The sequence below is a fragment of the Phragmites australis genome, chromosome 1 (genome assembly GCF_958298935.1).
Source record: "Phragmites australis chromosome 1, lpPhrAust1.1, whole genome shotgun sequence".
NCBI classification, from domain to species: Eukaryota; Viridiplantae; Streptophyta; class Magnoliopsida; order Poales; family Poaceae; genus Phragmites; species Phragmites australis.
In genome coordinates, this window is record NC_084921.1 from 824,792 (window position 1) to 896,477 (window position 71,686).

General features: G+C 43.9%; 4 protein-coding genes and 1 pseudogene across 8 annotated transcripts; 2 read left to right on the forward strand and 3 right to left on the reverse strand.

Annotated features, from left to right (window-relative positions):
* Window positions 1-14,400: 14,400 nt before the first annotated feature.
* LOC133930065 (ABC transporter G family member 31-like) lies at window positions 14,401-29,816 on the reverse strand (annotated as a pseudogene).
* A 5,193-nt stretch (window positions 29,817-35,009) lies between these two features.
* On the reverse strand, window positions 35,010-47,753 carry LOC133886291 (aromatic aminotransferase ISS1-like). Of its 5 annotated transcripts, none has more exons than XM_062327009.1 (11): window positions 47,721-47,753; window positions 47,464-47,512; window positions 47,196-47,311; window positions 47,051-47,098; window positions 46,576-46,704; window positions 45,835-45,894; window positions 45,452-45,608; window positions 45,078-45,184; window positions 44,948-45,006; window positions 35,903-36,011; window positions 35,010-35,752 (listed from the first exon to the last, which is right to left on the reverse strand). In XM_062327009.1, exons 1-11 carry the CDS (start codon window positions 47,736-47,738, stop codon window positions 35,300-35,302), a joined length of 1,305 nt encoding a protein of 434 aa, XP_062182993.1. In that variant the 5' UTR covers window positions 47,739-47,753; the 3' UTR covers window positions 35,010-35,299. The 5 variants fall into 5 exon arrangements, with proteins under 5 accessions (XP_062182993.1, XP_062182256.1, XP_062183638.1 ...); XM_062326272.1 differs by having other exon boundaries at window positions 47,640-47,753; XM_062327654.1 differs by lacking the exons at window positions 47,464-47,512; window positions 47,721-47,753 and adding an exon at window positions 47,574-47,720.
* Window positions 47,754-54,057: 6,304 nt separating this feature from the next.
* LOC133930110 (glycine-rich cell wall structural protein 2-like) lies at window positions 54,058-55,540 on the forward strand. The gene is made up of 3 exons (XM_062376812.1): window positions 54,058-54,452; window positions 55,142-55,237; window positions 55,321-55,540. The coding sequence occupies exons 1-3, from the start codon at window positions 54,058-54,060 to the stop codon at window positions 55,538-55,540; spliced, it is 711 nt and encodes a 236-aa protein (XP_062232796.1).
* Window positions 55,541-65,026: 9,486 nt separating this feature from the next.
* LOC133889330 (serine/threonine protein phosphatase 2A 57 kDa regulatory subunit B' kappa isoform-like) lies at window positions 65,027-68,110 on the reverse strand. The gene is made up of 2 exons (XM_062330094.1): window positions 66,635-68,110; window positions 65,027-65,685 (listed from the first exon to the last, which is right to left on the reverse strand). The coding sequence occupies exons 1-2, from the start codon at window positions 67,724-67,726 to the stop codon at window positions 65,311-65,313; spliced, it is 1,467 nt and encodes a 488-aa protein (XP_062186078.1). The 5' UTR covers window positions 67,727-68,110; the 3' UTR covers window positions 65,027-65,310.
* A 2,027-nt stretch (window positions 68,111-70,137) lies between these two features.
* Window positions 70,138-71,019, forward strand: LOC133930119 (uncharacterized). The gene has a single exon (XM_062376818.1). The coding sequence runs from the start codon at window positions 70,138-70,140 to the stop codon at window positions 71,017-71,019; it is 882 nt and encodes a 293-aa protein (XP_062232802.1).
* The last annotated feature ends 667 nt before the right edge of the window (window positions 71,020-71,686 follow it).

The following is a 71,686-nucleotide window of genomic DNA, read 5'->3' on the forward strand; positions in this document are numbered from 1 at the left end:
GGTTTGCATAACCCGATATAAGTACTAGTTTATTCCATTTCAGTAGCTCCGACGACGGGTTACGGCCAGTGGAGAACACAGGGGATCGATCTGCTGGTTTTGGGCTAATATGCTCCTATTAGTGAGTGCATGGCCGGTGCGTGGCATATCTAATCTAATATGTTCCTATATAGGAGTATCTTGCTTTTTTCCTAGTGGTGCTTAATGCAGAAGGAGCCTATCTATCTATATATATGTTGCTTGCAACAAGATGTGACTTCACCCTGTCGGGCGGTTTGCAAGAATTTTCCGTTATCGCGGTCAACCATGCATTTAGCTTTTCCCCCCTTCTTTTAGTTAAACAAACTCAAAACCTATATATATAAGTGAGGTACTTACTGATGAGCTGACATTACAAATCATGAAAAATTGTAATGCAGGTCGGCCACTCACCCATGTACGGACAAAACACCTTTGCCGTACGTGAGCGCAAAAGAAACCACAACCCAGTCACGAGTAACTCTACTGCACGCAGCATTATTTGGTGTGGTATATCATCTATGGCACTGCATGCATAATGTAGCAGTTTTGACTAATCTGTGCAATCTCTATCGCTGATATGCCATATCCAACATCTAGGCAAGCAAATAACCAAATTTTAATATATAGTTCAATACTAGCAGTTGATTTGTTGTACATCAAAAGGTTGTTATTTGCTGGTGGCTCCACTCCAATTTGGGACGCAACTAGACCTGAGCATTCAGGGTCGAAAATATCAGGAACTTTATGTGTCTTTCTAATTTACGTCTTGATATCCAGGGCATGTATCTGATATAACCGGTATATATACACAAATTAAAATATCCTTTTCTTTTAGGATTTTCATTTTGTAAAAGTTCACGATCAAGCAGCATACACACGTGTCTGTCAGCACTCCAACATCGCCTCCGGATGCTGACACCAACACAAACATGGCTGGCGGGAAGAAGCAAAGCAATTCGCATCAACGCCGTCTGAACAGTCGAGTTGATGGGCCGGAATGGATATAGGCCCAATGTGTCTGAGCTTGGCCCATTGTAAGAGAGGAAGTGAGTATAAGTAGGCAATCAGAATCTACCGAGGGGTAAGAATGAACACGTTGAATCAGCTTGAACCCTGTACCTTTCCTACCCACTGCTTCTCCTCTGATCTTTCTCTCCCTATCTTCCTACACTACTACGCCCCTAACATTTGGTATCAGATTCACCAACCCTGGACCACCACGACCATTTCACGAGATTCCAGCATAAGCATGGGGCAATGGACCCAAATTTCCAGATGCTACTCGATGAGATGAAGAAGATGGAGGCATGATTGATGCAGCAGTAGAAGGATCTCCTGCACGTGATGAACGAGCATCTCTAGTGTGGAAATCTAAGCATGGAAGCCCGGGTTGGAAGCCACAATCGACAGATTGAAGCTCTAGGTGGGGAAGATCATCAAACACCCCAAGCGTACCATTCTCGAGCACTCGTCGGCCTTCCCAGGTGTGCTCGGGAATCTGAAGATGGCCTCGACAATCCTCTCCGCCGGTGAATCGGCCATCGACCCCGATGGGCACTACATTGACACATCTATCCGGGAGCATGGGTTAGGGTCGGTTTCCGCCCTTCCTCACCTCCTGGTCAAGGTCGATCCTTCCCTTTGGATCAAGGTCGCGAGTATGCACTTTGTCGGGGTAGCCGCATGTTGGTTGCAATCCGCGGAGCGTTGCGTTAAACATGCTCACTGGGATGAGTTCTGTCATTTGGTTCATGATCGATTTGGCAGCGATTAGCATGAGTCATTAATCAAACAACTATTTCACATCCAGCAATCGGGCACAGTTTCTGAATATGTTGAGAAATTTTCAAAACTGGTCGATCAGCTAGCAGCTTACAAATCCAACACAGATCCATTATATTTCACTATGTGATTCATAGATGGCCTACATAATGACATAAATCGATTGTTATGATATAACGCCCTTCGGATTTGGATTCTGCATGTGCTTTGGCTGTCTTGCAAGAAGAAGCAGCGGAATAGACTCGACCCATGAATTCAAACACATGGATCCACCAACATTCAATTGGTCGGCTCTGAAAGGTGTTCTACCATTGCCTACGCCACCTAGGTGGGATATATCACTGGGTGTGCCCAAATCTGATGACCATCACGGTATCGATGCTGCTCGTGTCCCGGCTACTGATGAAAAATTATCTGTCGTTTGCGCCTATAGAAAGGCTTGGGGTCTATGCCACCGCTGCGCTGAGAAATGGAGTCGTGACCACAAATGTGCCTCACAAGTTCAATTACATGATGTTCAAGAATTTTGGGATCTCTTGCAATGTGAATCAATTGATCCACTTGATGAGCATAATATAGTCATAGATCTTAGGTTGTAACTTCCCAGTCCCCGGGTTTAGACCATATTTTTTTTTGCTCTCTCCAAGGAAGCAGTAACCAGCTCAGAAGCTCCAAAACTCTGAAGTTCCAAGGGTTGATCCAAAATCATGACTTATTATCCTCATTGATTCTGGAAGTTCACACACATTCATCAGTGAACAATTGTCTCAGCGTCTATCAAGTATTACTCCTTTACCACAACCAATCAGAGTGCAGGTTGCCAATGACAATGTCATTCATTGTTCTACAGAGCAGCAAAATGGAGAATGGAGCATCAGTCATTATACATTTCATTCTGACTTGAATATATTGCCATTGAATTGTTATGATATGATAGTGGGTATGGGTTGGCTAGAATTTTTCAGCCCCCTTGAGAGTTGATTGGACTAACAAATGGTTGGCCATTCGCTATCATGGCCATACTACACTTCTTCAAGGTATATTACCCACTCTTCCTGAATGTACCATTGTACAAGTTTGTGTGATAAAGGAGTCTAATACACATGCATCTGTACCTGACATTGTTCAGCCTATCCTTAAGGATTTTGCTCAGTTTTCTCTGCACCCTCTGGTTTACCCCCTACTAGGCACTGTGATCATGCTATTCCTTCAATCCCGGGAGCTAGACTAGTGAATGTTGGACCCTATATATAGATACCCCCTGCCCTTAAAGATGAAATCGAACGTCAAGTTACTAACATGTTATCTTAGAGGGGTTATTCAGCACAGTACAAGTCTTTTTGTGTTCTTCGGTGCTGCTAGTTAAAAAGAAAGATCAATCATGAAAATTCTGTGTGGACTATAGATATCTTAATGCACTCATAGTTAAAACCAAATACCCCTTGCCAATCTTTGAAGAAATTATGGATGAATTAGCTCAAGCAAAATGGTTCAGCAAACTGGATTTAAGGGCGGGTTTTCACCAAATTCGAATGCACCCTGGTGAAGAGTATAAAATAGCCTTTCAAACTCACCAAGGACATTTTGAATTCAAAGTGATGGAATGTGGTATCACTGGTGCACCACCCACATTTCAAGGGGACATGAATGCCACCTTAGCACCACTTCTTAAGAAATGTCTGTTAGTTTTTTTCGATGACATTCTTGTTTACAATGCTACCTTGGATGATCACTTGCTTAATCTGAGACAAGTCCTGCAATTGTTATCTCAAGACCAATGGTATATCAAACTTTCCAAGTGTGCTTTTGCTCAAACTCAAATTACATACTTGGGTCACATTATCACACAAGATGGAGTGTCCATTGATCCTGCTAAAATCCAAGCTATTGAGACATGTCCTACTCCAGCTAATATCAAAGAATTAAGGGCATTTTTTGGTCTTGCTGGATACTTTCACAGATTTGTGAAGCATTTTGGTGTTATTAGTAGACCACTGACTGATCTTCTTCGCAAAAATACCTTGTTTGTGTGGACTGCTAACCATGATCAAGCTTTCTCAGCACTAAAAGCAACATTAGTCTCAACACTTGTCCTTGCACTTCCCAACTTCAGCAAACAATTCTGTATAGAAATAGATGCTAGTGCTACTGGCATAGATGTTGTGCTCATTTAGTCCGGTCATACTTTAGCCTATCTCAGTAAAGCTTTGGTGCCTCGCAATCAAGGCCTTTCTACTTATGAGAAAGAGTACTTAGCTATTATCATGGTAGTCACATAGTGGTATTCTTACTTACAGCATGGAGAGTTTCTCATATTCACTGACCATAAAAGCTTGTCTTAATTGACTGAACAACGCATTCATACTCCTTGGCAACAAAAGTTGTTCACCAAGCTAATTAGCATCCAATATCGATTGTCTATAAGAAGGGCTCCAAAAATAATGCTGCTGATTCTCTCTCTTGACGCCCCCATATGGAGCTTCAGTCATTGGTTGTCTCTTCTTCTAAAGCTCAGTGGCTCGACGATGTCATACTCAGTTACAAGACAGATGTCAAAGCCTATGAACTGATTGCAAAATTGTCTCTCTCTCCTATATCCATGCCACAATTCACATTGAAGGATGGACTGTTCCACTATAAAGGATGAATTTGGTTGGGCACAAATAGTACTCTCCACAATCGAGTAATAGATGTCTTGTATAACTGCATTGTGGGGGGTCATTCGGGAATTCCAGTCACATATCATCACCTGAAGCAAATCTTTGCTTGGTCGGGCATGAAACAATCCGTCTGACAATATATCCGGCAATGCGGCATCTATCAACAAGCAAAGTCCGATCACGCTCCTTACCCAGGTTTACTCCAACTGCTCCCCATTCCTACTTAGTCATGGAAAGTGATTTCAATGGATTTTGTGGAGGGACTTCCTGTCTCGGGATCATTCAATTGCATTCTTATTGTGGTTGATAAGTTCAGTCGGTATGGCCATTTTATTTCCCTCCACCATCCCTTTACCGTTGCACAAGTTGCTGCTATCTTCTTAGGCCAAATTTATCGTTTACATGGCATGCCTTGGTCCATTATCTTTAATCGGGAAAAAAAATTCACTAGCCATTTTTGGAAAGAATTGTTCCATCTCACTGATACTGCATTGCAGATGAGCACTTCCTACCTCCCGCAAACTGACGAGAAAACTGAACGTGTTAATCAATGCATCAAGACATTTTTGCACTGTTTTATTCATGCTTGTCCCAAGCAATGGAGGAAATAGCTCACCCACATAGAATTCTGGTACAATACAAGTGCTCATTTTTTACTGGGTTGTTCCCCTTTTGAAGTTCTCTATGGACATCCACCGATACATTTGGGTATCGACCCTTCTCACTCTTGCACTGTCAGTGATTTGGGAAGATGGTTGAAGGAAAGAGAACTTATGAACAAATTGATTCCCTAGCACCTCCTTTGTGCCTAGTAGCGGATGAAATTGCAAGCTGACAAGAAGCGCTTTGAGTGGATTTTCTCAGTGGGCGATTGGATTTACCTAAAACTTGAGCCCTACGTTCAATCGTCCGTCGCCACTCGCTTCAACTCAAAGCTCTCATTCAAGTTCTTCGGCCCTTACAGAATTTTAGCTCAGCTTGGGAGCATTGCATACCGTCTTGATTTGACGGCCCCCAGTACCATCCATCCGGTGTTTCATGTCTCCCAATTGAAGCATGCGGTAGGCTAAAAGCATCAGGTATCTTCATCTTTACCATCTGACGTTCCTGCATTGCAGATTCCCTTACAAGTACTGCAGCGACAGATGATCATGCATGGTGGCACATCGGTCTCTTAAGTCCGAGTTCGTTGGACCGGGCTAGACACCAGCCTCGCCACCTGGGAAGACACGGACACACTCAAGTAGAAGTTTCCCTTCGCGCCTTCTTGGGACAAGCAGGTTCCCAAGGAGAGGGGATTGTCAGCACTCCGACATCACCTCCGAATGCTGATGCCAACACAGACATCACTGGCGGGAAGAATGAACACGCTGAGTCGGCTTGAACCCTGTACCTTTGAACCTCTGAGCTCCTCCTGTTCTGACGAGTTCATTCATTCTTGCCCACTGCTTCTCCTCTAATCTTTCTCTCCCTATCTTCCTCCATTGCTATGCCCCTAACAGTACCCAAGCTTTACAAGGTGTCGCATCAATACTATCTACTAACGGTGGCAGAGTCAACAAGCTCTCGGAGCCACTGCTACTGTAGCTACTGTAGTAGTAGGCCCTGTGTATTACATGTACATATATACGTATATATGTTTAGGTATACATATATACGTATATACATATGTATATATACGTATACATATATATGTAATTTTCTTTTTTGGGAAATTCTAGAAAAATGTTGAAATGAATATTAGTTACATTAATAATTGGCTGAAAAAACTTAAAATGCAAAGAAAAATATCTGAAACTCAAAAAATATGAAACAAATTTTTTTAGGTCAGTATTACTTTCACCTACATGTTAAAACTATGTGCATACATAAAAATACTATTGTTTTCTCTATAATTAATTGAATGTGTTTAACATTAATAATTTTATAAATAAATATTAAAATGTACAAAACTTGTGAACCTAATTTTTTTAAATCTTCTTTTGTCGTGTCAGCATAGCAAAATAAAAACAGATACGATGTAGGCGCGCCAATCATACTAGTTTATCCCTATCAAGCCAACTAGCCTCCGTGACTCTTGGCGTGCGATAGAGAGTGCACTCATGGCTTGTAGGGTAAGGTAGTTGCAGCTTGGTAGATGGAGGCGATCGGGACATGCAATGCAAATGCATGCAGCAGGATATAGCACCATGGATCACCATGCACGTTGGATCGATAGTGTCGGTCGCTGCCTTTTCTCTTCTCATCCCGTCGTACACGTCCGTCGGAACCTGTCACTTGTCACCGTGCGCGCGCGCGCACGTACGCTGTGTGCTTCGCGCGCTAGGCTCCAATGCTGATTTCCGATAGGGGTGACTAGATGAATCACCGAGAGGTCTGTAGGGCCACCAGACACACACCCACAACACAGCACAACACACACCATGAAGCTTGACAAGCTCCTAACATGCATGCAATTTGGCTAGATTGATGGTAGTACCGTAGCTGTGTGGCTGTTGGAAGCCACTAATTTCCATATCTCTATTGCTGTTGAGAATGGAGACCGATTCTATCTTGCTATATCTACGCTCTCTAGTCACGACTAGAGTGTAGTTTTAAATATAGACACAGTTATCAAAACACAACTGTAACCAATAATTAATATTATAAAGTATTAAAATATATACAAAATATAACAAATTTGTAATATTACGAAACTACGATTCAAAATAAAGACAAATCTATCTGTATCATTTTCATATAACTTCAATCAAAATATTAAAAAATATGTTGATGGTAAAAGTTTAATTATATTAATTGCACGTAATCTAAAATGATATTCTTTTGTGAGGGGAGAGAGTATATATCTAGCTCTCATTTGGTTATGGCGGGTTGAGTTGATCGAGTTGGTATTCAGCAGGTAATCTACACGCCCAGAAAGAAAAAGGTGATTGACCAAAGTTAGGAAAAGAGTAACCAGCTACGAAATGGGGGCTCCGGCTAGCTATATGTGTACTCTCTCAATAGATTGGTCAGTATGCTCATGGAATCCACGTCGCTTAAAATGTAAAAACGATGATAGTAATATATCGGTACTTACTTTTTCTAATAGGCTAGCACATACGAAGAAAACCACAAATTATAGTCACACCAAAACAGGAGTGCTAAATTGAAAGAAAAAAAAAGCAATTAACGACATGAGGGAATCTATGAAAGAGAGCAGCGAGGGAGCGACGATAGTAGGGAACAACTTAAATACATATTGACTATATTTGACTAGATGGATGACCATAATTCTCTGTATTTGCTAGACTCATATTTTTAGTATAATAGGTATATAGTAAATTCATTGCGTAAGGATTCAAGTATCTAACCAAAGCCATGAGCACCACCGCCTCCTAGGATTCGCTGCTCCCTAGGGTTTCTTCCACCGCCTCCTCCCGGTCCCTTCTCCTTCTCCTCTCCAGTGTCCTCGCCGGTGGCAAGAAAGAGCCGGGAGCCTTTTTAAGTAGATCTAGCAGTTTTTATAGTGCTTAGCATCAATAAAAATCCATGTGCCAGCTCCAGATCTGCTGTGCCTCGAGTTGACGTTGAGGTATGTTTGTTTTTGACCCCTTTGTGTTTGGACTGAGATCTTTAGGTTTGCTTTTCCTATTTGGGAATGGGAGGGAGTTTTTACTATCACCTTTCAAGGGTTTCATTTCTAAGTTGTCATTCTCATTGACTGCGGATGGTGTTTTTGGGTTACCATCTACAGTGGATCCAAGGATTGTGGTGCTGGATGTTTTCTTCACAGTTTCATACGTGTCTCAGTTTTGGACCTGAGACGTTGAATCTTGCAACAATTCCAACATTTGGAGCTGCTCGAGAGATATAGTTGTTGGATTTAACTCCAGCTTCGACATTTTACCTTGCTCCAGTCAAGTGGAGCGATGTCATGGGCGATAGCGGAGACTGGAGTGGACCTACATGTAATTTATATGTAATTTTCTTGTCTTACAGGGTTCTTGATGTAAGCGTATACAGCTCAAAGTTTTAATATAATCCCCATCCATTTGAAAAAAAGGTGAATGCATGCATATTCTACGAATAAATATTATTCGTGACACCTTGCATTAATTAACCGTTTCTAATGGCTATCACATCAACAAAATCTTGGACGAGGAGAGAGAAGAAGGAGAGGGGCAGAGAGAGAGTGTGGAGATATCTTTCACGTGAGGTTGTCTATAAGAGATTCGCAAGGTCATGTCTAGACACAGCTTAATTGATACAGAAAAATTATGTGACGACAATATAGACAAACCGGGGTGTAAAAGTTTTCTTTCGTACGCAGTGTATTATCCTGTACTAGATAGTTAAATGCCCATGTATTGCTGTAGAGACATAGAAAATCATTACTATATTGAATTTGTAAAGTCATGTGTTCAAGGATTAACCACCGTTAGTTTATAGAATTGAACGCATTATAACGCTAACTATTTAGTTCCTATTTAATAATTTAATACTAATAGTTACTAATTAATAATAAATATAGATATAGAAGTAGAAGTATGGATATAGATTCTTGGTTCCTCCATGTTAACTTACATATTAAAGCAGGCCATTTTTATGCATTCATGGTTCGATCAACGAGAGCTAGCAGTACTAGCAAAAAGATTGATCGAACACATTGGCTCACCACGTGAGCATTCCAAGTCTCCAACACATATTGTCTAGAGACATTGTCAGGCAAGGGCCGGCCAAATATGACAGGCTAAATTGGATTAGGAGGTCTGTCTTTCCATGTGGATGCCACGTGATGTGGGGAAAGGGAACCTACCTAAAACTACAGCACATAAACAGTGGCGAAATGCGAGCGACATTGCTCGTCTTTTCTCCCAACAGGTAGTGCCTTCGACGTGTTGCTCTGGTCGGTGCATGCAGCTCATCCATCCAAAATATTGTCCATCAGCATGTGAACGAAACGGGCGATGTATATATGCATGTACCTTTTGTGCTGGCATTATTTGTACGTGTTGCACTGGCATACATACATATATAGATAGGGTGTCAACACTAGGAAACACTAGGACAAAGTGTGTGAGGGTGGTGGGTGGTCAGGGGTAATGCGATGTCCCTTGGTGAGGTTGCCAGGGTCCTGCTGGTTGGTAGCTGCAACGGAGTGTAGTGTCTCCTAGCTGACAGGACAAGGAGCACTGAGAGCAAGCATATGAACAATGCTATGCACCAATTCGGCATTAGAGAAATTAGTTATTTCAGCATTATAATCTTTCAAATAGTACAATAATATTTATGTCTTATCTCTATTTGATGAGTGAAATTAAAGAATATAGTACCCCTCCGATTCAATATGTATATCGTTTTAGTATTACTGCCGGTCAAACTTTTTTAACTTTGACCATCAATACACAAGGAAATACGTAGATTGACAACATAAGATAGATGTTATTAGATTCATCATGGAAAGTATATTTTATAAAAAATAATGATCTTTATTTGAAATGTCATATTTTCATAGTCAAAGTGTCACCTTATATACCATGTTGATGTCTATACGACATGCATTTTAAACCGGAGGAAATAGTTAGTAGATAAAATAAAAACTAGTAAATTCTCGCCCATCACAATCAAGTCCATTGCACCAAGGAGGCAAAATGACATGCTCAATTTGCCAAGTGCCCCATTGTCATGTCAGCTACTAGCTAGTGTCCACTGATTCAAGCATATAAGCCAAACCATGTCTTATGTTTACAAACTGCCTTCATCACTCTTATCCCTTTGTAGCTTTCTTCATCAAGCAGGGGGGGCCATAAGCACAAATCTGAATCCCCTTTTATTTCCTTTTGTGCTAGCACAAGTACCGGACAGAGGAACATGATTTAATAGCCAAATCTTAGCTAAAATACGATGTGAATTAATCACCAAGTAGACAGGGATAAAACATGTCACACATTTGCATCCGAATGTCGGAGTGTGGATCAACAACCAGAATGGTTAAAAGTGAGATATGATGATGACTTGGTTTATCTGTCACTATAATTCAGCACCTATATTTATAATTTAATGCTTCTATGTATGATTAGTTCAATAAAGTTTGCTTCAATATTTGAGATTTTGAATATTATATATTATGGACCCTAAATGCATGACTATTAGATTATACAAATGCAAAAGTGTCTATGTAAAAAGTACCTATCCCTTTCAAAATGTAGTGTACATGCTTTGCAGTGTTGTTGCAAAATGTCTGTATATATGCAACTAATGAGAAATGCTATTTGTACGTACCCTAATTTAAAGCTATTTCGTTACCTGGTCATTTATTTCATATCATTCACATAATATTTTAAGTTCCTTCAATTTGTAACATTTTTCAGAGGGGACAGTTATGTCATTTTCTCATGCTATTCTCTTGAATTCATGAGTTCTCCATATATCTAGTGAAAATGCATCCTACAAATCTTACGACGACAAAAGTACCTTTTAACTTTATATTTTTTTTCTTTCAGTAGCACAGGATGCTGGGTTTTTTTAGCCCAACGGTAAAACCGGCCTACTAGAGGATACAAGAAGTAGCATCTTTGATCTGATTTTGCAATTTAGGAACCGCGTTTAAACTTTGAATATTTGCCTAGGTGACGCTGCCACCCTTGCAGCAGACCCGTCTATGCTAAAACCCTACAAACGTGGTTACCCAACTTCTTACTCAAATGACCATTTCTACATCCGTGCGCCGACTTGGCTTTGAGATTCTACTGTAGTTTGTTAGATGAGGTAGTGGGATAGAGTTTCCTTCCAACACAAATTTCAAAGGCATTTTAATGGCAACGATGTACAAGCGGCGGCTTATGCATCTGATTTTAGAACCCCTCTATTTTGTTTTGTTTTTTGTTTGCTTCCATTCATCTAATCTTCTCCTAGTGACTCGTGTTTCTCTCCTTGCAGAGAACGAGAGGCCAGTGACGGCCCTAGCCCCCTCCGGAAGCGGATCCTCTGACTTCACTCATATCTGAAATCAAGTGACTTCAAGTGGATCTAAACCATTGGATCATAAATGAACAGTTCAGATTTAGCGCTACAGTATTCGGTAAACAGTAGTGGTGAACAGCACCTGTGCTACAGTAACCGACTGCAAAAATACTGCTCACCCAGTCTGAATTTACTGTATACCTCTGACTACACGTTGCTGAAGTTAGAGAATCTCGATCCGCCCCCTCCCCCTAGCCAATGGAAGCCCTATGAGCCTCCAACAAATTTTTTATGGATGAGGGAGAAGAAAAAAAACAGAGAAGGAGAAAAAGAGAAAGAGGAGGGAGAAGAGGGAGAAAGATGGATGAGCCCCTCTACCCTCTACCTGATTTCTCTGCATCCGTCACGAGAGAGAGAGAGAGAGAGAGAGAGTGTGATTGGCCTATGTCATTCACCTTGGCAGCACCTATGTGGTGCGTCCCTGCTTGCGTATGGCACCTTAGCAGTACGTACAAAGAGCACGCATGTGTGCATGTCTCTGTGCGCGTGCAGGGACGACGAAAAGGACTTGTTCTCTTCTGGTCAAGGAACCATTTCAGATCAGACTCCAAGTTATCTCACCGAGAGCATGTTTCTGTTGTAATTTTACGACTGACACTTGCTAGCACAAAGCCGTGTATACTCTCTAAGAGAATAAAACTGCACCGATTTTAACGCACATATATTGAGGTCTGATTTTTATCTACCACCCATTATTCAGATCTGTAAGTGTTTCTTGCCATTTGTGCAATAGTTTTCAGTTTTGCGCCGTCTTAATTCTGCAAAGCTTCCGCATAACTTCCGTTAAGGTCGTTCATTTGGCGTAGAACAGAAAGAACACAGCTTGATGCCAGAACAGTACATCCTACGTGTATATAAAGCAAAACAAGCTAACACCTAACTACTCCTAATTGGTGTTTACTAGTAGTACGCACTAGTTTATGAGTGAGGATTTGAGAGTGATGATAGGACTCTTGACCTTAGTAGCGTCGTCGACTTTCTTTGGTCGTTTCTGTTGGAGCATGTGTCGCCACCTAGTACTCCTACGTACTCATCGCTACGGAGGAGTGATTGGTTGGTAGGTTACGCCGGCCTGTTTTTTTCTATGGTTGTTTCTACTCCATCTCCGGATCCCCCTCTTCCTGTGGGTGGTGAGATCGATGAGCATAGCGAACCCCAGCTATTGTCACCATCTGCATGCGGCAGCTGCCTGCATGCCGTCAAAATCTAGTCCTAACAAAATGAGCTCATGATTAACCCAATTATTGATCTATTAAGCATGTTCTCTTGCAGCTAGCTAGAAGCAGTGACAGCTACACGGCTGGCCTGCCTCTGCTCTCACACTTGCTCTTGTCTTCTGCACTGGGATGAATGGGTCTGGTGATCAGGTTGCACGATCCGGCCTATGCTGCTCACCTGCTCACATGATCATCGATCAGATCCAGCAGGCAGGTATGGAATGGATCCGCCTGGGCAGAGACTCTGCGCAAGTACTCGTGCTCCGGCGTGAGAAAAACACACGACCTGGATGACGAAGTTAGCTGCGCTGGACCTCGATTGACGCATGGATCCACTCATCTTTCGAGCTGTCCATGCTTGACCATTGATTGACTAGATCGGTGTGGTGACGATCACGTCACAATAATAGCCGAACGATCTGGAGATGTGGGTAGATCCAACGATCGGTGATCGTACACAACCCAGGAAATCCAACGAGCTGGAGTATCTAGGATGCATGGCAGAGCATTGAGCAGACGGCCGGCCACCCTAGCTATGCCGGCCTACCTGACCAGCAGCAGCTGCCATGAGCCACGATGAGGCAAGCAAGCCAAATACGCCGTCGAGACGGGCAGCCGATTGATGAGAGCATCCAGTCTAGTAGAAACGCAGCCAAGGGCAAGCGAAGGGACAAATGTTTTGTCTTGGCAGCCAATTGTTTGCTGGCTCTGCAGACTGACATGCCGTAGGTAACACATTAACATGCAGATGCAGACAAAGGGTCCCATGCATGGACCCTGCCCATTTTACTTCCGATCCAGTCATTTTTTAAAGACACGATTTTCAATGTGTATATATATAGTTTTATCACTATTTTCATTAGAATATATATATTTATAACATCCACTGAATTTCTAAACTAAATATTTAAAAAGTCTAACCAAAATTTTAAGAGTTTGACATTTATATTCCCGAGCTGCGAATGCATGCAGGTCAGGTACAACACGTGCACGCCTAAAGCTTTGCCTTGATCTGTTTCACGTACCTGAAGAGAGATGCTCGTCCTTTTTCTTAAGGGGATCACTCGCATCTATCCATGGATCCTCTCACCTCGACTGATAGCACACCATCAAAACGCAGCTGCTGGCTACGCATCCAAAAGATTATCAGGGAGAGGACGGCAGCCTGCATGCGAAAGCGGTCAAAAAGAGCAGCGCAGGTGTCGAGCGCCCATAGGCGCCGCGGCGGCCGCTCGTGGGCGCTACAAAAAGGTGCAACGGATAATGAAGCGACACCGTATAACGATGGACAGCCTGAGGTACATGCACCCTGCAGCTGCGGCAGCAGGAGAACGTAGCTACCTATACATGCAGTTTCTACTTTTCACCCTCTCTCCCGTGACCGATCGAAAAATTATTTACCGGCGAAATGTTCTGAACACATTAACGTGTCGACGATACGATGCGGTGGTACGCTGTGCAGCGCGTACTGGGTTGGTTTGTATCGGCGGTCGCATCGTGCCCATCATCTCCGCCGGTAAGTTGAGGTTTTTTTATCACGAACGAACGAGGTTCACACCCTAGCTTCAAAGGGCCGTGAGCGTCTCGAGTGTGAGCGATACCCATCAGACGTAGAGACGTGTCACGAAAGGACAGCATTTTCATATGCAAACGCTGAGATTCAAACTCCCGGTAGTAGACAAGGCTCCACCAAGCCTTACCGCTGGGCTACGAGCTCATTTACGAAACTTGATGGCTAGGGCGAAGACCACAGCGAAGAGGGCGCAGAAGCCGGCCACCATGGTTGCGACGACGAGAAACTCGTGCCGGAACCCAAAGTGCTGCTTGAGGAACGCCACCACGGCGGTGGAGGTGACGCCATCGGCGAGCAGCAGGGGGTGGTCCAGGTCGCCGAACTGGGAGGTCAGGAGACCGTAGAGCGTACAAGAGACCGGGTTGGCCCAGTAGTACCACCTCCACCACACAGGGATGCGCTGCGTGCGTTGAGTAGGGAAAAAAACAGATGGTAAACCGATCACTTCTGCCACAGCTAGCTGATGTGCAAATAACGTTGGCATAACGTGCAATGTTTACGAGAAAGTATGTAATTACTGAAGGAAACATGAGTTACCACTCAAAGCTTTGCTTGGAAGTAGAAATTTTACGGAAAAAGTTCAGCTCCAATAGGGAATTAGGGGGGGGGGGGGGGAGGGAGGATTTAGTATGGCCTCACAAAATTGGCAAACAGCTTAAACTTCGATTGATTAATCTACATTCTTTTTAGAATTAAAAACATGTTCCTGACAAATCCAGTGTCCAGTGGTTACGTTGCTGTGCAAAATAACCTTACTGAGCTATTGAGCCCATAGGGCCTGATGCATTCTATAGGTAGAGCCCAACTCGACAAAAAAATGGGTCCGCTTAGGACAGTCAGTTTGTATAAAAGCAACAAAAGAAAATGGGAAAGATCCATTTAGCAGTTGGTTTCTTTTAGGAGGAATAGTTTCTTATTCTGATTCGTCTAATTCTGATGTTCATAACGGCTATCACAGTAACACCGGATAGCATTCCATCATTTCAAGTAACTACTGTCAAACTTGTTTTCTTCCTGGATATGGCGATAACTCACAACTGATAACTCTGAATTGCAAAGAAGAAAAAGGCTGTCCTCCAATATCTACGAATTTTCATCATATCAGGCTGTAAGGTGCAACTTTTTTGAAAGAGATGTCACATGCAAAATTCACAATTATTGGTAGGTTATGGTAGGATCAGCAAGAGGGCGTTAGGTGCAAAAATTATGGGGTGCTAGTTTCTCCCATACCTTTCTTGGGATCATGATCCGCAGATGAGATTCCATAGCGTGTAGAATGGAGCAGCAATAATAGGCGCAATGGTATGGTTTGGAGTGATCGCCGTTGTCATCATGCCGTAGAAGGTGAAGTAGAGCAAAGTAAAGTACATGAAGAACAGTACCACAAGAACTTGGCTGCTGTCCACTCAAATGAACCCAAACTGACACAGGGGAGTCCACTTTTGCTGGCAATCAGCCTTTGTTCAAATTCGATCTGAGCTGGTTACACATAGATGGATTCCTTGAGTTGGTAGGGGATGTGTGGAAAAGCGAGAATAAGGGTGTTACTGTTTTGGATAGGTGGTAAAATAAGATTAGAAGATTAAGACAATACCTGAGAGGATGGGCTAAGAATCATTTGGGACTTTTTAGAAAAGAAAAGAAAGAGCTGCTTGAAAAACTAAATTCTTTGGATAAGAAAGCAGAAGTTACAGCTTTGTCACCTCTGGAGTTGGATGTTAAAAATCATCTAAAAGCAAGATTAGCCCAGTTGTTGAGGGAGGAGGAGATCAAATGGCTACAACGCTCCAAAGCAACTGAGTTGCTCCAAGAAGATGATAACACCAAATACTTTCAGTTGGTGGCGAATGGCCGTCATAGAAAAACCAGAATTTACAAATTAGAACAAGAGGAAGGTGTAATAGAAGGAACGGAAAACTTAAAAAAATATATTACTCAATATTACAAAGGCTTGTTTGGTCCACCTGATGAGAATGAATTTTCCATGAATGAATTACGTCGTGAAGATATATCACAAGTGTCAGACGTTGAGAATGAGTTGTTAACGGCGTTGTTTACCGAAAAAGAAGTTAAAGATGTAATTTTCCAAATAGAACATAATAAAGCACCAGGCCCTGACGGATTCCCAGCAGAATTTTATCAAAATTTCTGGGAAGTAATCAAGGATGACCTCTTGTTTTTATTTAAATAATTTCATTCTGGTACATTGCCTCTTTTTAGCCTAAATTTCGATGTAATAACTTTATTACCGAAACATAGTAAAGCAATGCAGATTCAACAGTATAGACCGATTTGCTTATTAAATGTCAGCTTCAAGATTTTCACTAAAGTTTTGACAAATAGAATCTCTATAGTAGCTCAAAAGGTGATTAGACCAACTCAAACCGCATTTTTACCCGAGAGGTATATCATGGAAGGTGTAATTATCCTTCATGAAACTATCCATGAGATGAATAGAAAAAAATGGATGGTGTTATTCTTAAATTGGATTTTGAGAAAGCCTATGACAAGGTAAAGTGGACTTTTTTGCAACAGTCCCTACGAATGAAAGGTTTCTCTCCTAGATGGTGTACATGGATAAAGCAGGTGGTTTCCGGAGGAAGTGTGGGTATAAAAGTTAATAATGACATAGGAAATTACTTTCAGACGGAAAAGGGTCTGCGGCAGGGTGACCCCCTATCTCCAATCTTGTTCAATGTGATTGTGGACATGTTGGCCATTCTCATTGAGCAAGCTAAAGAGGAAGGGCAAATTGCTGGGGTCATCCCCAACCTTGTTGAAAACGGTCTCTCTATTCTTCAATATGCTGACGATACAGTTCTTTTTATGGATCACAATTTAGATCAGGTCAAAAATATGAAGCTATTGTTATGCGCTTTTGAGCAGCTTTCAGGCTTAAAAATAAATTTCCATAAAAGTGAACTTTTTTGTTTTGGTAGAGCCAAGGATTGTGAGGCCGAATATTCACAAATTTTTGGTTGCAGATCAGGATCCTACCCTTTCAAATATTTAGGCATTCCGATGAGCTATAAAAAACTTTTGAATAAGGATTGGAAAGAAATTGAAGAGAGGTTTCAGAGAAAATTAAATTGTTGGGAAGGAAAGCTTCTATCTTATGGGGGTCATCTTGTTCTTATATATTCTGTTTTAAGGAGCTTGCCTATGTTTATACTTTCTTTCTTTCAAGTGTCTAAAGAGATTCTAAAGAAACTTGATTACTTTCGTTCTCGTTTCTTTTGGCAATGTGATGGGCACAAGAAAAAGTATAGACTTGCGAAATGGAGTATTCTTTGCACGTCTAAGGATCAAGGAGGATTGGGTATCCTCAACTTAGAGCTGCAAAATAAATATTTGCTCAGTAAATGGCTCTTTAAACTGATAAATGAAGAAGGGGTGTGGCAAGACCTATTGCGTAAAAAGTATCTGAGAACCAAGACAATTGCTCAAGTGGACCACAGGCCTGGTGATTCTCAGTTTTGGACTGGCCTTATGGCAGTCAAACATGAGTTCCTCAGGCTAGGCTCTTTTAAGTTGAACAATGGTTCTCAGATAAGTTTTTGGGAGGATGTGTGGCTTGGACAAACACCTCTGAAGCAACAATACCCTTCCTTATTTCAAATTGCATATAGGAAGCATGACACGGTTGCAGATGTGTTTTGGACACGACCCCTAAATATTGCTTTTAGAAGAACACTGATTCAAAATAACTTGGCTGCTTGGAATGATTTAATTCTTAAGTTGGCATCTGTACAGCTTAATGATAGTCATGACACATTTCATTGGTCTCTACATCAACATAGAAGATTCACGGTCCGATCGATGTATAGATCCTTGATTAGTCAGTTTGTCATTCCAAAAAACCTTCATCTTTGGAAGCTTAAACTTCCGCTCAAGATTAAAGTGTTCTTATGATTTCTTTTTAATGGAAAGACTCTAACCAAAGATAATTTAGCAAAACGGTGTTGGGAAGGTAGTATCACTTGTTGTTACTGTCACCATGAGAAAACAATACAACATCTATTCTTTGAATGTCGGTCTGCTAAATTTATTTGGCGTGTGATTGAAGTTACGTTTGGCTTAAGCCCACCAACAAGTGTCTCCAATTTGTTTGGAAGCTGGCTTAATGGGATAAGTCAAAATCTTAAAAACCTCATTTTGGTTGGGGCTAGTGCACTTTGCTGGGCTGTTTGGTTAAGTCGTAATGATGTTGTTTTTGACAGGGCAAAAGTTCATTCTTTCATGCAGGTTCTTTTTCGGGGCACGTATTGGATTCGGCACTGGTCTTTGCTGCATAAGACGGACGATCAACCTCTTATAAAGGATGCATGTCGAAGATTGGAAACAACCGTGATGGAGATTTTTACTCGTTTTGGTTGGTGGTTTAGTAATAGACTACCAGCAGGAACTGGACCGACCAATGTTCAGAATGCTTTTATTTTTCCATAACTTATCTTGTTTACCAGGTGTTATATCAAACTTTGTAATAATGAGCGGCTGTGTGCATTTTGCTATGCAGAGGCCGGAATAATGTTATTCCTTCGTCTAAAAAAAAGAATGTTAGGGAACTCCACAGTAACCTGCCAAAGAGCAATTGTCAGTACAATTATATGAACACAATGTGCTAAGGAAAATAGTTCTTGATAGGAACTACCGGAGAAAATGCAAAAGGCAATGCTGAATACATCCCAGCAGCTCTCTCTCTCTCTATATATGATAAAAATCTCTCGATAGAAATCACAGGTTGAACAGAAGTGGCGTTAGTAATTCCAATGAAGAGCACTGCTGCGTACATGGCACCCATGGCATTGAATATATCATGTTGGGTCTCCCTGGAAAACAGCAACAATATTGTGCTCAGTTCAGTTCATCAGAGGTCTAGAACCGGACCTATGTTTGTATCCAGAAAAATTGATGGCAGAACAATTAGTAGACATACCTTTTGGAGCCAAATTGCCAGCAAATAGTCCCGAATATCAAGGAAATAATAACAGTGTAGAAGAATCGAACAACGGTGTATTGAGGATTCCTCCAGTACGATAGGTTTTGCTTCCATAAGCAAGCAACATACTAAGCACAAAACGGTTGAGCACAACATGCTTCCATTCGCTGGTCGGTTTGCTCAGGGGCTCAACCATTTCTTTGGTCTGCCTGAAATACAATAGCATAAACAGACAAGAGTGAGTGACATTAAAAATAATAGAGATTAAAAGGGAATCTGTACTTTTTTTCCCTTAAACGCGCAAGAGAGTTGCATGTCATTTTATTAAAGAAGATGAAACACCGTACACACAAAACTAAAAAACTCAAAACATACAACGAAAAGGAAAAACAACAAACCAAGAAACAGACAGGCCACAAAAGAAGAAAGAAGGAAAAGACAACAAAATCCTAAGACCCAGCTAAAAGAGCCTGAAGGTCCAAGGCACCAGCCGCACACCAAAGTGAACCTTGCATAGCCACGGCCTGAACCACCAACTCGAAATCAGGGGAAACTCCATTGAAAATGCAGTTGTTCCGATGCTTCCAGATTTTCCAAGCTACTAGGATAAGGGAATCTGTACTTACTGAAATAATTTTGAGTTTCGATAGTATTCAGCAAAATCCACTCCAAGAATGTGCTCCATTTGAGTTCTTGTGACTTCCAACATCCATGCAGCGGGATTATAGCCATCCCTGATTTTAGGCACTCCTGGAATTGCCTGTTTGTAAACATGAGGATGTAAGGACAGTGATTTTGTGTAAGTTTGCTTCAGTGAAAAAAAAAATACTGCAGAACATACCTCAAAAAATTCAACCAGATTGCGTGATTTGGAGCCTAAGGGACCAGCATATATAAGCTGCTCTCCGCGCTTCATGAACAAAAGCTGAGAAGCATATGCATATAAGTTAGGAGAGGACAACTTGCAATCTTTATGCATAGTAATATTAGAAAAAATAGTAGGCTTGGTACATGACATCAATAGGGCTGGGACTAAAATCTCCTATCACATTGATTGTTAAAATGGATGTAACATCATATTGTTTTTCTTCGTAGACAAATTGGAACTCCGTATATAGAAACTGGAAACTAATTGACCGATGGTACCATCAGAGAATAAACCAATACTTATCAATTCTCATGTTTATGAAATGGATAGATTGAAATAATGACTTGTCAATTCTTGTTTGTACCTCATCAAATGACTCGAATATGTCAATACTTGGCTGATGGATGGTGCAAACAATTGTCCATCCTGTATTAACAATATTTCACACTGTTCTCATTACAATGGCTGCAGATCTAGCATCCAATCCTGATGTAGGTTCGTCCATGAAAACAATAGAAGGATTTGCCACAAGCTCCAAAGCTATTGTCAACCTTTTACGTTGTTCTATAGACAAACCATTTACCCCAGGTAGGCCAACAAGAGCACCACTTAAGTTATTCAGCTCAACAAGTTCCATCACCTCTTCAACAAAGGCCTATAGAAGGGAACACTAAGGATAAGGGCAAAACATGCGTTGTGTAGCCAAAAAAAAAACATTTGGTCAAAGGCTTACCCTCTGAGTGTGAGCATCAACATGAGAAGGTAACCAGAGGCATCCGAGTATAAAAAAGAGTCTATCACAGTCAAGCAAGGTGAATGAACATCATTCTGTTCACAATATCCGGAGATCCTAGTGAAGGTCTCTTGTTCTTAGGATACCTAGATATAGTAATGCTTCCTTCTATGAACCCTCCAGTCTTCCGGCCAGCTAAAACATCCATGAGGGTGGTTTTGCCAGCTCCACTGACTCCAACAAGTGCTGTTAGTATCCCTGGCCTAAATGCTCCAGTGACATAAACAAGCAACTGTAGGTAGTCTTCTACAATACCTTTTTTTTTCTCGAACACGCAGGATAGCTATGTGTCATTACATTAAAAAGAAGAGTGATCCAGTTTATAAGAAAAACTATGTCCGAAAATCTTACAAGCTGTGCATTACAACCCAAGTAGCCTAGCTCACGTGCAAAACAGATAGATAAAGAAAGAACCCCAAACTCTATAAACAACTAGTCGACTTAGGCTCGGCAACAAACAATCTGGCTAACACATAGCAAATAGCCCGACACAGAGACACCATCCGACACACCAGGTCAACCAACGACACCCACACCAAGCAAAGCAACCCGGCAAGAACTGCGCCCAACTAGGACCTCGACCAGAACACCAGAACAACCTAACAGGCGGAGCCCCGCTCACACGCCTGACAACCCAAACGGTCAACGGCTTCCACGCATAACCACAAGCAAGACAGGGTCCTAGGATGACGGAGCACAACCACTGACTAGATGCGTCGCAAGGTGAAGAGGACACTAGCCGAATAGGAGAACGAACGGGTTGAGTAGCAACAGAGGGAGGTGCGTCTTACAAATAGCGCCGCCAGCTGTAATATCAAGACATAGAGGGATTCTTTGAAACGACGCCTTCAGGAAGGAAGCGGTAAAGAAACTGCCGTTACTCGTCCGGATTCTTTACAGGGTTTTCATCCGGAGAGATCCTAGTGGGAAAACTACGAGACGACGCCTCCATGTAGGTAATGATGCCCGACATCGCCATCGTCGGTGGCAATGGCATAAAGCCAGACCGGCTTTCACCCATAAGTCTCCAAACCACGGCACAACCCAACGAACACATAGGTTCAGCAGGTCGACCAAAGTACATACCAGAAGCACCAGAGCACGAGGTCCCGGCAAGAGACGATCATTATAGCGTGCAGCGCTAGGCACAAGGACAGCACAGGAGCACAAAGACACCACCAACAGCAAGGGACAGTCGGGGCGAAGCCCAGCCAGCAGTGACACATGGGTTGAACCAAAAGTCAATGGCAGTAGATGGCGACCGTAGGCGCACTGGAGCGGCTCACCTGGAGAGCAGCGGCCCCGTGGCCACAGGAGAGCAGTCGGCCACCCCGGAACCACGCTGCGGCAGTGAAAAGCACGCAGAGGTTGGCGACGGTGGAGCTTGGAGCCCCTAGCCAAAGAGGAGAGGTGGAGCCTGGATCCAGACCCCCGAAGGCATATCCACCTCCGCTGAGGACGAATCGGGCCCTGGGACGCCTGGATCCACCTAAACGGAGGAGAGGACGACCAGGAGTCAACGCGGCCGAAGACAAAAAGCTAGAGGGGGGAGAGGGGAGAGGAGGAGAGGGAGCTTGAGGAAGGAGAGGAGCAAGGCCGTGGCGGCCCAGCTTCGGAGCTGCCGCTGGCTGCTTCCACCGGTGTCCCACCGGTGGCGGTTACTAGAGCAAGCTCGCTCGCCAGAGCGAGCGATGCGGGGGCCAATCTATTTCCCCGATAGATAGTATTCATATCTTGCCTTTTCAATTCCTGCTAGCAAAACTGAATTATGAATGAATAAATACATATCTTTTTTTTTCTGAGAAACCTCAGGCACACAAATGGTACACCTTTGATATACCACTGGTACATCAACGTAGTAGTTCATATTCCTAAAGCACGTATTAAGGGGCTGAAAAGGTAACACCATCCCCTTCTGTTCCTTGAGATTAAGCCCTGGAAGTGGAACGCAGTCAATATGCGTGATTAGGAGCAACATTTTTACGATGAGGAAAGTTGTTCTTGTGATGTGAGTATTAGGAAAAATATTTCATTCTTCTATGATTACCATTTAGTGAATGTGAATGCAGGTAAGATCTTAGCTCTAGGGCTACCCTGTCATTCTTCCTCCTAGAATCCCTGTGCCGAATTTCATCTTTGGACACCACAGCTTGCAGATTACCGATAGCTGTGAAGGAGCAATAATTGTGAGACTGAGAGAACTATTACGAAGAAGTTTGATGCTTTGGCCTTCAAAGGTAAGCATAAACTTACGGTTGAGAAGTGTCAAGAACAATGTAAATAAGAAGTTCAAAACAATTGCATAACCAAACAACACTCCAACACCAACCCAAAACCAGTATTTTTCCTTGAACAGCCCATATCCAGTGAGTATCGCTTCGCCTAATGTGATATTCTGGTTTGCAAATTGCTGAAATTGTTTAGAACAAAATGCAACAAGTATGTATTAGTAGAGATTATAATAGGTCCAACAACAACAACATTTGTCCCAAGCAAGTTAGGATAGTCTAGAGATAAAAACCCACATATCCAACTAAAAAGATAATAAGAAAATAATAATAATAATAAAGGTACTAGTAATAGTAAAAAAAATAAAAGTAATAACGGTATAAGGAGACTGATACATAAATTATGATTCTGACACGTGGATTGATAACTTTCATACGCTTATATCCGTGGATAGTTCTTTGGGGATATTTTATTCTTTCAAATCTCTTTACATAAATTATAATAGGTTCACAAGAAGAAAATTAAAAATTGCTACAACTGTTTAGAAAAAAATACAGCAAGTATGTATTAACACAAAATTATTATAGGTTCACACAAAGAAAATTAATATATCTGATGTCATTTCGGTATAATAGCCTCGGAAATATTCATATGTATCCGTGCTCTGTCTTGCGTATAACCAAACTATAAAATAACAGCTTAATACCAAGCGTGCATTCACTGACATGAGAAAGGGGATTAAAATCAAGTTTTACCTTGCTCCAAGAATGACCATGGAATTCGTTGACAGAAATAGCATTTTGTGCATACATCATAGGAGATACCCAATTACCCCAAATCCACCAGACTGGTATGCTTTCTGTTGGGTATCAAGAAATGAATTGCACCACATTAGATAGCAAATCTTGAAGCTAGTATCAATTAGTTGACAGAGAAAGGTTCAACCTTTGGTTATGATGAATCCTCCAAGGATCATAACAACCAACAAAGCGAACGATCCAAAGGTGTTAGCGACTATCATATTTCGGCCCAAAGATGCCATAACCCGAAAAAGAGCCAAAGATGTTTGGCGCAGAAAGAAAAGCAAGAAAACTGCACAAGAAATCTGCTGATGGAAAAAGATCGATCTTCAAATGTAAAATATCTCTAACGCTCTGAGTAGAAAGCAAAATTAACAAAGCTAATGTCAATTACCTTGTAAATTGGGGATCATAGCTGTCGGATGATTAACTCCTGTCGCAGGGATCCCGAGAGATCTCTTTTTAGAGATTCGGCCGGGGGGATGATCCTGAATAAGTTCGTCGGAGAAATGAATGAGAGTAAATGCAACGGCCGGTGATGGGGGATGATCGACCTAGTGCAAAGAGAAGTAAATGCACCGGAGTTTAGACAGATTCGGACCGCACAGGGGCGTAATACCCTACTCCTGTATGGATGTAATAACTGTCCTTAAGGAAGTCCCTCAAGGATGTTACTGGTTACAAGAATATTTGTCTAACTAAGAGCTTGAGGCTCCTTGTTCTTGAGCAAGGACTGTGTCTTGGGTTGGTTTATGGTTCGGTTCTTAGTGCTTCTGTGTTTGACGCTTGCGGTCTCTTACTCTATTCTTCGATTGCTTGTTGGGTTTTTCGGTCCTACTCGCCCTTTTTTCTCCCCTTCTGTGTTGCCGGCTCTTTTATGCACTCGCCGGCTGTGACATGCCCCAAACGGGAAGGAGGGGGCACAAGTTTCAAGATGCCACGACTGTGAAATGCGTCATCATTTCTTCTGGGTGAAGTGATCGGAGAGTGGAAAATGCGTCGCACGCCCGGTCACCTATCACCATAAACGCCCTGGCAACGGGCGCCGCGGAGAGGGCCCACCGGGCAGCCGCAGTGCAACCCGGCGTGCCTGCCCTGTCTTGTTTTTCTGCCACAGCAGGGTGGCAGACGGAACGCCTTGATCCTGGCGATGTTATCCCGAGGTACGCCGGATGATACGGGACGGGACCCGTGCAATTAATGGCCCCACGCCTCTCTACCAAAACATGGCAGGAACTGACACTGCGGCGGGAGCAGTTGGGGATGTCAGGCCACGCACGCTCATTAAATGCGGCATCGGACCTCTGACTGATTGACACCTCATCGGCGGGCCCCTCGGGGGCCTTTCTGGGTCGTCGGGGCACCGAGTGATCGGGGGGCACTGTTCACCTCCCCGAGCACTCTCTCCCGAGCACTCTGCACGTACTTTCGGGGAACCGAGTGCTCGGGGGCTGCCACGTGCAACCCCGAGCACTCTTGCCCGATCCTTCGGGAAACTGAGTGCTCGGGGGCCGCCACGTGCAGCCCCGAGCACTCTCTCCCGAGCACTCTTACGCGGGTCCTCGGGGAACCGAGCGCTCGGGAGCTGCCACACGCAGTCCCGAGCACGCTCTCCTGGAACTTGGCTCTTCTGATCGTCGGGGGACTAGGGTGCTCGGGGGTGACCAATCGGCCCGAACACTCTCTTCCCGGTACTTATACTCCGCGGACCATCGGGGAACTGGGGTGCTCGAGGACCAGGATTGTGGCCCCGAGCACCTTCTCCCGGGACTTGAACTTTCCTCACCCCGCAGGAGGGACCTCACGGGATGGCACCATGTGGCGGATGGCTGGTCTGGCCTCGGGACTCAGGAACCTCCGGTTCTTGATACACCGACAGTAGCCAACCACATAATATGTTACAAGTACCCACATTGCTGACTCAATAGTGAGGTTGGAACGCTCAAAAGCCACGAAGTAAGTGTGTAAGCACATGCTGGTAGAAGTGCAAGTCCCTGTGCTTGTAAAGAACAGGAAGCTTTGTGACCAACATTGAGACTTCTGTAAAGCCGTTGAACAGAATCATCACTATTGCAAAATAAAGAGCTCCTAGATAAATGATCCCATCATCAACTGGATCATGGTGCACCGTTGATCTGAAAAACACCGTCATTGTGATAAGGGCAACAAGTAGAAGCTGCCAAAAGGAGAGAATATGTTAGAATGTCTATAACTGATTGGAATTAACAACAAATAGTAAAATATGCTGCTACCATCAAGTCCACAGTATATAGTTGAAAAAACAAATGTAAAAGTCTATACTTATCAAACTAGTGAGGGCTACCCGATAATATTTAAGCGTGATCGGATAACGTTTCTGCACCAAATTTAGAATGAAGTACGAGGGCTTGTGGCAAGTGGCAACTTTGCGTTTATTATTGCACCATGTGGAAAACTTCTAAAGCAGCAAAATCGTGAAATGATTTAGCAAAGGCCAATGCTTTTAACTCCAAGCAAGTTTTAGCCACTATGTTATGCATGGGCCTTATGCATAGGCCTTATCAACTGTTTCAATAGTGTTACAGTTGCCTTGTGCATGAATTATTTAGTGTACTAAATGCATCTCCTAATCGAGAATACCTGAATGAATTTGAAGACGTAGACGAATGAGTTTGTTTTCATGAGCAGACGCTGCCACTGGAAGTTGGACTTGAGAAGCTTAAGCCTCTTGACACCATAACTTGACGTTGAAAGAGCTGCAGGATGATTGCAAAGTCTGTTGTATGGCACAGCTAGCTCCACATGCAATCTCTTACCGATAATAAATGTTTTAAAGGCTTCAGCAAATTTTCATACAGAAACAAATTGGTATGGATAATCGTAGTGGCACCAGCACTGCTGCTGATCTTTCTTGGACAAAACCTGCTATGCAATAAACGTGACTACAACTGAAAAGTTCAATCAACATAAGAAACAGAAAAAATATGAAGTGTAGAGGTGCCTACTTCTTGCAAAGAATCAGCCACATTTTTTCTTTCTGGACACCTAAATCCGATAGCAGAAAAAAATTCAACAGCATATTCACGTGGTCCCTAGAATAACATCATCAAATAGCTCATAAGTTTCTGGAGCCGGCTGCAGCAAGGATATGATTGTAGTGCTGTCAACAGCATGTGTAGAATGCCTTAGGTACTTGATAATCTGATATGTTGTTGCACTGTCAAGACCAGTTGATATATCATCCATGAACAGCACACGAGCAGACCCGACTAGCAATTCACCTGCAAGAGCAACAAATATTAGTACAACATGCACACCGAAAGAAGCATGCAAATGTTGCAACATCCCATTTTCTTCAACTAACAGCAGCAACATACACAAATGGTGCTTATAAAAAAACATACATAAATGGCATTAGTAATATGCAGTTCTTTTACCCTCCGGAGATCCCTTTGATCATTTCATCTCCAACAATGGTGTCAGCACAGATGTCCAGCACTAAAATCTTGGCTAGATCAAAATTAGAAATTCAGAAAATCTTGGCATAGTAAAGTAATCAGCAGGTTATAAAAAAGAAATTGTGCCTAGAACTGTTTGAAAATAACAAGAAAAAGAAGAATAACTCTCCATAAATGAAAGCAAAGAACATTAAAAAGGAGAGTGGGTCCCCTAACATCTTGTAAAAATAATAGGATAAAGGAATTACATAAATTAATGTGGTCAGCAGAAGGAAAAAAAGAACAGGACGAACACAATCATATATGCATATACTACTCTGGAATGCCACTACTATTTGAAAAAAAAAAAGAAACAAATATTTGAGACTGTCCAAAGAAAATAAACAAACAGCTGAAAAAGATACATCACATACCTTCATTATATACTCTGCCACGAGGCTTGCCTGCTTACCCTCAAGAGCCAATGCTTGAAAAGTTGCAAACGAGATGTATGAGACAATCACCATATAAATATTTCCTCCGTTTTTCAATATTTATCATTTTTTATCAAACACGTATATCAAAACATACTAAGAGTAGTACCAATTTTAAATGGAAAATGACAAAAATATCCTTAGAAACTAGCCTAAATATTCTAGAACCTATCGTAAATAATTAGGTAAGAGATATTTTGTAGGATAAAATTATAAACTACTTTAAAAAACGTGAAGTGACAAGTATTTAAAAACAAATAAAATAGTTAAAAGTGACAAGTATTGAAAAACGAAAGAAGTATATAACTAGTGTATGTATGTATGTAGCTGTCTAGATGTAATATACCTTCATGAATACATCAAGGTCCTCATCAGGTTTTATCCCCGTCTTTTCTCTCCTCAACAGTTCAACAAGCATATCTGCAAATTGATTTATGTCAAATAGCAAACTACCAAGCAACATTTTTTTTTAGTAAAATCGTAGTGCAGTGACCTACCATACTTTATTCCAACACCCTGACAGCGCCCAGCAAATTCTAGAGTTTCTCTGACTGTCATCTCTGAAGCATGCCAGTCTTGCTGACTGACATAAGCAGAGGTTCGCTGAGGCACAAATTCATTTAAAATGGTGGCCGAGTTCTGAAAATGGTGGCCGTTGTAAGAAATGTCACCAGACATCTACAACAAAATTGGGTGTTTCCTGTCAGTAACAAGAAGTTGGGGCTTGAAAAACTCCATATGCTGATCAGAATCAATTTTCAGGCAATAGAAGATGCCAAGACCTCCCTCTTGTGATGGACAGAATTGATTGAACTAATGCAGATAACAAATATTTCTAGACAAATTTTACGGTGGTCTCAGAGAAATTTGAGCCATCTATTTTTTGAATCGGATGGTCTAGATTAGTTAGAATAATACCTGTTATTTAAAGGTAATATGAGTAAGTATATGAGAGGAGTATGTGTAGTATAAGAGTATTTTGGGGAAAAAAGAAATATCATGTTATTTATATCATGCAAATTCATAGGTTTAATATTTAGACTGGTCTGAATGTTGATTATTTAGTTGAACGATTATTTAGGAATTAGATATAAAAAAAGATTGCAGTGCCCTTCAATAGTATGGTAGGTAAATATTAATACTACTATCACAATTACAGAAATGTTCAATCATATGGACGGTCCAATTAAATTTATACTATCTTTTACCTATAGGTAGTATGGACTACCGTAAAAGAGCTCAATTTCTAACCCATCAACTTTGAGCAGCAAGAATTAAAAGAAAGAAAGCTGATTGATATGGTATGACAAACCTTTAGTCCAGGACCCAGCCGTCCAGCAAGAGCCAGAAGCAAGGTGGTCTTCCCAGAACTCGGAGGACCCAAAAGCAGTGTCACTCTGCAGCATGAACCAATATATATACCCAATTTAGCAGAGCCTTTTTGATGCACCATAAAACAGAAGTCGTTCAATGATACAAGACAATTTTCCTGTGTGTTCCTAGGGGAAAACGGAAGCTCCACACATACCTTGACGGGCGAATTATCCCACTGATGTTATCCAAAATCGGCAATTTCACTCTTCCTCCTCGGTAGATCCCTAGATGCCTCAGAAACGCCTTTTCAAGAGACAAAATAAGCTTTTCAAGATCAATAAATTGATGCGGTAATTCTGCCGTTGTCGCAGCAAAATTGTTTGATCGTCGCTTTCACAAGGAGAACTGGTATTGGACAACTGATGAAGAACGAAAATTGCGAGGAAAAAAAGTTGCAGTTACGGATTATGGGCCAACCTCTGTCATATTGCATATGAAGTTTGGGATGGTCGGCATCGCCCTGCTCCCGACATGCACGTAGGCATCCACCGTCAGATCCTCATACCTCACTTCGATCTTGGGGAACTCTATGTTTACTCTGCAGGAGCAGCGACCGGAAACCGGAAACGAAGAACGAGACACATAGTTTGAGAATACAAAAGCAAGATCAGCACTACAAGCAGGACACAGGTTCGAGTTATCTTCGATTCAAATTTGAATGCATATTTCTTCTTATTTATCATGCCATTTGATTCTTCTAGTGAAGGTTTTTTAAGCAGGCACGAACGGCACCGTAAGTACGCAAATCATCGTACGCCTACCTATGCAAGAGCAATCTACCGGTTGCCAGTGGTGAGGTTGCATGCCTGGTGCTTGTGCTCTGCATCCTGCTTCGCCTCCACCCGTGGGGCCCAGCAAGGCCATCGCCTGGAAGCTTCTGAGCAGCTCATTCTGCTTTTTATCAGTTATAGCATAGATAGTTGAATTGAGATTACGTGATAAAAAAAAATCAGTTATGATAGTAATTATACTGTTTTTTTATCATAACTGAAGGTGTACGTAGAGGTAACCCAATTGCGATCACATGATAAAAAAGTATATAATTACGATTAGATAAGGTATCAAGTTATGACCATATATGTTTGAGACAATTGCAAATAAACAATTACTTCTGGTGTTATTGCAAGCTTGCCACTAAAAAATTACAAAAATACCATTAAAACTGTTATTCAAGTGGCATCATTGCAAAAAATAAAAAACCAGAAAGGTATTTGCAAATGCCCCTATATGTTTGTAGTAACTGACCAAATTTGTGAGTCGCAACTATACTATTTTTTGAATCATAACTGCTGGATGGCACAATAGTGAACTACAGTGTGACTAAAAGCATATATATATATATATATATATATATATATATATATATATATATATATATATATATATGTTATACCATATATAATATATTGTATATGGTATAGCATATATGTATATTGTATCCATATCATGTAACATATTATACGTATAGATGTTACATTTATTAATATGGTGTATGTTACATTGACATATGTACAATGTAATGGTATAACGATATAATATGCAACCATATAACTAGTTTGGCTCCTGAGCGAGTCTGTCTCGGTAGTTGCAGATTTCTATATCTGTTTATGTAGATGGATTCATTTATTAGTGTATAAAATTATATTTATATGATCAATTAATCACAATGTCAACTCTTATATTCAATCAACTTGTTTAGACAGATACAGTCAATCAATTACACTTTTCTTTTCAACAAATATGACTTCGTTTAATCTACTTCCCCTAAATCTACATATACGGTCCATACGAGCGAGACCTCATGCATACAACTAATCACACTCTTTATGGACTAAATCAAGCTAAGGCAACAATATCCCTAAAATAATTCACGACGGTAACATCTAGGCTTGCATCATACTGTACCGATGGATACGAAGGAATATGGTGGAAAAGGAGGAAGACGAAGAAAGAGAGGGTGAGAGACAGCACAGGGCTTGGGCCTTGCACCTATATTATGCATCCTCTTCTCTTGGGGGAGCTGGAGGCTTTGGGACAGAAACGCTATAGCCATTGGCCCTGCTATACAGCTCGCAACAATCAGTGAAGTGTTTTGTTCGTTGAATTGCTGGGCATATTCATGGCTTCCCCAACCGCAATAGCATGCTGCAATCAATCTACCCCCGTCGGGTTTAGCCCCGGCCGTCCGGAACAGGGATTTCAATTCGCAAGAACCTCACTAGAAATAGCTCAAATTGCACGAGAAACTTTTGCATTCTATTAGGAGGCTTGCTATTTGGAACATTGTTATTGTCAGTTAGCGCAATGACAGCGTTTTATGGGTAGAGCCAATCCAACGGAGGTTTGACCCCATCCGACACATCCCAAGATGTCCAATGAAAACCAGATAAACAGAACCCACTGTAAAAAAAAAAGTAGGTGGCTTTTGCGTTGCAGGCACGGAGTAGGAGTGTTTGTCGTGGCGTACCTGCAATGCAAAACCACGTTAAGGTCTCTCAGATGGATTTCCGATCGATCTGCATGTCGGCCTGCGCACGTACAACACTACAGCGCATGCATGCAAACCACTACTGCAAGTATACAGTCTCTGTACTGCTACAGGGAGCCGTATCATCCTTGTGCGCCGCATGAATGCACTTCACTGTACAGATCTAACAGTAGTGTAGGCAGTATCGTAATGCTCATAGTTGGATGGGGCTATGTGATAGTGAAATTAGTGAAGACGTGCAAAGAGTTGAAGTATATGGGAATTATCTGTCTTTCTTCATTAACTTAGCTGAGGCTTTTGTCGGTGCATAATAGCTCAACAATACGAAGGAGTTCAGTTCAGAACTCGGTGGTAGGAGGATGCATTTGTATACTAGATTTGTGGTATGTGAATGTATGGTTCGTGTTCATGTACTAGATTTGCTTTTTACTCCTCTAACCCACTTCACTCTTTTCTCATCTTGAAAACTGAAATTGTGACGGTGACAGGAGTTGTTTTCACTTTTCAGCCGTTGCAGATTAACCAACGATCCTGCTCAAGAGCCGAGTGGTTGTCCCTGCTGCGTCTGCATGCCGCTGCAATACTCTGCACTGCTCATAAAATTGCCCAGAAATTTGAGCAACACATGTTACATCTTGGATGGCATGAGAGGATGCCCAACCAAGAAAGGCCAACTTGTTTATCTGCAATTCAGGGACTTAATTGTGGTCTGCATTGAATCGCAGCACTGCAAGAACAACAATTGCCCACTGCAATGCTTCACCTGCTTTCTCCTGCAGCCATTTACTCTCCTCAGCTTGAACGCATTGGCCTCACATGACAGGAACAGTCTTCTCCCCCTAAATGAATACCGTTATTTATTGACCTGTTCATCTGCTTTACCACTCCTAGCTGCAATTTGTCTTCAGATACGGATTGCAAATAATGTTTCTCACCAATTGCATCCTGACACTTGAGCTATTTCTGGTGACTCGTGACCATTGCCTCTTGCTGGTTTCTTCTTTTCCTTTCTTGCCACCGCCTGCTGGTTTCTTCTAGAACCGGTACTGCGTTTCTTTTCTTTCAGTGCGTAGACGCAGGAGGAGTTTTCGTGTACACCTACCTCCCCACGTTTGGAAGGCTATTGATGCGCCGCTTCTGCACATCCCTCTCAAGCTTCTTCTTTTTTTTTGAAAAAGAAGGGAAGACAAAAAAAGAGTTTATAGGAAGGTGTTCAATGTCGCAAGCTGATCATGTGTTGCTGTGACCAGTGTTGGGACTTTGGGCCATGCGGTGCCGGCCCAGCACGAGGCACGGCATCGCGCCGCACTCGCTAGGCATGGCCAGCATGCCGTGCTGTATCGTGCCAGTACGAGACAACTCCGGTGAGGCTCAAGTATAACCCTTAGCACACCGGGCCGCTGTCATACCGTGCCAGCCTGAGCATGACCTGACATGAACTCATGCATACGAAGGTGATGCTGTTAGTCATCATCATCCTCGTCAAGCCATCATGTGCTCCAGATCTGCTTTGAAAGTTGTCCCGAGAGGCATGAGATTACTCGGTCGGGGCGAAGAGCAAAGGCGCGGAGCTCCATTGTGTGGAGACTAGAGAGCAAGGATGAGGAGCGACATCGGCGTGTGAATTGGTGGTGTGTTGCGGGGCGGAGTCGGTTGGTTGGGTGATACATAAACGTGGATGCACTTCGATCAGGATATTTAATTTCTGATTGTTATGTCGTAGGTTCCACAAGATATCGATCGTTGGATGTGTGATATCTTGTTGTCGCTATAGATGAAAATGGATAAGAACGGTCGGGAAAATTCCCTAACTGTTTTCACTTTCATATTTCTCAGCCGGACGAAAACGGAAATGGGATAGATAGGAACGGGAAAGGTCGGGACATAATCAGAGGGTCAAAAACGAACCAATTCAATCGAAAAAATGCTAGTATCAGTCAGGATTCAAACACAAAACGAAAACACTAACCCACAGAACCATCAAGATATATCAACATGTATAGGTTTAACATGATCTTCAGATAGCACCAAACTAATGAGTTTAACGAACTAATCCAATCGACAAGTCACATGAAAGGAAAAAATATCATATGATTTTTTAATTCTCATGACATATCATTTTTCATCAATACTTGATAAAGAAAAATAAATAATTGTTGAGAAAAAACTTAACAAAAAGAATAGAAAAAGAAAAGAAACTATATTGAAGCGTTTTCTCCTACTTGCTATCCTTTTTGCCAAGAGCTCAATAGGCTATCCTCACATTTGCAACAGCAGAGCCTGCTGAGAGCAATGAGCAGCCAGACTAGTAGGGATGAGGCACTGGGTCAGTGGGCTGCGATGTTAGGCTACTAAAAATGGTATAAAAACGGATATTCTGGATTTTTTTTGGAAAACAAAAACGGACTAAAAATGTCTCAACCGTTTCCTTTCCCGTTCCACAAAGCTTGTCCCGTTTCTGTCATGTTTCAGTTTTTATCCGCAAATACGAAACGATCCGGAAAAACGAGAAACGGTTGCCGAACCAGACAAGATTTCTATATACCATTTTTATTTCTAGATCTCACCCTTCCAATAAGCTACGGTAGCTTATAGGTATAATATTTTAAAATAAAAATATGTATTTTTACAAATATTAAAAAATAAAAATATATAAATAAAAAAATTTAAGCTATGGCGTGAGGAGAACGAAGCCTCATGGGCCGTGACAGCCCAGGCATGGCCCAAACAGTCGGTCACGCTGTGACGCCCAACGGGCCATAGTTCTCGGCACGCTACGGCACAGTGCTTCATGCTGTGCCAGCCCGGCCCACTATCAACTCGTGCTGTGTCATGCATGGGCTGTGCTTTGGGCTGTCCGGAATGGGCACGGCCCAAACCCAGCTCTACGATGGAAGGAGCCCGGTCGGAGGGTAGGAGAAGAGAAAAATGTGGGCAGGAAAAAAAGGCAACGCTATAGCGGGTACCTGCACTGAAGAAAGTCAGAAACTGATACGAACTCTGATGCGATGTCTCAGCTGGTCGCTGTCATGAGACAACTCGATTTACAACCACTGTTTGACTTCAGTCTTTGTGTGTTTACAGGTACTGAAGTTTACATTACTCGGAAAGTATGTGAGCTGATTCTGCATGCTGAAGTTGACATTACTTGGCGCGCGTATTGATGGTGTCAACATTACTTGGATCAAGAAAAACACTCGGCTGAACGCGGTAGTTAGTTACATTTTTAGCCTCGCTAGAAGTTGCAAATCTATCGACTGTAAGTTGCAGCTGTTTTGCGTTTTGAAGCATGGAGAGAACGGCAAGCCAAGCCAAACAAACCCACAGGCAGCTCATCAGACAAAAGCATGTCAAGAACAGCTCATAATTCATATATTTTGATTTGTGTACAATTTCTGTCATCAGTAATCTGGAAAACTGAAAGTCAAACAGGAATGATGCACTAGATTATGATATACTATTTATGACACAGGTGGTTCTGCAGGCTGGATGCCTTTTTATTCTGTCCCAATTATCAATCCATCCTTGAAAATATGGTCCTCTTGATTTCTTCTCTTGAACTGATCCCAACACAATTATATCATCGGATAATTGGAGTTCTGTAACTTGAATGTCAAATGTACTTACATCCAATGGGCTGTTACTGTACCATACCATCAGTCACCAGTTCCTGCAAACCGCACTTTAGCCTCTCAGCAGCAAGCCGTGTGTCTTCCTCCTTCAACCCTCCGAAGGAGACACGGATGTATCCAGGGCCGCCACTGGCACTCCCAGGGATAACAGCGACTCCGTGCTTGTTTGCAAGCCATCTGACAACTTCAAAATCATCTGAATTGTTGTCCGGTAGCTTTGCCCAGAGGTAAATTGCACCCTCCCCGCCCTTGACAGAATCCTCACCAAGCGGGGACAATGCCTCCACAAGCAACTCACGGTTTTTCACTAAATCTTTCACCCTTTCTTTGATCCACTCTGGACCAGCCTCTAACGAGTAGAGCGCCAGGTATTGCCCGACGATAGAAGCACAGATAGGTATGTTATCTTGCACTTTGAGGAGCTGATCATGGAAACCATCAGCGTCATTTGGATGTGCAATCTGCAGGCGACACCTCACGTATGACTAACTGGCACAGTAGCAGTTTAAGTTCAAGTGGGAAATGTATGAAGCTGAAAACAAATATTGACTCCTAATACCAGCAATAATAAAGCACAAATTGAAGATAAACGAAGAGCACGATGGACTTACGTATCCTACACGCCACCCCATCATTCCATAAGCCTTCGAGAATGAGAAGAGGTTGACTATGTGATTATCTTCTAAGCAGTAGTGCTCCATTCCATCATACATAAAGTATCTGCAAAGCACCCACCAATTTCAAAACTGAGTTCAAGATCAAGTCGTACAAAGGTCAAAGACTATATATCACAACTGTTACAACAGCAAGCAGAATTAAGTTACAGAAATTAAAAGATCAGCCACTTTATGTGTTCCATTAATATTGTAGAAGATAACAAATTAATAAGTGTTTGGAGCCCATTCTTTATTCTACCATTTCAAATATGAATGGTTACACACAGCTGCAAGACATAGGTCTTATTTGGCACAGTTGAAACTTATGTCCTTTTGCTGAAAGTTGCTTATGACTTTCGGCTTTTGACTGTTAGTTTTTACGAAAAAAATTTAGGTTCTCAGCATACCAAAAGCCCGAAAAGTTACTCTCAGCCAACTTATCAATTTTTAGTTCATTTCATCAGAAGTCAGCTTTTCAACTTTTTAAAAGCTAATAATAAACCAACCTGTTTATTTCAGCTTTTGGTTTCTGAGAAGCAGAAGCCAGTAATAAGTTGAAACAAACAGGGCCATAGCTTATCTAAAAACGAATTGGTTTCTGTAAGTTGAAAGGGAAAAATCCTTAATTACCGGTGTCGATCAGTCCTTAATTACAAATAGCGCTGAACTCGAGAATACCGGTGTGGATCAGTCCACCCTGATCGTTCTAATAGAAAACCATAGTTCCGAATGTGATCTCCGATCTGGCCAGAGGCGATACGTAGACGATCTCTGTCGACTCGAAGTGGTCGTAGAAGCTGGTGTCGGAGAATCCGGTGCAGACATGCACTCGAGACATAATCGATCCTAAAGAGTAGAAAAAGGCCCCTACCTAGTGCACTAATTATCAAAGATTTGTTCTCGACAATATGTCCGTAAAGAATAGGGTTACCTTCGTTGATTAGGGATCGAGTAATAACCGAGAGACACGATGTAGACAGATTCGGACCTTCGATTGGAGTAACACCCTACGTCCTGTATAGATGTTGATGTATATGTATTCTCTCGAGTACAAGCAATTGAACTAGACCTACTACTCGGATCTAAACTAAACTAAACTAAAGATGAAGTCGTCGAGTATCTCCTATGATCTTAATGCTTATATCGAGATGTGTATGCCTTGAGTTGTCCTCCGAAGGTCTGGGTCCCCGCCTTATATAGGGCTATGTACCATCTTCTATCCAGCCGTAATCGATAGAGAGTTATTCACCTTGTTCGTCAAGACAAAACAGATAGATCTAGTCAAGATATTAGTCGTACTCGAGTTAGGTAACCAATCAAGACATTCCTAGCATACTCCTAGATTTCCAGGCGTATTAGGTACCGCAGATTCGGTTCCACAATATTCTGAGTTGTTAAGTATGTGCACGGTGTACCTGTCCGTATACAGTGTATTCCATATACGTATATACCCTATAGTTAGATATTCGACAGTAACCTCCTAACTCTGCTCAGGAGGAAAGGTTTCCACAAGTACCTACTCGAGTATTGCCAAGTCTAAACCTGCTCGAATAAAGTGGATTAGACTTGTCGTCGAAAGAACTGAGCAGAAACGGATCCTGTTCTGGGTTTCAAGTGGAAACGCATTTGGGTCGAGCGTGCTACTATTAACCGCACTCAAGACTCTAAAAATGACTAAAACTCGACTAATCGACACCCGACTCTAAGTAGAGTTAAAAGAAACTTTGAAATTTGAACCCTTGGGTATGGGAGCCTTTAATGCGCGCAGACAGGTGTGCAGAGATTCGCCCAACGCCATCATCCCGCCTTTCACGCCGATCAAGGTGACATAGAGACGAGAGTGGTTATAAAAAAGGCGATAAGCTTTAGGCTATTTAACCATACAAACCTGGACTGTAGCAATTCTTCATCGCTCTCACCGCCAGCCTTCTCATACAAGCTTCCATCTTTCTGCCACAAAGAAAACTTAGATCCATGGATCCCGGTTCTCTTGCAAAGACCACTGCTCCTACATCGCTAGAGAAAAAGTGCGACGCAAAGACCGTTGGCGCCTCACCCGAGCAGCTGAACAAGATGAGGGTCCTGACTGAAGCCTAGACGATTTTGTCAATGCAAGAATAAGGCTAAATGAGCTTTCACGCGCTAGCAAATTGGAGACCGGCATTGGGTGAGGAATTCCCTTCTTGTCAGTTTGACCACGAGATTGTGATTTTTGAATCATTTTTCCATTACAGATTCAATGTTCCCCCTTCTAAGTTCCTTCGTTCTGTACTCGATTTCTACGAAATTGAGCTCCACCATTTGAATCCGAACTCAACAACTATGTTGAGTGTTTTTGTCGATCTATGTGAAGCTTTTCTTGGTATCGAGCCGAGTCTGAATTTGTTCTAGTATTTTTATCATCTGAAAAGGAACAATGAGAACAAGTGTGTCGGAGGTTGCGGCTTCCAGCTACGGGTTGGAATAAAGAATTCCTATATCCCAGTTGTGTTGATCTCCTCCTGACAGAAAGATTGAAAAAATCATTGATTCTATGTCTCTAATCCACTCCCCCTTAGTCTATAGAGGCTTCTTTCCCCTACAAAATTCATCCTGATCAAAGAAGCATCGCGAATCCAACCACACCGCCTACTACAGCACGAAGATTGGTGAACTCAGGCAGAGTGGTTTAACCGGGTGGCACATGGCCAAAGATTTCATTAGTCGAAGGTTGAGTCATTTGAAAGCGCAGGATCACTTTGCCTGGAAGTATTCTGGAGACAAGGGTAGCTCCAAGAACGCGATCAGAGGTAAGATTTATATAGCAATTTGTTGCTTCTGTTATCGCAGTTAAGCTCTTTCGAATGACTTTTTCTTTCTTTTTATAACTCTGTCTTCTCCAGACATTGCTGCTTGATTGGACAAACTCTTCTCTGAAGAAGCACAATAATGCTCTGTACAACTCTACTCTCTCGCGAACCCTCGACTAGAGGTGGGGTTCCATCAAGTAAAAAATTAGCACAAATTGTTCATTGTTCAACATGATTCGACTTTTTGATTTCAAATCCTAGTCTTTCACCAAGAGCACATCTTCACGACTGAGTTCCTTGATCTTAATGGCACTTCCTCTTCTGTCGCCGACGACAAGGGGAAAACACCAGTCGATCGAGGGGTCGAAGAGTCTCTTCGATCCAAGAGATTGTCTATACTATATGATCCGGTGCCCGTTAAGCGCACGCAGAGAAGAAGCCAACTGGTACTGACATCGAGTGTTAGGTGATTATTTAGTCACTACTCTGGCTATCGAGCACTTGCACATAAACGCTTGGTCTGTATGGATGGCCTTTCTACACAAGACAACCGGAACCACTCCTTGATCGTCTCCTTGAGTGACTGACACGTCTGATGACTCGGTAAGAAAGGTAACTTTTATCGAGTTGCCCCCCCCCCCCCGCCCCTTCACATTGATCATTCTTCTAAGCATTGGCTCGGTGAGTCTAGAATGATGATGAATTATTATAGGCTAGTTTCCTACAGGCAACGACAACTTTGGCTTCATTGGACCCCTAGACCTTACCTTCAGCACAATCGATCGAAACTGACAGTATGATGCAGAGGAAAGTAATAATCAAGAGGAAGAAGTTGAGTGTTTTTGCCTGCATCCTAGTCGCCACAAGGTTAGATCTGATTATTTGTCTTGGTTTGCAATCTTCCTTCCTGTTTCTTAGCCAGTCGATGGCAGGTTGCCATGCCCGGAGAAATCGAAGGAGAAAGAAACAAGTGACCCAAACCAACCAGTTCCGGTTTCCTCTGACGCGCCACTTCCGCCTCCTCGAGTAGAGCAAGCTTCTACAGACACGCCCGAGGGAAGCTTGGAGCCTACTGCAACCACAACCCTTGGACCAACCGTTGATCCTTAGGCAGTGATAGAGGCTCACATAGCAGCTGCCAAGGCTAATACATGACGATCGACCATTTTGTTCATCAAAGAGCCCTCGAGGACAAGGATAAGGAGCTAGCCGTTCACCATGAGAGGATTAAATGTTAGTTTTACCCGCAGGTCACTAATATGTGATTCGAGCATCGGTCAACTAGTGATAATTGCCTTTGTTTACTTTCTCAGAACTCGAAGCTAACCTGAAAATCCAACTCCAAGCTATTGCTAAGTCAATAAAGGTCCACAGGAAGGATGCTGATTAGCGAGAAGAACTCAGAGGTGACTTGAAGGAAGCCGAAGCTAAGCGGGATGCAAAGGCTAATGCTTTGAAGAAGGCAAAAAGTGATCGAGATGCCATGGCTGCCAATCGGGACACTGCGGTTACAACGCTTCAAAAGCTGAGAGAACAGACCCTTGACCGCAGGAACCAGACGGCCTCCATAAGCACCGGGATAATGCTTGGTCTTCTCAAGAGCTACAACTCCGACCTCAACACATCAGTAGTGACAGAGGGGTTCATGTGTTCAACAGAGGAAGCAGCAGACATTATTCAGAGTATCGAGTCTTATATTCTTACCTTCGTTGAGTCTTTAGCACTTAGCCTACCTGACAAAGAGAGCGAGGGTAGCCTTTCTAACTGACTTGACTCGAAATATTTGAAACTTGTTTCGTGACTTGGGGATATCTGTAAACATTACTGATATTTTGCCTGCCTAATATGTTATTGCTTGCTATTTCCTTATCAATGAAATAGAGTTAGCACTAGTAGATGCATTTAGGAGTTTGTCAACCTCCTAGATAGCTTGCTTCCTACCATTTGCCGATCTTCACGGTTTCTGCACCAGGGGTTTGGCGTTAGGTTTCATAGCTAGTCGATGCTCAATCACCTCTCTAGAGACTCCGGACATCTCGGACAGTTACCATGTAAACACATCTTGATTCGTCCAGAGGAAAGTGATGAGTTCGAGTTCCTATTTGGGATTAAGGCCGACCACTATCTTGATTGTCTTGGCTAGTTTAAACGGGTCGAGAGTTATTGCCTTGACACCACTATCAATCTTCTTGTTCTTGGTACCGTCGTTGTAATCTCCCTTGACGGCTTCGTCGGACTTGAAAGTGTCAGTAAGACTTACGAGCTTGGAGTCCTTGACCTTAATGACGGCTTGATGCTTCTGGCGCTTGGATTCCACACCTTTAGAAGTGATTTCCACTTGACAAAAGTGTTCAACCATATCCAGTCTCTGCTTGTCACATTTGACTGCTGCATGTTGATCTCCTTTGACCGTTATGACCCCTTTAGGACCAGGTATTTTGAGCGTTTGGTATGCATCACATTATATGCCGTCTCGAAGTCTGCAACATCGAAAGTTAGCTTCTCTGTGCGGAAGTTGTCAGATGCACCGAATGTGACTGGCAACTCAATCTGACCAAGGGGCATGGTCGATGAATTAGGAGTTATGTCATAGGGAGTTATGCCGTAGAAGGGTTCAACTCCTTTCTTGAGCTCCGACCTTTTGATCCCTATCTTGTCTAAGGTCTTAGCAAAGAATAGGCTAAACGAACTACCCCCGTCGACCAATGTTCAAGAAACTTTGATGATGATGATATTCGGCTGGACCACAACCGGATAGCGACCAGAGTGTGAAATCACGGCCGACTTGATTAAAGTTAATCGGAACTTCTGACCATTTGAGGTATTGAGTAGGCCCAGTTAGAGCTAAGTTATAACCTCTCGTTCGACCGCCTTGTACTGCCTCTTGGACTTATACGCGGCGGATCCTTTGAAGATGTGTGCCAAACTTTGATCGACCTCGTGGAATTCGGGCTCATCACCTTTAGCGTCTGAATTGGCCTGTTTGCTGTGATACTCAACAACGACGACCATGAGCTTATCTTTAAGCTTCTTTTTAATGATGTTGCATTCTTCGAAGTCGTGTTGGCTGGTCCGATGGACAGGACACCACTTTCCACCACCTTAGCTCAGGTCTTTGTTATCCCTAGTGTTGCGCGACTTGCTCCTATCGACCACAGCTACAGTCATGTCTGGACCTTTGCACTTGTCACTAGGTTTATTCTTCTTACCCTCATTTTTCGAGGGCTCAGGCTTGTCCTTGCTAGATTGAGGATTCTTAGTGCGTACCTGGGCTCGGCATGTTTTGCGTACTTGTCGATCAACTCGAAAAGCTCCTTAACCATATGAATCTTCCGGATTGCCAACTTCTCGACTGGATCCATGTCTTTAACACCTCGCTTGAAGGCAATGATGACTGTCTAGTCGGATATGTCCGGAATCGTATTACGTCTGTCATTGAACCTGCGAATGAAGTCTCGAAGGGATTCATCCATACCCTGAGTTAGTTGATGAAGATCGTCTTCCGTCCCTGGGCGCTCGAACGTACCCTGGAAGTTTGCAATGAATTGAGCCTTCAGCTCGGCCCATAAACGAATCGAGTTGGGTGGCAGATTAAGCAACCAGGACCTCGCAAGCTCATCGAGGGCGGTTAATTGATAATTGGCCATCACCCTGTTGTCACCGCCGTCTACATGAATAACAGTGATATAGATATGTAACCACTCGTTAGGGTTGAACTTCCCATCGTACTTTTGGATCAGTCCCGCATTGAACTTCTCGGTCCACCGTATCGATCGAAGCTCATGTACGAAAGCTTCATAGCCCCCATCGAATTCTTCAAGAGGAGGTAGGAGCGAATTATCTGTCCCTTCAAATGGGGGGTCGCATCGATCGTTCTATCCTGGAGATCTGTGTTTGTTGTAACATCGATCATCCTCACGGCGTTCTTCGCGACAGTTGTCTCACTCTCCGTAGATCGTGCCGATCGTGAGGAATACGATTCATTAAGTCTTCCTAATTCTTATGCCAATGGAGGGGGTAGTTGCAGTTCGACCTGCAAGGCTGTACTCGAGGTCAACCTCCCGAGCTTCCTGCTTGCGACCCTCCACTCGAGAGCGTTCGTGTCCATGGCTCCTTGAACCAACACCTTGCCAGCCGTGGTGCCTAGAGTCGCTAGGATTGTTTACTCGAGCAGCTTGGATCTGAGCCGTATCGAATAAAGTCTCGACCTGGTTAACCATAGAGATTAAGGGATTCATCGGATCCAACCCAAGAAGGGATCTTAGAATCAGATGAGTTCCCTGGACATTAGCCTTTGGAGTACTAAAAACATCACTACCGAGGCTTGGTTGCGGTCGAGTCGATGAAGCCCCGTGATGGCTGTCCTAAGGGAGTTTGTTCCTCGATTTTGAGACCACTGCTGGTGGAGGCGTGCCCACCGGGAGTTGTCGTTGAAGGCCTGGAGGCACCTGATCTCCTGCAGTCCGTCAACGAAGGGTTGTGTCAGGGGCATGCAAGGCCCCAGCCGCAGACGTCTCTGGTGGTATATTTCTGGCAACGTCGTTACTGTGGACGGCGGCTACTCTTGCTGGATCCTCAGGAATTCCACATCATCGTTTACCATAGCGTTTAGATCTTCTGTGGTTGGGTCTGGGGGTGCGCCAGCGACTCCTCCGGCCATGAACATTAATCGATTTGTTCGACTGCTCTGGCTGTCGATGGAATCGTTGTTGCCACTCTCGTGACTTTCACCGTCGTTGTTGGTGTCCATGAATTGTAGAACATTGGGCTCCATGGGATCCCACTCGAGGTGTCCCACCTCGCAGTATGTGTTCAATGGGCTAGACTCAAGAATACCGGTGTGGATCAGTCCACCCTGATTGTCCCAACAGAAAACCATAGTTCCGAATGTGATCTTCGATCCGGCCAGAGGTGATGCGTAGACGACCTCCGTCGACTCGAAGTGGTCGTAGAAGCCGACGTTGGAGAATCCGGTGCAGACGTGCACTCAAGACATAATAGATCCTAAAGAGCAGAAGAAGGCCCCTACCTAACGCGCTAGTTGTCGAAGATTCGTTCCCGACAATGTGTCCGTAAAGAACGGGGTTACCTTCGTTGATCAGGGATCGAGTAAGAAACGAGGGACACGATGTAGACAGGTTCAGGCTTCCGATTGGAGTAACACACTACATCTTGTATGGATGTTGATGTATACGTACTCTCTCGAGTACAAGCAATGGAGCTAGACCTATTACAAAGAGTAGATCGAATCTAAACTATGAAGTCGCTGAGTATCTCCTATGATCTTGATGCTCGCGATGTGATGTGTATGCCTTGAGTTGTCCTCCAGGGGTCTGGGTCCCCCTGCCTTATATAGGGCTGATGAACTGCCTACTATCCAACCGTAATCGATAGGGAGTCCTTCACCTTGTCCGCCAAGACACAGCAGATAGATCCAGCCGAGATACTAGTCGTACTCGAGTTGGGTAACCAATCGAGACCTTCCTAGTATATACCTTCTAAATTTTCAAGCGTATTAGATACTGTTGATTCAGTTCCACAGCATCCGGAGTTGTTAAGTATGCGCGTGCCGTATACAGCGTATTCTTTATGTGTATACATCCCATAGTTAGATATTCGACAGCTTACTTTCTACATCAACAGAGTTGAGGGCTAAAGGGCATTTCAAAATGCTGAGTTGAAATATGGACAAGATGACTTATCCCAAACTGAAGAAACCAAGCACAAGATAACTGCATTTGACGGACCCTTGCACAACATAGACTCCAAAACAGGAGACGCATGATGTTACAGTTTTCCTTCTCCAAGCAGGTATAGACAGTTCAACACGACCTTTACACAGATCCTTTAACGATATAGTGAATGCTTAATTAAATATGCATTTTTGTGTGTGGCCATTGGTGAATGGTATTTCCTTGATTCTGCTTTCCTTCTAGAAAAATGTAAAAAGGCTTAGTCTGCAGACAAACTAGATGTATTCTAGAACTCCTCTTTGTATAAACTATTATTTTTTTAGATGATTTGTATAAGCTATTAGAGTAGATATAGTTTGGACTTCAGCTTCAAGAAGTAGGGAGTAGTCATTTAGTTGCTTACAATGATCTGTCCCTTTTGAACTCTAACCATAATTTAAGGTCCTTTTTAGTTCTCTCTCGTAATACATACCACAACAGGTTATAGAATTGCACGTGAACTATCAGTACAAACTTACTCATAGGTATTGTCAACCAAAAGCCATGCACCAGCTTTTTTGCACAGGTCCGAAATTCTCTGCAATGACAATGCAATATTAGGAAATACTCAACATTGATTCCAAGCACAAGTGTGTGGAGAGAGATGACCTCAAGCATAGGCCTGGGAATAAAAGCTCCGGAAGGGTTCCCCGGATTTACAACAGTAACAACTTTAGGGATAGGGTCATGTTCTTTCAAAACCTTCTCCAACCAATCTGCATTTTCAGACATAATATATGGTTCGAACATTAAATATTTTCAATTATAGCCAGTACATAATTTCTTAGACCATATGCATAGGTATCACATTTTTACAAAAACATATTTCTCTGTTCTCTCATCGGCTAAAAGATAACTTAGTGTGATAGAAATCTAACATGTACCAGTGAAGCAGCTGTTATCAGAAGCACTAAATACAGAAATTTTATGGGGTACACTTTACAGCTCTTAGCACTCAAATGAAGAGTAGAGAGCCATCTTACCAACATCAGGATGAAGTGTCTTGGGATCACTCGCACCAACTAATATGTCAGTCACACCTGTCATCTGGAATGACATGTAGGCATTGAAGTAATATGGTGCAAACATGACGACGGAATCACCAGCATCACAAAGGGTGAGGACCAAGTTCACAAAAGCCTAAAAAGAAAATTAATGTAAGAAACCACCTGATTAGCCCAACCTAGTTGGGAGACAGATTTAGGTCTAGCAGTCAAACAGGAAAGGAAGAGTGTGCCCCGTAGAATGAACACGCAGAAGCGAATTGGGAAACCTAGCCTGTAGTTTGACAACTATGCAAGGCAAACGTGGCAGGGGCATGGGGCATACAACATATAATAAACCGGATGGAAGTATTTTCTTTTACCTGATTTGCACCTGCAGTGACCATAACTGATGACTTAGTAAGCTTATTCTCTCTGCGTAGCTGCAAAAATACAGTAAATATCAGAAAAGATATGTGAGTTGCCCACAATCTGAAAGAAGCAAAGAAGTCAAGGACCATGTTAATATAATACGGCATGAGTTTTATAACATTGGTGCTACTAGCCTACTACAAAGTTAAAGAAAGCTTAGCACAACAGCAATAAACAATGGAATAAATTCTGAAGATAACTCTACACTGTGGAACATTTAGTCTAATGGTATAACACGCATCCAAATGATCTCATGATTTTGTTAGCACTCAATTGTTAGACAAACTATATTACACTTTACAGCTCTTAGCTCCATGATTTTCCGTTCCAGATTTTCAGAGGACTCACCTAAATGAATGGTGTTTCTCAATTGATGAATAAAGAGTTTTATGAACTTGTTGCATATTGAGAAAATTAGATGCTTCTGCAGAACATGACTTTACAATGAGAGAATGAAAATAGTCTTTGAGGCCTATTATTTGACAAAATTATTTTCTGAAACATTGCATCAGTCACTTGTGATTGCTGATACAACTCTTATTGTTGAGATCAAATATCTCTAGCAAACTAGTTGATATGGTACTGGGTTAGAAGCAATGGGCTAATGGCAACGTGGTAAGACTTAATAGCATGGTCCCCTTGGTCCAATGTAAGGGGAAATATAATAAGTTTCCCATAAATAAAAGGAGTACCTTTTCAAGAAGTGCTTCTCGAAGTTCAGGAAGTCCATCATCAGAACCATATCTACTGACTGATGGTTCCCAGATGAATTCTTTGACCTTATTCAGAGCTGACTCAGGAGGTTGCCAGTAAACAACTCCCTGCGTTCAGGATTTATAAAAGTTTCAGGAACTAACAACTAAAATTCATGTAATGCAATACATAGGCTGGAAACTCTTTTCCATTATCTAAAAATGTAATGCAACACATGAAACATAGCAAGTTTACCATACTGAATTGCATTACGATTTGAACAATTTACAGAAACAACAATAAGAGGGCAAGTTGCAATACGGATGATCGCTTCCAGTCAGCACCTACTGTTTCCAGTTAACTTTCATTTTACAAGCAAATGCAATAATAAAAATGCTTGTGACATTGATCTTACATCTCCCAAACAACACATAAACTCATTGCACAGGCCAATCGAGAATTATGGGCAAATACCTGCGCAAGCGACATCACGTCCGTGGCCCCTCGAAGCAGTTCTTGTATCTGAAAAAGGATATGGTCATCAGAAAGAACTCACCAAAGAAAACCAAGAAACTACAAATGAAGATGCGATTTTGACGAGGTAGGATCAATCCATTACCTTCACCATGACCGGCGCGTCCGTCTCCACCGCCCTCCTCGCCAGCTTCGCGAAGCTACCCATGTCTCCTCCTCGTCTTCGTCTTCTCGAGCCTGCAGCTCTCCGAGGACCAAGAACTGGAGAGATTTTGGGGAACACGATCGGAGTCAGAGATCCAAGGAGACCAACAAAAGAACAGCAGCAAGTCCAAGAAACCGTGGAAGAAGAGAAGAAGAAGGGGAGAGGTTAAAGAATTCCCCCGAGACAACTATCTCTGGGGGTCACCCACTGATCCCGAGCTCCCTCACCAAACCTCTTCCCCCACTCCCACAAGTCTCCTGCCCGAACAAGGACACATGAAGACAGGGAAAAAAACTGAAAGATTCGAGGTTTTTTAACCTCTACTTCATTTCATTGTTCTTTTTAATCTTTTTATTGGTCTCTTTATCTGATCTTTTTGCTTACGTTACGGGAGAGGAGGGGGCGCCGCGGAATCGGACGATAAAAGCGTTCAATGGGAAGAAGGATAGAAAGGAGGAGCTTTACGGTAAAAAGGAGGAGCATTTTTAGGCGGTGTTTGGCTCTGAACTCCCCTGCGGATCCCGTGGAGCTATGCCAAACACTTCCAACTCCACAAACTAACAGAGCAGATTAGCCTACAGCGGAGGGAAAAAATGATCTATGATGGAATTGATAGGTAGAGCAGCTGAGAGTACTTGGTAGATCCTATTTTTTAATATACTTATGGAGTTACGCGGTTATTATCCGCCAACACCACTGGTTACGCACCTGTACCTCTTTGCTCCCCTTGGCCCTCTCGATCTCTCATCTCCTCTCTATTATGCTTTTCTCAAGTCCACATCAAAGCTCTTGGTCACCGCTGATGGTGAGGTGTGAAAAAGAGATCCCACTGCCTTCCTCCACCACCCGACCTCCTCCATCTCAACCCTGATATCCTCCGCCATCCATTGTCTTTTATCTCGGGCGACGACCTACATACACACGGGATGCCTTGAGTAGGCCGCGCCACTCCTTGAGGAGACGGTCATCAATCAGTGAAGTGGCCCAGAGAATAAACCCTAACCGGTGTTTGCGGACTTCAAGTGATGTCGCATCCCTCCTCCCCATCCCTAATCTATTGTTCAGGGAGCCCTTCAAACAGTGATTGTTTTGTTGTATGAACTTACTATTGTCACTGTCGGAGGGTTAACTCCTGTCGCAGGGATCCTGAGAGACCCCTTTTTAGAGATTCGGTCGGGGAGATGATTCTGAATAAGTTTGCTGGAGAAATAAATGGATATAAATGCGATGGCTAGTGGGGTGGAATGATCTAGTGCAGAATGAAGTAAATGCACTGGGGGTTTAGACAGGTTCGGGCCGCACGGAGGCGTAACACCCTACTCCTGTGTGGATGCTATAAATGTCCTGAGAATGCCTCTCAGGGATGTGCTGGATACAAGAATGTTTGTCTATCCTAGAGCCTGGGGCTCATTGTTCTTCGGTCTGTGTGTATCTATTGGCTTTGGGTGCTCTTGAACTTCTCGATCTTCTCTACTTCCTTAACTTCTTCAACCGTGCAGAGCTTGCCGAGCTTTCAAGACTTCCCAGACTTTTTTTGCTTGTCTTTGTCCGTGCTGCCGGCTGCTTTAAATACCCGCCGGCGGTAGTGTGTCCCGAATGGGAGGGCACGAGTTTCAAGGCACCATAAATGAAAAGGGAGTCATCATAGCCTCTGTGCGAAGTGACAGGGGTTGAAAAGGCGCCCGGTCATCAGTCGTCATGATGGCGCTGGCAACGGGCGCCGTGGAGAGAGCCCACCGGGCAGCCACAGAGCGGTCCGGCGTGCCCGCCCTGTCTTGTTCGCCTGCCACAGCAGCGCGGCAGACAGAAAGTCTCGAGCCTTGCGACGTTATCCCGAGGCGCACCGGATGGCACGGGATGGGACCCATGCATTTAATGTCCCCACGCCCTTCTGCCAGAATATGGCAGGTACTGACACCGAGCGTGGCGGGAGCAGTTGGAGGTGACAGGCCACACGCACTCTTAAATGCGGCATCGGGCCTTTCACCGGCTGACACCTCATCGCTGGACCCCTGTGGGGGCCACTGACGGAGGGGCTTCCTGACTCGTCGGGGAATCGAGTGCCCGGGGATCACTGTTCACCTCCCTGAGCACTCTCTCCCGGGCATGCTTGTACGGATCCTCGGGGAACCAAGTGCTCGAGGGCCACTGCTCGCAGCCCCAAGCACTCTCTCCCGGAACTTCCTTCAGTAGGTTCTCGGGGTACTCGGGTGCCCGGGGGGGCACTGCTCGCGGCCCCGGGCACACCTCTCCCGGTACTTGGCTCTCCTGGTCGTCGGGGGACTTGGGTGCTCGGAGGTCGCTGTTTACCTCCCCGAGCACTTTCTTCCCGGTCACTTAGTCTTCGCAGATCATCGGGGAACCGGGTACTCGGGGACCACTAACTGTGGCCCCGAGCGCTCTTTCCCGGGACTTAGTCTTTTTTACCTTGCGAAGGTGACCCCGCGGGATGGCGCCACGTGACGAATTACTGGCCTGGCCTCAGAATTCTGGGACCCTTGGTTCCTGATTCACCGACAGTCACCATTGTAAATCACATGCACTAACTTCCAATTTACCTGATCAGTTGAACTTGGGATGACAACCATTATGGGATCATGAGGCCTAAGACATTTTATGCATTGAAATTGGTTTTTGGATATACATTTTTCCTGTGCTGGCAGTGAGTAGGAAGAGAACTCGGTGTGTAGTGACTTTGAAGAGGCAGCTCTGAGATGGCTGTAGTAGTATCCATCCTTTGGTTTTTGGGTTTAGTTGTTGGAATAGGACTCTGTAAGGGAAATCAATTTCCGTTTCAAAATCGTAATCCTGCGCCGTAGGCCTGTGGCTATTTAACCATTTGAAATATCTAAGAACAATCTCCATTGCACTCATCTGGTTAGTTGTTTAGTTCTTCTGTTTTTAGTAATGTCATTACAAAAGCTGGTTAGGGAATTAGCTGGTCATTACACATGCAATTGACGCTTGCTGTTTCTTATCATCAAAGAGTTCGAATGACTGAACTGTGCAGAACATGTATTGCATAATCTACCGATTCATCTACTGAAGTGCCAAACATCAAATCTGTAACATCCTGAGTTTTAAACATATTAATTAAGTGTAAATTTCACTTTCAATTAAAACTTTTTTATTAGTTAAGCTAACTAAAGTAAAAAAAAAATGTGTATGTATACCAGTATATATACAATCATATATATATAAACCAATTCAATGCATGGAGTAATTTAGAAATAAACTTGGTGCAATTTGGAATGCTATATATATATATATATATATATATTTATTTATTTATTTATTTATTTATTTATTTATATTGGTTTGAGATTTTTATAGTTCCTTGTGTGTGGAGAATTGAAATTAAATATCTCTCAATTTCAATTCTACTCTTAGTTCCCTTCAGCTAAAATCAAATTGGATTTAAATCCCTTGAATTCGAATCATCTTCCGAAAATCAAGATCCAAGACAAAATCACAATTCAAATATATTTATTTGAATTGACCTAGATCCCAAGTCAAAGCCAAATTCAAATACCTCATTAGAATTTAAAATCAAACTTTTTTTCTTTTTCCATTTTCTCTCATGGGCTCAATCTTCCCTCCCTTCTCTCTTGCTCAGCCCAATCAGCCTGACCCCCTTTCTCCCTTTTCTCCCGCGCGCTTGGCCCACTCGCTCATGCTATCGGCCCAGATCACAACGCATCAGCTTGCCCACCTGCTAGTGCGCCCGCACGAGCGTGGCTATCCACGTGTCAGCCATCGGTCGCTCGACCGCCCGCGCTCTCTCCTCCCTCCTCCACCTCACCGCCATGATGTGCTGGCCGTCATTCCCCTCCAGGAAATATTGTCATGACACCCTCTGCACCCTCGCTCTCTCTCCTCTTTCTCTCTCTCTCTCTACCCTCATAGCACGTCGCCCGAGAATATGTACATGACACAATCTAAAGTTTTTATCGATCCAAAAAATAGTAGCAAGATATGCAAACTTCAAAAGTACATTTATAGGCTAAAGTAAGTATCTCGGAGTTGAAGCCATTATTTTGATGAAGTAGTCAAAGAGTTTGGCTTTATAAAAATGAAGAAGGCAAGGAACGATTTTTGTTGTTTATACTATTGCAATTGGTCCATTTATCGGGAACGAAGAACGCTAAAAAAAGGCACACAGTACAGCTGGAACGATTTTGTTGTTTATAGTATTGCAATTGGCCCATTTATGACATATTCATAAAATTCAAAAGTATGCACACCTTATAATATCTCCAGCCGAGTTGCCACCTAGCTCGGCATCGTTAGATGTAGCGATTTGTGCAAAAACGGGCTCTAGCCGGCTCTCTACCTTGCTCGCTATTTTCATCAGCTCTCCATCCCCTTCTCGTCGCTCGCCAAATCAAGCGAGAAAAACAAGCTCACCAAATCATTCAAAGAGAGAGAAAGGGAGCCAGAGAGGGAGGTCAGCCAAGGAGGAAGACTGGCCAGCGAAGGGGTCTCTCGGCGATGGCCCTTCAGGCTAGCAGTCAGCTAGCCGACAGCGTAAGCGGGGCGGTGACAGTGGGAAGGCAAGATCCGAGGAGCTACTCCTCGGCCGGGCAGCAGTCTCGTCGGCGACGACTCAAGAACGGTGAGGTGCCCGAGTGTGGCTGAGCGGTGACGACAACAAGGTTGGATGCGATGTTGCGGTGGTGCTCGAGAGTAGCAGGGGAGAGATAGGAGGAGGATAGGAGCCAGAGATGATGGGTTGGTGCCCGGATCGGGCTCACTCAGGGGATTTTGTACTAAAATAGAATATAGGGAGCGAAATTTAGAGAGTCGGCTGGAGCACGTAGAAAATAGAGAGATAATATTTTTGAGAGGCTCCCTATACAAAGATATAAAGAGCAAGATTTAGCAACTCGGCTAGAGATGCTCTTAGTCCTATATTAGACATGTTTAAATAGTTGGCTCTCTCCTGGTCTAAAATGGAAATACATGGAAGAGAGAAAGACTTTGCCTATATATACACGGGCGTGCATTTTTTGCGTGACTTGTGATGAGTGTAGCGCGTATGAGTAGAAATGATAGTCAATCGTGCAATTATTTTTCCCTTTTTATTTTGTTTTAATGTGATTAAATAGGTATTTGAAATCAGAGATAAATATGACATTTTATTCTATCAATTTAATGAGATTGAAACGTCTAACTTGATCATCATTAATTGCTATTTGTGACAGACAGAAACAACCTTTTATAGCTATATAAGAACCCGAGACGTCTTGGTTGTGGCTCTCTATTTTTACCCTTATTCTCATTTTCCCGTTCATCATCTCTCGCGAGAGCTACACAAAACTGTTCTATTGTCAAGCCTTGCCGTCCTCTTCTCTCAGCATGCACCAAGGAGGAGAGTGGGATCTCCAAAACTTATGCCACATAGAGATTTGCATGGGGCGACAATCATGTTTTTCTGTAGCTCTCGGTGCGACCGTTCGATGACTACAATGTCTACTGCGTCCTCGACTTCGACCACTTCCTCGATATCATCAACTTTGACTGCGTTGGAGTAGCTGCTTCCACGACATATATCAGATCACCCTTGTGGAAGCTCATCTTTATCAACCCAACAAGTAAGTTGTGCATATAACATTTGCTGGTTATAGTATTTGCATCTAGTATTATGTAGTTTTCCTCCTAATAAAATATGGATCTAATTTTGTCGCAATTTTCCAACATATAGAAACTTTTTCTCAAACAAAGGTGAAGATTGAGCCTTTCAATAACTTTTGCTAAAGGAATTCCTAAATCCTTGAGTATAGCCGGTAGCCGCTATGAGAAATTGAAATCATTTCCGAGCACTTTAAATAATAGGGATATTTAAGAAGTTGCTATTATTTGATATATATATATATATATATATATATATATATATATATATATATATATATATATATATATATAGTTTCATGATTCACTACCCCTGTCACATTGAGTGGGTCAGGGTGGTAGAAAATAAAGTGCAATAAAAAGGTAGATATGTTTAGAGTGACGGTTCATCTAATGATTAACTTTTTGTAATTTGCATGAAGGCGAGCTATTTACAATTTTGTCGATTATGCTAATTATCATTTGTCTCTTTGTGCACTTTGGTAGAGAACTTGTTTCACATTTCTGCCAATTATGCTGACTATTTGGCGTCTCTGTCCACTTTGGCAGAAAACCTGTTGTGTCATGCTGATGCCTAGTTATCCGTCCGTACTTCAACAAAACGTTCACGAGCCCACCCAATGGCTTCCGCTTTTCGCGGGCTATTAAAGATTAGACATATTACGCCTTCGCGTTGCGTTTGCCCTAAACAAGATAGGGCTCTCCCAAACTTCGAGAAGCCGTAACGCAAACCCGCCCTCTCTCACCTCTCCATTGTCACCAAAAAATATTTCTATAAGGCCTGGTTTAGTATATTTATCTGTATTTAATTTATAGTATGACATGCGGCAATTTTTTATTATATATGATTCTTTTATCTTTAGTATAAATTTTATGATAATTTTTATCATGTGTCATACTATAAATTGACTCGAAGACCTAAATATATGAGATAAAGTCTAGTAGTATTATTTTACTCTCTGTCCCTCAATAGAAATAGCGGTGGAAGTGCCAGGGGTATCGTTCTCTCACGAGGAGAATAGGCTCCTACAGTCCCTCGCCGACCGAGGATCAAAGATGGTCAAATAGGTCAGTCGTGCTGGTTCGGCACGGATCCGGCTCGGCACGTAGGCCCGGATACTATAACGGGCCGTGATGTACCGGCCCGCATGCCGCGCCCTCGGCCCTCGGCATGGCCCGTGAAGCACATTATCGTACCGAGGTCGGCCCGGGCACAGTTACAGCACGACGCGTGCTGTGCCGGGCCGCTAGGTGGGGAGGCGGGCGGCGCGAGGCGGAGACGGGGGCGGGCGGCACGGCGAGGGCGGCTGAGGCAGGGGCGGGGAGGCGGGCGACGCGAGGCGGAGGCGGGGGCTGGCGGCGCGGCGAGGGTGGCCGGGGCAGGGGCGGGGACACGGGCGGCGCAAGGCAGAGGCGGGGACACGGGCGGCGCAAGGCAGAGGCGGGGGCGGGCGACGTGGCCAGGGCGGGGGCGGGGAGGCGAGCGGCGCGAGGCGGAGGCAGGGGCGAGTGGCGCGGCGAGGGCGGCCGGGGCAGGGGCGGGGAGGCGAGCAGCACGAGGCGAAGGTGGGCGGCGCGGGGCGACACAGGGGCAAGCGGCCGGTGCAGGACGAGATAGGTCGTACCCGTGCCGATCCGTCTAATCCAGGCCGTATCGTGCCAGCCCAGAGTGCCGAAGTGTTAGCTCAGGCACGGGCCGTATCGTGCCTCGAATCAACCCAATAAACACGACCCAGTTGATTCCACGACTCCACCGAAGAGTGCATCTAAGCCCTCCTCCACGCCTCCCCTTCTCCGTTGCCAGAGGCCTTGGAGTCCGAGCTCACCGACATGGGCTTAAATATGTTCGACGGCAAGTCCCTCCTAAACCGGGCCACTGCCGCCACTACGTCAAAGCGACTCTCTTACCTCCACAGCCCCATTGCCCAGCCTAGCCCTGCCAACACGCGAGCGCGCCAACGATTTGGCGAAGGATTTCGTCACCTCCGTCTCGCCCGCACCTGGGCGCAAAAATGAACTAATGCGGGCCTAGGCACACGAGCGAGCCAAATCGCAAGGGTCGAACCAAACGCGCGCCTTGGTTGGCTGGGCATGCCTACTTTTGGAGGGACGAGCGTCGTTGAACCAATGGCACCCAACCACTAGGTCCCAAACTTCTACCCCCACCAAGAATTTGTGTAATTGTCCGAGGATAAAATGCGTTATTTAGGATCCATTCTTAATTTGTGGCTCGATTTGGTGGGTGGGAATTGCAGTACTGATTTACAGATGCAATGGGGCAGTGGTCGTAGCCCACAGAGAGAAAAGACCATCGGTAACGTCAGTTGTTTGAAGCAGGTGGTGGCAATCAGGTCTGTTTCAAACGGTGAAACAAATGATGATCTTGTCTGTTCTGCACTTGTTGATTGAGTGTACATTCCCTTGCATCGCTCAGTCAGCGAAGCTACTGCAGGGAATGGCCCAGGCTGTGCCTCGAGACAGGCATGGTCGGGGCCATATATTCAAGGGCAAATGCAAGGAAGAAGAGACTCAGGTCTTTACCCTTGATGAATGGGAGAGGAAAAAGATCATTAGTTCGAAGTCCACAGCGGAAAGCTGCATACAAGATACTAGCCGAGACGAGGAGTTGGCAAGGCAGCTGCAGGAGCAACTAGATGTAGAAGATATCCATGTTAGTTTGATTCCCTATCATAATGTGTTCCTTTCCAGACTTTCAGTAACACCAGTGTTGGACACGTGTCTAAATTTTTTTGCCATGTCAACCCGTGTCGCCGTGTCGGACGCAGTGCAACATGCATCCAACGCATGCGGTTGTGCCCAAGAGTGGGAGAAGTGGAGAGAGACCTGCAGCATCAGAGAAGCCACGCCGGAATAGAGCACGTTGTCACGTACCGGTAGCCTGGCGCACGTCGTCCATCCCATTTCACCGGCCGCCGACTAGATCCGAGCCGCAGGGGAGAAAAGGAGGCGACGACGGAGAAGGAGAGGAGGTGGCGGCAGGGGGAGGCGGTGGGGAGATGAGGAGGTAGTGTTGGCGTGGAAGAAGGAGGTCAGAGGAGTTAGGGCAACAGAGATAAAGTTGAGCCAGAGGAGAAAGGGGACAGCAAATGACGGCCCATTTCAACATTTATTATTTTCTATTTTTCTATTTTCTTTTTTCTTTTTATCCTTGATGAATCTAGTGGATTAAATCAGAAATATGAATCTTTAATTTTATTTCCCCTTCTATTGTATTAAAGAAGAGGTAGATATCTATGTCACACATATCTTTCATGTATATACTTAGGTTTAAAACATAAATAATAATAATAATAATATATATATTAGAAGAATCCTTGAATCCTATATTCTCGAGTTTGCCAACTTAGAGGGTGAGAGTTCGGATGTTGAACGTTTACGGATGAGCATGTTCAGCTTCAGTGGCCCTGACGAAACGGTGGTGGTAGAATAGACTTTTTAGGACGAGGGCACCAGGGCAGGGCAGGGGAAGGTGCCGAGGGCGAGGGCGAGGGCGAGGGCGAGGCCGGGGAAGATTTTAGTCCAATCACAGAATTGTAGGTTTATAAGTTTGTTGTGTGTTCAGTGTACTTCCTTGCTCATGTTCTTCTATCATTTTCCCTAGCCTGATGACTGATGCTAGCTAATGTCAGAATTCAGGAACATTGTTTACACTTTCTAGGAAATTTTGATTTTTTTTCGTAGATGCATGGAATAGACACATGATTTGAACAACAAACTGAAGTTTAAATTTTACATGTCTTGTTAGTCTTCTTTTTGTGAGATGGCTACTAGATACATACATTTGAACTCTTATTGTTTGCTTATCTAATCTGTTTCCTCCTCAATCTGAGATTTTCGAGGACTAAGGTGCCGTCGCCTGGGACTACTTCGAGACACAGCATTCGCCTTGTTGCTAAGCGGTCAAACCCCTCCACGGGTGAATCCTTAGTGATTCGACAGCTCAGGCTGATTTCAGAGAATAAGCAGATCGATCAACATGTTTTGGAGGCCTATGCAAATCTTTTTCAAGCGCCGCTCTCACGTTTGAACGTGTTGGCACTAGCTGCCTTATTTGGCTAGTCCGCCTCTAATATTGGTCGGATCTAGTTAGCTGATGAGTATTTTATGCAGCAATAGGGCCTCATTTTGCCTCTGGGTTGTCCCTCATCTTGTCTATGGATTTATCAAAAATCCTTATATGGAATGTGCGAGGCCTTAATCAGGCTGTAAGGAGGGACTCGATTCGGGAGTTTGTGGGATCCATGAAGGTGGATATTGTATGTTTTTAGGAAACAAAGGTGGTGAATTTAACTAGACTCATGATGCTTTCACTTCTGAGGAAGGAGTTCGATGTATGGCTCCATCTTCCGGCGGATGGCTCTAGAGGTGGCATTCTAATTGCTTGGAAAAGAAGAATTTGTCATGTTGTTGCTACTCGTACCGATACCTTTTCTATCTCTGTCCAATTTTAGGATCCTAAGGGCCGTTGTTGGTGGCTCACGGGGGTGTATGGCCCCCAACCGGATGCGGAGAAGGTCCTCTTCTTGGCCGAGCTACGTACAATCCATTCTCAATGTGTCGTTCCTTGGGTTGTTATTGGAGATTTTAATCTTATTTATAGATCAGAGGATAAAAACACTGCCAATATTGGTCGAGCGATGATAGGTCAGTTTTAGCAGTTGATAAATGAGTTGGAGCTCAAGGAAATCTCCTTGGTTGGTCGCAAATTTACTTGGTCTGATGAGAGATCTTCGACAACTTTGGTTAGATTGGACTGGGTCTTTTGTTCGCTCAATTGGGAGGAGTTGTTTGCTAACTGCATTTTGAAGAGTATGGCCTCTAGTTTTTCATATCACTATCCTCTGCACCTTGGACTGCATGATGCTCCTAAAGGGAAATGGAGGTTTCATTTTTAGAGTTTCTGGACCCGTTTCGATGGGTTTCTTAACACGGTTTAGCAGTCTTGGTCGGAGCCTGTGGTGTCTATTTTTTCTCTCAAAGTTTTGGCCATCAAACTTAGTCGGCTAAGTAGAAAATTGCAAAGTTGGGGTTGCCAGAGAGTTGGGAACATAAAGTAGAAACTCATTATGGCAAGGGAAATCATCCATCATTTGGAGATCGCCCAAGACTCCTGGCCTCTCTTGGATGATGATGATTGGCTGAGAAGAAGCCTTAAGCAAAGATGTCTTGGGTTGGCCTCTCTTGACCGCACCATCAGCAAGCTTCGCTCCAGGATTGATTGGATGAAAGAGGGTGATGCTACACATCCTTCTTTCACCTGCATGCCCGACACCGCAAGTAAAAAAAAAAACTTCATTGGTATGCTTTAAGTGGAGGATAGGATGGTTATAGGCCAAGCCGATAAGCAATAGGTGGTGTTTGATTTCTATGACCAACTGATTGGCTCCTCGGAGGACCGTATGCACACCCTTGATCTTCATGAGTTGCATCTACCGTCCCATGATCTCGTTGCACTCAATGCTCCATTCTTGAAGGAGGAAGTTTGGGAGACGGTGAGACATCTACCATCCGACAAAGCTCCCGGACCTGTTGGGTTCACATGGAGGTTTTATAAGGTTTGCTAGTCCATAATTAAGGATGACCTGCTTGCTGCACTTTTGACTATCCATACACGCGATTTCAGAAAATTTGGGTTCCTCAACTCGTCCTTTATTACCTTGCTTCCTAAGAAGGTTGATGCGGTTCAGGTTCGTGATTATAGTCCTATTAGCCTTATCCATAGCTTCGCTAAGTTGCTAGCAAAGCTTTTGGCTAATCGACTGGCCCCAAAACTGCCTTCTTGGTCTCCCATAATCAAAGTGCTTTCATCCGGGGAAGATGCATTCAAGATAATTTCCTCCTTATGCAACAAATGGTGCGTCACCTCCACCAACAAAAGGAGTCAAGACTATTGCTCAAATTAGATATATCTAAGGCTTTTGATTCGGTTGCTTGGCCTTTTCTCTCAGATATTCTTTCTCATATGGGTTTTGGGCCAAAGTGAAAAAACATGATATGTGGATTGCTTGCTTCAGCTTTCTACTCGGGTGCTAGTTAATGGAGAACCAGGTGCCTCCATTAATCATCAATGAGGGTTTCGGCAGGATACCCTCTCCCTCCAATACTTTTCATTTAGGTCATGGATTGTTTGAATGCCTTGATCAACCGAGCTTCCGATGATGGCCTTTTGCACCGTCTCTCTCGGCGGAGTCTTGGCCATATAGCTTCTCTATATGCGGATGATGTTGCACTTTTCATCTGGCCTATTGATTCTGATATGCACATGATTAAATCCATTTTGGAGCTTTTTGGGGATGTGTCAGGTTTGAGGACGAATATTACAAAGAGTTTGGTCTCTCACATTCAGTGTCAGCAAGGGGATATCGATAGCGTACTTGCTACCCTATCCGGTGCTGCAAGGAATTGTTGTGCACTTACTTAGGTCTGCCAATTTTAGTCAAAAAAACTCACCAAAGCACAACTGCAACCTCTGATTGACAAGGTGGCGGATAGATTGCCAGGTTGGCTAGCTAGCCTATTACACCCGGCAGGGAGATTGGTTTTAGTCAAAACAGTGTTGACTGTCATTCCTATTTAACAGCTTATGGCCCTCGATATCCCAAAATGGCTAATCAAAGCTATTGACAAGATTCGATGGGCTTTTGTCTGGAAAGGGAGGGCTGATGTTAAGGGCGGTCATTATGCTGTCGCATGGGCAAAAGTGTGCCCTCCTATTAACTATGGAGGCCTTGGCATTCATGATCTCGAAGTTTGGTTTAGGTTCTCCGTATGAGATGGTTGTGGCTAAATAAGACAGGTTCAACGAGACCTTGGGCATGCTTTGATCTACATGTATATCACAATGTCAAGGCTATGTTCTCCATTTCCATTATTTCTGTGGTGGGAGATGGACAGCAAACCCTTTTTCGGTGTGATCGTTGGCTCCATGGTCAATCTTTATTAGTTTTGGTGCCCAATCTTGTAAAGTTGTTTGGTAAACGCCTTTTATCTCGGTGGACTGTAGCTGAGGCTCTCAAGGATATGCTGTGGCTGGAGGATATCAAGGGACCTTTGAACATTCTGGCGCTTACCGAGTATCTCAAGCTTTGGAACCTAGTGCAAGGAGTTGCTCTTCAGCCGAGTGTTCAAGACTCGCATCTTTGGACTCCCTCTTCCTGGGCTTCCTCGGCATATAGAAGATTCTTTACGGGATGCCTAGGTTTCGAACCTTGGAAGCGAATTTGGAAGTCCTAGCCCCCTCCTCGATGCAAATTCTTTATATGGCTTGCGGTGCTCAACCGTTGTTGGACAACAGATAGATTGGCTCGACACAACTTGCCACACCCGCAGCGGTGTCTTCTCTGTGATCAAGCGGAGGAGACGATGCACCATCTTCTTTTGGAGTGTGTCTTTTCCCGTCATGTTTGGTTCTCCATGTTAAACCAAGTGGGACTATCACACGTAATCCCTCAACTACATGAAGTTTCCTTTGCGGATTGGTGGAGAGGTGCCTTTGCTCGTGTGTCGGCTGCCTACCGTCCGGATTTCAATTCCCTCATCATGCTACACTCCTGGTTGACTTGAAAGCATAGAAACTCTTGTGTCTTCGATGGTCTTACTCCAAGCTTTCCTAGGTTGGAGCATGCTCTTTGGGACGAGGCCTCAGTGTGGTGTGTAGCGGGAGCAAGAGAGCTGTCTTATTTGTTATTGTAACCTCCAGTTAGGTGTTGATTCGCTTGTATTCGTGTTTGCACCCCCAGCCTTCTCTTTTTGCTTTGGTTGCGGGGTGCTTTCTGTTTCTGTGACTTCTTCCTTCTTCTTAATATAATGACGGGCAGCTCTCCTGCTGGTTCTAGAAAAAAATTCTGAGATTTTGCTTGTAGAAATACAAATTAGAAACCAAAATTTTCCAAACTTGTTTGGTTGTTGCTGATGTATCTTGATCGAAGTACTTGAGCAGAATTCCTAGTCCCACATGAGATTCTCTAGTCAATGCATTGTGGGCCCAATTTTTGCTAGAAGCTAGGTATAGATTACAACTCGGAGCAATTGCAAAGTGGTTCTTGCAAAAGTTGCCAAACATAAATTTAACTTTTTGCCACTCGTTCGCCGGATGTACTCTCAAATGCTTTCACAATTTGTCACTTAGGCCCACCATAATTTGATCAACTTAAATACAATATTTTAATGTTTTTAGCACACTAGCAACACGAAATGACCTTCATGCCCTTCACTTTCTTCTTCGTGGCTCCTCCTTCAAGGCCGTTGGGGCCCTGCACGATTGGTTCAAGGCCCACGGTGGTCGTGAAGGCCATCCTCCTAGCTCCATCTCGCCATGGCCCTGCTCCTTCCCATCCTCACAGAAAACGAATGCCTCACTGCATAGCACCAAGGTTGCCTCTCCGAAGGGGCCGGTTAGGATGCGCCACTGACATCAAGGTTCACACCACCCCCCCCCCTCCTCATCCAAATCCCCACCACCTCTACTCCTCCCATAGGCCCACCGTTAGAGATCAGGAAAGACGTCGCCCGCTGCTCCTTCCCAATACCGAAGCTCATCGCCCACTGCTCCTCTCCGTTGTCAGAGCTCACTAGCATGGATCCACTAGGGCTTGCCCTCATCACGGTACTGCGCCCACCGATAGCCTCCTCTCCGTAATATCCTCCTCCTTTGCCTCCCTGTCTCAACGAGCTATGGGTGGCGACCATGGCTATGGCAAGTGGCCGGCCTAGTATTTTTAATTTGGGTGTATAGACTCGTCGCGCTTATATCATCGTAGCCGCCACGCCCCACCTAGTTCATGCATGCACCTACGCCGTAGCCTGGATCGATAGCATCTTTTAGTTTTGTGCCATTGTATTTCCCCTCTTTCCGTTGAACCATCATTTCCATCACTGTATTTGTGAATAGTTTTTTTTTCTCTTCTTCATAATCTCGCCACAACTATTCGTTATGCGCTCACGCACTGATTCAGTAAAAGCTATCTGAACTTTCTATCTTCATAGAGTTTTTACCATCACAGTAGCACTCTGAACACGACATGAATGACAAAGCGTGGCCAGCGTCATGATCATATTGAGCACGGATTGAATCATAAACGTTAGTTCAAAGAACTTGTTCATATATATTTCTTCTCAAAGTTTCCATCTCACTTAGTTCTTGCGGACACAATCGAAGCAAAAAGCCCAGAGAGAGCATCAGAGAGGGACTGAGAAGGGGAACACTTACTGGAGACTGAGAATGAGCAAATATATAGGGACATATATTATTCTTATAGACTCATTATAGGAGTGCAAGAAAATAAATAGACACCTACGTATGAGTACAGATGCAGCAAATCAATAGCACATGTGCAACACTACAGCAAATAGAGGCATCAGTAAATGAGAACAATATTGTGCTCTAGCAGCGCCCGCGCCTACGTTGTTCGTGCTTGTTGCACCCACTGCGCCCGTGGTTGCGCTTAAGCCCGGTGCGTCGCCCACCTCGCCACGCCCGCTGTGCTAGCGTTGCTTGTACTTGCGCCTGCGTCCGTCCGAGGGCTCGCATCACCGTGCCCAGGCACCGCCACCGCCCTCCTCCATCTCTCGTGCGTGGCTGGCTAGTTGTGTTCGTTAGGATGAGCTGGACGACTTGGATATTTGATTTGAATAACAAATAGGCGGTTCGTAGTTTGGACCATATGCTTATTTTTTTTGTTTTGGGTCGTTTTTTTTCTCTCTGTTTTCACTGCAAGTTGTTGAGCTGTTTGAAACAGATGATATATATAATTTTTTCCATAAAAATTTAGGTGTACTAATATACGCTCATGCTCTTTTTTTGGGCCCGCTCTGGCTACGACAAAGCCGACGATCGAGGATACAGGAAGGAGGCACGACTGACAAAGAGAAAGAAGAGGAAGAGGAAATGTCTTTGATGCCCCCTAGTTAAGTGCTAAAAGTGACAAATGATCAAATTACGGTGTGCCTCATGTCGTAATTTATCAAAGGCATCCGAGAGAGTGCGATGTCCGGAGCAGTGGTAAAAAAGTTAAATTCGCCAATATAAACCGGAAGAAATCTCAGAACGGTAGCCAAGAAACACCAGAGCATAAGCCACCGCCACCTCTCGACGTCTGCTCCTCCAAATCCTCGAGATCAAATTGATCTGGCAAACAACTAGATTGCCAATTGGATTCGGTGGTCTTCGTAGGATTCCCAGGGAGAAGAGGTCGCCGCAATGAATCAGGGCGGCGGCGTCTGGATCCGCGCGGCTGTGGCGGTGGCGGCGGGCGGCGCCATCGTGGCGCGCGCGGTCCGGCGCAAGTCCGTCGACTCCAGCGCCGTATTCGTCGGCGTCCCGGCCATGGTGGCCCACACTGTCGCCTCCTTTTCTTGGAAATCTTCGTTTCCGGTGGAAGGGCTCGCCTCTGAATTCGTGGTTTGAGCCGTGCAGGTTCGCGGGGCTTCTGCTGGTGTTCTTCTTCACAGCGTCGCAGGTGACCAGGGTCGGCGAGGCGAGGAAGCGCAACTGGTGAGTGAGATCGCTGCCCCTGTTGCTCTTATCTCTATGCCAGTATATACAGTCAAGAGTAATATGGGAGTATGTGGTAATTCTGTGTAAGGCTTGAAAACTGAGTGCAATTTCTTCAAAAAAAAGAGAGAGAAGGAAACTGAGTGTGAAGTCCCTTGATTGATAAGTTCGGTGGATGTAAATGTCATTATGTTAGATACCGAGGAGGCTCTGTGACGGGATGCTTGAAATTTTTCATTGTTTTCATCATCTTGTGTAGAAGCTTCAGATGTTTGTTGTTTTGATTGTTGAGTAGGATAATGAGGTAATTCGGTGGAAGAGAGTTTATCCCTGTGTAGAAATTCTCTGGGAATAGAGATTAGCCGGTGGGAGTTTTGTTTTAATTATTTCCTGCAATTATGCTGTAGTTCTGTGGCTGAAAAGGAGAAACCAAGGACTTGGTATGCTTTTAACGCGAGTCATAAAATGATTAGATGAGCTAACTTTTCATAAGTGGAAGGATGATGTCCATGAATTTTAAATTTCGCTGAGAATTAGATTGTCTTTCTTCTTTTAAGAACTCATTGTGTCTAGTAAAAATATTTGCATACTTTGTAAACTGATTTAAATTGGTCTTTTTGCCTTGGGGCATACCTACTTTCCTTAGTTCAGGAGCTATATTATTAATTATTACATAAAGTTCAGTCTTACATAAAGTTTTACTAGAATACAAGTAAATATAAAGCACAAACAATTTCTATTTTGTTGTAATATTATCTTCCATCTATATTTATCCAATTTTCAGATTTAATGTGACAATTTCTGATGAAGCTCTTGTTGTGGATGTAAATGATGCAACCAATGTGCCTGTATTTGTGCTTTCTAATTTCGAAAAATGTTGACATCACCATTACTGAGATGGATGTTTTTGGATTTCAGAAAATTCCCTTCTAATCTTTCTAATGCAGGTGCACCCCACTCTTATTGGTAGGAAGCAAGTTTTGTTAACAGCGGCATTGCAAGTATCTTAGTAGTTTTGATAGCATTAGTCACTAGAGGAATAGATATGTGCTTGGATTCAAAAAAGTCGACTGTTGTAACTGCTCTTATCGATGGTGTCATCGGACATTCTACTTGCTATAATGGTGATACATGGTCTTCTAAGCTTGGCATTCTTAGCAAAGCTGAGTTACAAATTGCACAAGCCATTAGCAAGCATATAATTTTGCTGTTACTTTCGACATGAAAAACAGGATGCTACTTCAAATAGTCCACACACCATTTTGGTGTGCATAATGGACCTTGTTCTATCAACATTTTCGTTCTTTTTTTTGAGGAAGCACTTGTGATGTGATTCATGAGGTGATCCAAGTAGATAACCTAAGCCCAACCTTTTGAAAGAATGAGATGTTTACTGAACCATCAGTATCAGCTGCTCTTGTTTCTTTCCACCTACCATTCAATTTCTGTCCATTGAATATAATAAAGCAAGTAGATCAGGTCGTCGGAGAGACCATTTTACCATTTTGTTCTCTAACAAGTGAACCTGATAATACACTGTAAAAAAATGCATCAATAAAAGGAAGGTGCTTTCAGTGCTAGACATTAGTTCTTGCCCACCAGAAAAAAAAAAAAAAAAAAAAAAAAAAAAAAAAAAGGTAGCAAACTTGTCACTCTCATGCAACGCATTTCCAGATTACACAGAACACTCTGGTACAAATCAGACAAGATTTAGGCAAGAAATACATGCCCATTGCAAGAATACGCCATGCAAAATCAAAAGTCCCTTGTCCTCAAACCATCAGCTATTAATTACAGACTTTGACAGAGGGGCTTACAAAGGTAACAAAATGCCTTTGTGCCCCCAGAGAAGCAAGCAACTTCATCTAGCTAGCTAGCAAGAGGAGAAACGGAGTGTAATGGGTACCCATGTCACGTCACAGTGGGGGCAACAAGGCGACCTAATGAATGGGGTGCCGGAAAGCTTGCGTCGGCGATCACTGGTTGGTACCCATGGGCAGCATTCCGCTCCAGCTGCTCCCACATAAGCCTTCGCCGCTCCGCGGTCGCAGCTCGCTTCTCCTCTTCCTCTTGGAAATTGCTCTGACAAGCCAGGAGCAATTTCTCATCCATGTCGAGGAACATTTTCCTCACGTTCATCGTAACGTTGAGGACCGATTGGTTCCAGTGCCAACGGGTATTCCTCTCCAGAGCTGGATATATAAGCGGTAGAATCACTTGACGGTTTTGGGAGATCATATCAAACAAGTGCTCATTGTTCCATAGGAATAAAGCTCTCTCAGCAACCTGCAAAATGCATGCCAAGAAAAAGCAGTGTGTGATCAAAGGTAACTTTTTAAGCACGACTGCAATATGCATTCCAGAACATGCAAGTGACATGAAGGAAGCAGACCAATATACATAAGAAAATAGGAGCCATTGCATCCCATCCGCGTTAGTGCACAAAATCAATAGGCAGCGCAAATGGAAAATCACAATTCTACCTACTTGACTGTGAAGCTCCGCAAAGTGCGCATGCCTACGACTTGTATTTATAATTATTTACATTCATAAGATGACTGGAGTATATAAAGTAACAGCAGATTTTGATGATCCACACACCTTATACCCCAGTCAAGATGATTCCACTACATTAACACCCCCACAGCTTCCTATTATCTGCCTTCAGACTGAGGATTTGATCTTTAGCAACCGAGACCAATATAGGCAGAAGTGCAGAACCAATGAATTATAGGCTACTTCCAGTCCTATGTTAAAAAACAAATGGCATGAAACCTCACAAAGGAAAAAGACCACCAACTGCACTTAAGACAAGAGCATAGGAGTGTGGTCTCACTTAACCAACAAGAAAAGAGTTTAACCATTAATGAAATGTCTTATCATTAAGTAGTAAGCACTATGTCATGAGGTGCGCAGGGGACCATGTAATGGAAGTAACACTAATAAATTAGAAAAACACGGGAAAAGGAAAGGGGTCAAACAGATCCTTGGATTAAAATAAGAAAAAGATTCAACCGGCAAAGAACTTTGCAACTACTACTTGATGAAACAGCTGTGCTCACAACCTCTTATCAGAGAAGCTCATTACACATGCGTTTACTGCAGATATTTCTCACCATAGCAATTGTCGTGAACTAAAAAACAGAACACATTATACAGAGAAGACAGAATCCAAGGGCAAACATTAATCAATGGCTACTTGAAATTACTTTTCTGATGTCGGAAAGAAACTTACCTGAAAATGAGAGCTATTCAGGCAATTCGCAATCCTCCGGAATAAGGGGACAATGCACTTCTGAAATTCAGCCATGTCAGTCAACTCCAGCACCTCCTCCAACTCCCCCAAGAACATCATTTCCTTCTGACTATTTGTAACCGGCCAATACTTCAACAGGCCTCTAATCACAGTCCCGGCAAGCTTTGGTTCCTTCTCAATAAATTGTGTAATGCAATATGTCAGCTGCGGCAGATACACTCCCACCGTTTTTGGCTTATGAAGCGGGATCAATGCTTTCCATAGGAACAACTTATGCTCCTCCTTCAATGGCTTCGCAAACCCACTTATTACGCTGCCAAACACCTCCAACAGCTCAGCAATCCCATTGTGATGATCCGCCTCGAACACAAACCTATAGAAGATATTGCTCACGGCCTTACGGATGAATGGACGGTTTCCCATGAACTTGCCATATATCCTATGTAATATCGTCTTCAAGCAATCCCTCTCTCTCGGGTCGTCAGAATCAAACAAGTCGAGCAGCCTCGAAACGAAGGTACTATCCACATACTTCCTAGCTACCTTGGGATCGACGAATGGCGAGGTCACAAACCTAAGGAGAAACTCGTACACAACTTGAAGGTGGTACCAGGACGGATCAAAGAACGGCTCGTCCTCCTCAGTCTCCGAAGCCGCAGTTCCAGACCGGACTTTGGGCGGAAAGACCCTGAAAAGGTTGACAGCGAACATGCGCACGCAAGCCGAGATCATCACCTCCGTGAGGGGCTCCTCGGCGGCGCCAATGCAATCGACCAGAGACATGAGCATCTGCCGTTTCCTCTCCTTCTCCGGCGAGTCCTTGCCCCGGTCGGAGAAGTCGAACACCACGCAGCAAATGTTCACCTTTTGGACGAAGGCGTCCTCCCTGGACCTCACCTCGGCTCCAGCGCCCCCTGCGGCCGACGGCGGCGAGACGTTCGGCTTCCCCGCGGCCCCATTCTCCCGGAGAGACAGCGGCGGCGGCTTCGCCGGCGGCGATCCCCCTCCGCCGCCGCCAGAGCTGGATTTCATCGACTTCCACGACAGCTTGCCAATAAATTGCTTCCACATGGCGGCGAGATCCGGCGGCACCAACACCACATCAAATGGCGCCGATTAAACAACCATTGGGGGACAAGGGCAGCCTCCCAAGAACACGACGGCGCGAATCCTGGGCCGTAAAAAACTGCACTTGCGACGGCGGCCAGCGGCAGATTCTCCTGCAGCGGGCCGGGAGCTCGTCGGCGCGGGGGAGGCCTGGCAAGGATCCGGCAATGGCGTGCTCAGGGCCAGATCCGGGGGCGGGAGGCGGCCATGGATGGGATCTCGGGAGGAGGGAGGGGGAAGGGCATGGGGAGGTGGGGAAATTTTTGGCGTTTTGAGGAGGGGGCTGGCAGCCACAGCCACTGGAGGAGACAATGGCAGTGCGAGTGAGCGAGCGAGCTGCAGTGGTGGCGCTCTGCCAGGACGACGGATCGCCCGCTAGGCACGCTTGGGCCGTCGGATCAAGGGCATCGAGCATTCTCCGCCGTCGGATCGTAGAGCGGTTGTTTTCGCCTTCTGTAGTTCTGGAAAGGCATATGGGTATGAACTGTACGATGGTGATTGGATAATGGGAAATCGGTTGTACCGGTCGAAGAAATATCAGTTGGCTGTCTCCAAAAATGATTGGATAATGGTGCCGGCACGAAGGATTAAAAATTTCTCGGAATTTTACGAATTTGCGAAGAAAACGAATATCTAATTTATTTATTTTTTCTGACATGTGATGTCACCCATATAACGGACGACAAAAAATGATCAAAATTTCGACGAAACTTTACGAGCTTCGATCTTTTTCACTAGTGAATGAAAAAATTATAAAACAAAATTGAAATCCCTGGCCAGCAGTTGTTTAATACTTCAATTGGTAATAAATTTATGATGTGTTTTTTCTTTTCTATTTTTGTTGTAGGATTTGTCATTCATTGTGTGCACGAGATGATGTTTTGGCCCATGGACCTGCATGCTAGTAGTGAAAAGTCGAATAGCAAATCTCAAAGTGTCAACGATTGGAGTGGAAAGTCCCGAATTCCCCATGAGGGAGTGAATTTAGTTGCATGTAGTTGTGATTCTGCTATTGCTAATTGTTGATAATTCTGTTCAGCTTCGATCATCTACGTCCGTCCATAAAAAAATAAATAGGCATTAGTCGATCCTCAATCAATATAAACTAGTATAAAACTATTTACTCAAACGGTACCTCCCTTTTTAGAAGAATGTTACTCAACAAATTTCTCATGCACGTAGTAAGCTTTTGTAACAAGTTTTCTTAGTTGAAAAACGAGTGATGAGTTCGTCGTTCTTCTAAAGGCAAATGATGACTTGGTTTCGCATCGCAAAACCTAATAATTTCCTTCTCAAAACTGTGGTTTGAGTAGGCATGAAGTCCACTGAACTTTTGTTTGCCCCAAGACAGCGAAAATGTGATGTTCTTGAAACCCTTGCTGCCATACGATGTTCTTGAAACTATTCGTCTATAACCATACGATGATTATACTAACGATTTCATTTGAGGCCTTCTTAATCTAAGCTTAGCCAAGCTAAGAGTGTCACTTTCTCAAAACAAATCTTTCAAAAGAAGAAGAAGAAGAAGAAGAAGTGACACCGGAAAGCGACAACTATAACCGAACATAGATAAGGCGATCGTTTTCTCCCCCCAAAAGAGGAAACAACTGGTGCTGATCCGTCACTACCGCACCCTCATTCGGCGGTGGTGAGACAAGACCACGTCAATCGCAAGCCCAACCTGCCAAAGCTGATGCCGTCGCCATCCTCCACCCATGTCCCATCATCCTCCACCCAAATGCGCAGGCAGAGCAGCCGCACCGCGGGGAGGGGTGGGGCGCCTAATCACTCGTCTTTGGTCGGTGAGATCATGCCATAGTCAATTCGGGGGCGGAGATGGTGCACGACAGTGATCTCACCGTCTACAGCAGAAAGGAAGAAAACGATCTTGCATTTGATTATGTCTATTTTGGTTCAGAGCACTACTGGAAGAACATGGGTGTGAATCCATGGTTCTTCAGCAGAGGAAGTATTTTACCTTGGAGAACAACGATCTAGGCAGTCAATAGTGTTAGCGGAACAGCATCATGCATGTTACGTGTATGTGCCTGTGCAGGGTCGAACTCAGCACCAGAGGCCTCTGGAGATCACGTTCTAATTTGGCGATTAGTCAGGAGATAATCTAGCTATTTCTGTTAGGCTTTGTATGTAACAACTCGATTGTACTCTATATATGCCAATGGCCTAATGGAAATCGGTAAATGCGATCATTACAATTGCCTTCATGATGGGGCGAAGCTAGCCGAGAACAGCACCGGCATCTTCATCAGAGCAAAACAATGCAGAACAGTAATTTTTCACTAATTTTGTACAGAAAAAAACCGCCGTGACAAAATAGCATGGCTCCGCCCTTGACTTCTTCCTCTCCTCCCGCCATGATAGGCTCCTCCAATGCCGAGAAGACTGACATGGCGATGGAACTCCAGGCCGCCCTCACCAAGGCAAAGCTCGATGCCAGGTCCGCTCTCCGGGTGCAGGCCGTCGACATCTCTAGCATCAAACTCCTCGTCCCCATCACTCTCGATCTCCAGGTGGGCAACTATGCCCAATGGCATGGCTTGTTCGAGGTCACCCTCGAGAAGTTTTCCCTCGATGATCATGTCCATGCACCCTCCTCTTCGTCTCTGGACGCGCAATGGCTTCGTCTCAACGCCTTCGTCTGTTCTTGGTTGTACGTTGTTGTCTCCATCGATCTCCTTGCCATGGTGATGGACTCGGCGGCCACATCACGTGACATTTGGTCACGCATCGAAGGCTTATACCGCGACAACACCGACACTAGGGTCATCTACCTCAAGCAAGAGTTCCACAAGCTCATGCAAGGTTTGATGTTTGTAGCTGATTATTGCCGCAAACAGAAGACCCTCGCCGATGAACTCACCGTCATGGGCACACCAATTGTCGACAAAAGCCTCATCCTCAACACTCTCCATGGCTTGAACCAGCGTTTCGCTCATATGCGCATGCTGCTATCTATGCAGCTTCTTCTGCCGACCTTCCTCGTTGTGCACTTAGCACTTCTGCTTGAGGAACTCATGATGAGCACAAAGGACTCCGCACCTTCAGCTCCAAAACCTCCTCCAATAACTCTTCCTAAGACACCGACGACGGTTCCTCCTATGGCCACACCAACAGCAATGGCGCCTCCAACAATTGGCAACACAACGGTAGCTCCTCTTCCAACAACTATCATCGCAACTCCAGACGGTGGCTCACGCAACACCACACTACCCGGTGGCCAAGGACATGCCTCCTAACCGTCCTTCCAGCATCCCTAGGATGACTCGATTCACATGTGGCCCAGCCAGAGCCTCCGATCCACACAGGGAATCCTCGACCCACGCCCACCTGGAACCTTCACAGCCATAGTGTTGACGCCTGAGCTCTTTGTTGCCTGGACGTAGGTTACCCCCATGCTCCCACCGGTGTATGCTGCTGCACCGGCTCCTGCTCCTCAACCTGCATCATGGGATCGACACCAGCTAATGTAGGCCTTCAACACGATGATGCTAGCCCCACCATCTTTCGACTGGTACATGGATTTCGGGGCTACCACACACATGACCTCAGAACATGGTAATCTTTCATCATCCTCTCTAATTACTTCCGCTGCAAATTCCTATGCTATTGTCAGTAACAGTTCCCACACTGGCACTCCCTCCATTAATTTTTCTCATCATTCTTTCCACCTAAATAATGTCATTGTGACTCCCTCCATAATCAAAAATATAATCTATGTTTGTTGTTACACCATAGATAATCATTGTTCTGTTGAGTTTGATTCGTTTGGCCTTTCTATGAAGGATCTTCAAACCAAGAACATGATCATCAGGTGCAATAGTCGTGGTGATCTCTATCAACTTCAGTGGTCATTGCCTGCTCCTCACGCCCTCTCCATCACCACTCTGTCCTCCATTTTGTGGC

What these genes read in the sequence shown, in the direction of transcription:
- LOC133930119 (XM_062376818.1), top strand. Translation starts at nt 70,138, where the DNA reads ATGATAGGCTCCTCCAATGCCGAGAAGACTGACATGGCGATGGAACTC.
- LOC133886291 (XM_062326272.1), bottom strand. Translation starts at nt 47,738, where the DNA reads ATGCTCCTCCTTTTTACCGTAAAGCTCCTCCTTTCTATCCTTCTTCCC. An exon ending in TCACTGCAGGTGCAAATCAG is followed by an intron (nt 45,609 to 45,834) that starts GTAAAAGAAAAT and finishes TTTTCTTTTTAG; the next exon opens with GCTTTTGTGAACTTGGTCCT. An exon ending in TTGGTTGACAATACCTATGA is followed by an intron (nt 36,012 to 44,947) that starts GTAAGTTTGTAC and finishes GGTGCTTTGCAG; the next exon opens with ATACTTTATGTATGATGGAA.
- LOC133930110 (XM_062376812.1), top strand. Translation starts at nt 54,058, where the DNA reads ATGGCCCGTGAAGCACATTATCGTACCGAGGTCGGCCCGGGCACAGTT. An exon ending in GCGAGCAGCACGAGGCGAAG is followed by an intron (nt 54,453 to 55,141) that starts GTGGGCGGCGCG and finishes TGGGAATTGCAG; the next exon opens with TACTGATTTACAGATGCAAT. An exon ending in AAGCAGGTGGTGGCAATCAG is followed by an intron (nt 55,238 to 55,320) that starts GTCTGTTTCAAA and finishes TGCATCGCTCAG; the next exon opens with TCAGCGAAGCTACTGCAGGG.
- LOC133889330 (XM_062330094.1), bottom strand. Translation starts at nt 67,726, where the DNA reads ATGTGGAAGCAATTTATTGGCAAGCTGTCGTGGAAGTCGATGAAATCC. An exon ending in TGAATAGCTCTCATTTTCAG is followed by an intron (nt 65,686 to 66,634) that starts GTAAGTTTCTTT and finishes TGCATTTTGCAG; the next exon opens with GTTGCTGAGAGAGCTTTATT.